The sequence below is a fragment of the Periplaneta americana genome, chromosome 12, assembly GCF_040183065.1.
Source record: "Periplaneta americana isolate PAMFEO1 chromosome 12, P.americana_PAMFEO1_priV1, whole genome shotgun sequence".
Classification (NCBI taxonomy): domain Eukaryota; kingdom Metazoa; phylum Arthropoda; class Insecta; order Blattodea; family Blattidae; genus Periplaneta; species Periplaneta americana.
The window spans coordinates 980759-1052847 of record NC_091128.1 but is presented as its reverse complement, the minus strand read 5'-3'; the positions used below and the strand labels follow the sequence as shown (position 1 = coordinate 1052847).

Below are 72089 nucleotides of genomic sequence, written 5' to 3'. Positions count from 1 at the left end.
GTACTGTACCTTTTTCGCTTTTCCAGGTCGCCATAATTTGGGCTGTCTGGCTAATTTTCTTTGAAGTTTCTCAGCTATAGGTTTTTCCAGGATGGGGCCGCTAACCACCACGCCCAACCCCACAACTATCCTGTGCAGACAATGATTTTCTGTCTGGGTTTTCTCCCATAGCCGAAGGGTCCCAATTGTAGCGTCAGGAACTCAATTTTTCGCCCATATATACATAGTGCTAACCAGGGACCACGACGAGGACGTGCATATATTGGACTTTGTAAGAATAAATAGCTTTTCCTCAGATTTTAAATAGGTTTTAACCTCTGGCAGGTTAAAACTCCTCAGGACCACATACTACCTCTTAGGCCCCTATTGTGCATCATTATTTACGTAAATAAGAACAAGTGAAAATTAGCATTAAGAAATACAGGCAACAAATATGTGAGTGTGCATGCCCACTTCACTTGCGTGATTCCGGTTCCGCATATTGCGGATAGATGGCAGGACTGTGACCAATTTTCTAGTTGCACTCCACTTCAGCGGGCCATGCTGTGCATAATGTGTATCTGTGGAGAGAGATGTGTCATGTACTAGGGTGCGTGTAAGTGTAGTGTAGGGAATGGGTGAGAATGATAATGAAGATGAAGAAGGGAGAAGGGGAAATCCCGTGCTGGCACGTAGCATCCGACAGACGAATCACTATCAACAGCGACATATGCACTGCGGAGAGATTTGGGATTTAACCCAGGCATATTGGTGCACAATCTAGTGATTAGAAGTTGTGCACCGCCACCTCTCCTAGTCCCGAGGTAGAAATTTTACACAAAAATCTCTGATTCCACCAGAAATCGAACCCGGGCTGACTAGTCTGGAGGCAACACACTACCACAGAGCTAACTCGGCAGACAAAAGAAATATGTAAGTAATAAAAAATGTATAGGCCCACCTTACAGAATAACAACTCAATATGTGCCGCATGTTATATTTGTAGTTACCGGTATTCAATTTCTCACTTTTGTATGATCATAAAATAACGCAACGCAAATCAGATATCAATCCCGTGTATAGGCCTAATTTACGGAATAATTAATGCATCATATGTGTCTCATGTATAGTATTTGTAAAGCAGGGCATGTAGCACGTATGGGCGAATGCAGAAATGCATATAGAGCGTTAGTTGGGAGGCCAGAGGGAAAAAGACCTTTTGGGAGACCGAGATGTAGATGGGAGGATAATATTAAAATGGATTTGAGGAAGTTGGGATATGATGGTAGAGACTGGATTAATCTTGCTCAGGATAGGGACCAATGGCGGGCTTATGTGAGGGCAACAATGAACCTCCGGGTTCCTTAAAAGCCAGTAAGTAAGTAAGTATTTCATCTCTCACTTTTATATCATGAAATAACTCAACGAAAATCAGATATGAGTCCCGTGTGTGGTATGGGAGGATATCGAAGTTTCAATTTTAAGAATGTGATACCGTGAACATAAATATGTGTTCTAATCAATTCAACAGTACCAGGAAGAGGTAACTGAGCTTAATGAAACAGCTCGACAACGTCCACACACAGTACTAGTTGCAGGCATACAACAAGAAAATCGCCACCTGCGGGAACTGCAGCAAGAGAACAGGGAGCTAAGAGCAGCTTTGGAGGAGCATCAGAACGCGCTGGAACTGATTATGTCTAAATATCGTCAACAAGTTACGAAATTAGTTTCAGGCAGTAGACAAGATCTGACAAGTGTCCATACAAACAACAAATATTCCCAGGTAAAGCGTCGAAACATAATCAGCTTATGAGAGACTGGATGTAGCTCCATAAATATATATAAGTCTACACTCCAAAAATAAACAGTCTTACTTTTATTAATGTCGGTGCAAACCAACAATGAAAATGAAAAAACTTAGGTTTTTAATAACAACTTAGTAATGTTTGAATACATGACACTTTATCCTTGGTGCGCATTTCGATGTTTCTTTTGTCTACCATCATGGATGAAAAGAACATTTTGATGCCTTTCTCTTTTCCACCATCAGGGGCACAAGAAGTGTCCACCAGAGTCAAGATATCGAATTTTTTTAATAATTAGTATGGTTTCGATTTATTTACTCCCTTTGTATTATACTTTGTTCCAGGGAAAATACCTGTCTAAAAGTAAGATAAGTATTTCTGTAAAAGACGAGATTTTCCTGCACCAAAAGTTACATATGGTGGACATTTCTTTTCCCCTGCCTGTGAATATATACTTTGCATTTTTTAAGCAATTTCGAAATCTTTCCGTACCAGTATGTAGTCTATCTGATGTCTCCTTTCGTCCCTTGAGCATGTTCATGTGCATCTTCTTATTTCACGTTGTTGAAATAATGTATTTCCAGCAATCCTCACAAAAATTAATCGAAGATTCTCCTCTGTCATTTCATCTTCCCAATTCATGTTTTCCATCTTGTTCTCCTAGTCGCCCATTATGATCACGCATGTCCCTTCTTCTCTTTCTCAACTATCTCTTCTGTCTTGTCGTAGATGCAACAGACTTGGCAAAATCGTAGACATTGATAATGTGGCATGAGCTCAAGTGCATCAGCAGACCATTTAATTGGCATGACTTAATATACTTTCATTAACTGCAAATGTAACATAAAGTTTTATGAACTTCATTTTTGTGGTTAAGGGAAGACTCCACTGAAAATCATGAAAATTTTTCCGAATTTTTTTTTAGCTATTTCACTTATTCAGAATTTGTATTTTCATATCCCAAATGGATTCAGCTCAATTCTGATTACAAATACTCGTATGTTTACATTTTTAAAATTAAGGCTGGAAGGGGGCGTGGAATTTAAAGAGCTGTCAAAATTGTTTTTCATCGAAGAATTCTTTTTTAAAATTTCTGATTACAAATCTAGTAACTTTTTGTTGGATCCCTGAAGTTACTAGATGAATGTAGCGGAGGAAAATATTAATTTACATAAATATTCATTTTATTTTCAAATCTATTTTTCTGTGTTCATTTTTGTTGATTCAACACCAACTTTCTTATGCCAAATATTAATCAATCTGGATGAAATTTTTACTGCAAGTATTTATGAGGTAGCTGCATGTGTCTATGCATTTAATTTGTGAGAAATGCTGCTAGCAGCATTAAGAAAAATATTAATAAAATAAACCAGCAGCATTAAGAACAATATTAATAAAATAAACTAGCAGCATTAAGAAAAATATAAATAAAACAAACCAGCAGCATTAAGAACAATATTAATAAAATAAACTAGCAGCATTAAGAAAAATATTAATAAAATAAACCAGCAGCATTAAGAAAAATATTAATAAAATAAACTAGCAGCATTAAGAACAATATTAATAAAATAAACTTAAACTAGCAGCATTAAGAACAATATTAATAAAATAAACCAGCAGCATTAAGAACAATATTAATAAAATAAACTAGCAGCATTAAGAAAAATATTAATAAAATAAACCAGCAGCATTAAGAACAATATTAATAAAATAAACTAGCAGCATTAAGAAAAATATTAATAAAATAAACCAGCAGCATTAAGAACAATATTAATAAAATAAACTAGCAGCATTAAGAACAATATTAATAAAATAAACCAGCAGCATTAAGAACAATATTAATAAAATAAACCAGCAGCATTAAGAAAAATATTAATAAAATAAACTAGCAGCATTAAGAACAATATTAATAAAATAAACTAGCAGCATTAAGAAAAATATTAATAAAATAAACCAGCAGCATTAAGAACAATATTAATAAAATAAACCAGCAGCATTAAGAACAATATTAATAAAATAAACCAGCAGCATTAAGAACAATATTAATAAAATAAACTAGCAGCATTAAGAAAAATATTAATAAAATAAACCAGCAGCATTAAGAACAATATTAATAAAATAAACTAGCAGCATTAAGAACAATATTAATAAAATAAACTAGCAGCATTAAGAACAATATTAATAAAATAAACTAGCAGCATTAAGAACAATATTAATAAAATAAACTAGCAGCATTAAGAAAAATATTAATAAAATAAACCAGCAGCATTAAGAACAATATTAATAAAATAAACTAGCAGCATTAAGAAAAATATTAATAAAATAAACCAGCAGCATTAAGAACAATATTAATAAAATAAACCAGCAGCATTAAGAACAATATTAATAAAATAAACTAGCAGCATTAAGAAAAATATTAATAAAATAAACTAGCAGCATTAAGAAAAATATTAATAAAATAAACTAGCAGCATTAAGAACAATATTAATAAAATAAACCAGCAGCATTAAGAACAATATTAATAAAATAAACCAGCAGCATTAAGAACAATATTAATAAAATAAACTAGCAGCATTAAGAAAAATATTAATAAAATAAACCAGCAGCATTAAGAACAATATTAATAAAATAAACTAGCAGCATTAAGAAAAATATTAATAAAATAAACCAGCAGCATTAAGAACAATATTAATAAAATAAACCAGCAGCATTAAGAACAATATTAATAAAATAAACCAGCAGCATTAAGAACAATATTAATAAAATAAACTAGCAGCATTAAGAAAAATATTAATAAAATAAACCAGCAGCATTAAGAACAATATTAATAAAATAAACTAGCAGCATTAAGAAAAATATTAATAAAATAAACTAGCAGCATTAAGAACAATATTAATAAAATAAACCAGCAGCATTAAGAACAATATTAATAAAATAAACCAGCAGCATTAAGAACAGTATTAATAAAATAAACTAGCAGCATTAAGAAAAATATTAATAAAATAAACCAGCAGCATTAAGAACAATATTAATAAAATAAACTAGCAGCATTAAGAAAAATATTAATAAAATAAACCAGCAGCATTAAGAACAATATTAATAAAATAAACCAGCAGCATTAAGAACAATATTAATAAAATAAACTAGCAGCATTAAGAAAAATATTAATAAAATAAACCAGCAGCATTAAGAACAATATTAATAAAATAAACTAGCAGCATTAAGAAAAATATTAATAAAATAAACTAGCAGCATTAAGAAAAATATTAATAAAATAAACCAGCAGCATTAAGAACAATATTAATAAAATAAACTAGCAGCATTAAGAAAAATATTAATAAAATAAACTAGCAGCATTAAGAAAAATATTAATAAAATAAACTAGCAGCATTAAGAAAAATATTAATAAAATAAACCAGCAGCATTAAGAACAATATTAATAAAATAAACCAGCAGCATTAAGAACAATATTAATAAAATAAACTAGCAGCATTAAGAACAATATTAATAAAATAAACTAGCAGCATTAAGAACAATATTAATAAAATAAACCAGCAGCATTAAGAAAAATATTAATAAAATAAACTAGCAGCATTAAGAACAATATTAATAAAATAAACTAGCAGCATTAAGAACAATATTAATAAAATAAACCAGCAGCATTAAGAACAATATTAATAAAATAAACTAGCAGCATTAAGAACAATATTAATAAAATAAACTAGCAGCATTAAGAACAATATTAATAAAATAAACCAGCAGCATTAAGAACAATATTAATAAAATAAACTAGCAGCATTAAGAAAAATATTAATAAAATAAACCAGCAGCATTAAGAACAATATTAATAAAATAAACTAGCAGCATTAAGAACAATATTAATAAAATAAACTAGCAGCATTAAGAACAATATTAATAAAATAAACCAGCAGCATTAAGAACAATATTAATAAAATAAACTAGCAGCATTAAGAAAAATATTAATAAAATAAACCAGCAGCATTAAGAACAATATTAATAAAATAAACCAGCAGCATTAAGAACAATATTAATAAAATAAACTAGCAGCATTAAGAACAATATTAATAAAATAAACTAGCAGCATTAAGAACAATATTAATAAAATAAACTAGCAGCATTAAGAACAATATTAATAAAATAAACCAGCAGCATTAAGAACAATATTAATAAAATAAACTAGCAGCATTAAGAACAATATTAATAAAATAAACTAGCAGCATTAAGAACAATATTAATAAAATAAACTAGCAGCATTAAGAACAATATTAATAAAATAAACCAGCAGCATTAAGAACAATATTAATAAAATAAACTAGCAGCATTAAGAACAATATTAATAAAATAAACTAGCAGCATTAAGAAAAATATTAATAAAATAAACCAGCAGCATTAAGAACAATATTAATAAAATAAACTAGCAGCATTAAGAACAATATTAATAAAATAAACTAGCAGCATTAAGAACAATATTAATAAAATAAACTAGCAGCATTAAGAACAATATTAATAAAATAAACTAGCAGCATTAAGAACAATATTAATAAAATAAACTAGCAGCATTAAGAACAATATTAATAAAATAAACTAGCAGCATTAAGAACAATATTAATAAAATAAACTAGCAGCATTAAGAACAATATTAATAAAATAAACTAGCAGCATTAAGAACAATATTAATAAAATAAACCAGCAGCATTAAGAACAATATTAATAAAATAAACTAGCAGCATTAAGAAAAATATTAATAAAATAAACTAGCAGCATTTCTCACAAAATAAATGCATAGACACATGCAGCTACCTCATAAATACTTGCAGTAAAAATTTCATCCAGATTGATTAATATTTGGCATAAGAAAGTTGGTGTTGAATCAACAAAAATGAACACAGAAAAATAGATTTGAAAATAAAATGAATATTTATGTAAATTAATATTTTCCTCCGCTACATTCGTCTAGTAACTTCAGGGAGCCAACAAAAAGTTACTAGGTTTGTAATCAGAAATTTTAAAAAAGAAATCTTCAATGAAAAACAATTTTGACAGCTCTTTAAATTCCACGCCCACTTCCAGCCATAATTTAAAAAGTGTAAACATACGAGTATTTGTAATCAGAATTGAGCTGAATCCATTTGGGGTATGAAAATACAAATTCTGAATAAGTGGAATAGCTAAAAAAAATTTGGAAAAATTTTCATGATTTTCAGTGGAGTCTTCCCTTAAGTGTTGACAGTGTTTGATAGGGTAAATAAAATTATTGCTACTGCAATTCACAGGATATGTCACTCAGAATATTAATTTTCCACGTGAAAAATATGTTAAAAATGTTGGCATTCATCATTTCAGTTAATATGTGAACAGTCGGACAAAATCTGTGAAATGGCTGCTGTTATGGAACGAGCTGCAGAAACAGATGAAAAGAGAGCTCTGACCGAACAAGAACTGGTGTCTAAACTTACAACAGAGAATAAAGTGAGTATGATGCTGAGTCAGTGTGATTTACCTACGTAGCTATAAAGTGACTGCGTAAAATTATAACACATCATGATTTGCTCTCAAGTCGAGTGTGAAATATCAGCCTCCAGTTTTCTCGATCATTCCACATATTCTCGTTCATTACTTCTATCCACAATTTTCCTCTTCTTTCCATCTTGTCCAGGAGGGGTCTAGCCACTAATTTTAATGCCAATGTCTCCTTCAGTATCACCCATCCTCATATCATCTAACTTGCTTACTTTCCAGTTTATTTTGCAACTTTGCATTGAGATGTGAGGCTGACAGTCGTAGAGTATTGGCTCACAGACATCTCTTACAGTTATATGCTTTATGAATATGCATATGCTGTATTTGCTGGCATATAAGAATCATTCTTTTTCTTTGAAGATGTATCTGAAAAATAGGGTGTGTCTTATATGCCGATACTGAGTTTGTAACTGGACCAAAGCTTCATGGGATGCTGTGAAAACAGACAACATTTAAGTGTGGCATTAATAATGCACTGGATGGTACAGAGGACAAATTTCTTGTATGAGGACTCAGATTCTGATGTAGAAGAGCTTTCAAGTGACTCTTCATTTAGCTCTGGAGATGAATTTCTAGGTTTTGACGACGAAGATTAAAAGATATTCTTTCCTAGTTACTGTAGATTAGGTATTTCATGAAAGTAGACCTGCATATTACTTTATATTTCAAATACTATAAATTTATTATAATATTTAGTTAAAGTTTTTCCCCTAAAAATTGTGTAGCCTACAAAAAAAGAGACTGCATTCTATATTCTAGTGCATCTTATGCTGAATGTAATATTATCACAAAATTTTATGTATTGTAGAAGCAGCTATCATGTGAGTAATGTGTGTTTTCTTGCCTACTCGACAAATGACGGAACAGTAATTCATGACCTCAGTCCGAGATAGCGATCTAGGTAGATTTGAAAACACCAGTTGTAAGGTGGCGTCACCTCTGCAGTGTACCAATATGCCTTTAAATAACCTATAAAATTTTAAAATTAAGTGGCAAAATCTGTTGTATGGTTTTGTCTCACAGTTGCTGGAGAACATGAGGCATTCTGCTGTATTTGAAAATATATAACATTTGATGAAATTACGAATAATAACAAATTTATTACGAATTTTTGTGTTGTCCTCCTTTTCTGTCCTTGTCTTCCTTTTTGATGACAGTCTGTCCTCTTTTCTGGCTGTGTGCTGAATGTTAGGTCACTCACATTCCCTGACAGGTTACCTTTATTGTTAACGATAATAAAGTAGAGGGAGACCTGTGTACAGCACTCCCTAAATTTTTCTGTCTCATTTTCAGCAGTTATTATAATGTATGGAACAGGAAGGACCAAGGAAACCCGGAGTAAAAAATAAAGACCTAACCTCATAATCAGAAATCAGCAGTTTATAATACGTTTACTTTTATTTGCTTTCAGGGCTTACGGGAATTGTTAGAGATTTCTTGCAAATTTGGTTCATTACGTTCATCCCTACTGAAGAAAGAAGCTGAAGACAAAAGCAGTCAGACGGAAGCCATTCCTGACACTTCCTGACAAGAAAATCAGTAATGACAATGGCAGTGGCACTCAGAAAAGACAACTGGAAGCACAAGTCCGGAAATAATTGCTGTTCATTGAATCTTGGCCACTATTTCTCTGTGACCACCCAGTCCATTAATGTTCAAATCACTTCTTATCATCATTTCATTGTATTAATATTAGTGGAATACAGTCTAAGATAGAAATATTATTTGCATGACTTCATATTCGGTGAACATTTCAGTTTTCTATTGCAGAAGAATGTCGACAAAAAGTGAAAGCAGTGGCGTGCAGTGCCTGTATGTATGCCATTGCTTGACTGGGCTTCAATGCCTGTTGCCTACATACAGGGTTTCCACGGAATTGCTTCTCTGAAAACGTCATCACCGCACGCCGCTGAGTGAAAGTCATAATTTCAATATATGAATATTAGTGGAATACGGTACAACATGATAAAAATAATATTTCTTTGCTCTCATATTCGGTGAACATTTTAGTTTTTTATTGCAGAAGAATTTTGTATGGTTGATTCCCTTTATTCTGACACTTACAATCGTTATATAAAGAGACAATATTAGTCCGTGTTTAGAAAAGTTGATATATGTTTGGAGGACTCTCTTAGTTTTGCATCTTAAATATACCACCATTTTCGTTTCATGTTAGAATAGGTAGCTCCAGTGTTCAGTATCCCCTCTTGTACTAATTTTGCCTTTTCAATAATATTTGATAATTACATTTTGTTTTCAGAACTCAAAAACATGCCATTAATTCTTTAATAATACGATATTTAAATATTAATGGGCATTGTGTTATGCTGTAAACACTTGAAGCTGATTCTAACGTTTCTTGACAGAGAATTTGATGTATAGGCTACTCCAACAATTGAATCGGTTTGAGCCCAAACGCATTAAGTCAATTTTTTTTTAACTTTCCTGGAGGAGTAAATAACGTTATATTTTGAAGAAAATTGAATAATAAATTTAATGAATATATTTTCTGTAAAACAATTACTTGTCCTTTCTTTTTGACATTGGAAAGACAAATTCAATGTCTGAGACATTTTAAGGAAATATTTTCAAAAACTGACTTAATGTCAGCACTTTGTTTCATGAAAGCTTGAGGAATTTAAATTTCACATTGACTTCTTTGGCATATTTATTTGTAAAGTAAATACCACCAAAATTCAGTATATAATAAGAGTACAAATTACAGAATCACTTATGACAGTTAAACTTACAAGAATTCTCTTTCATTTCCCGTTGTTGGTCATTTCTACAAATGCAGTGCATTATGTGGAACATACTTCGTAATCTTCCCTATATTCCGCAGCTGCAAACTTCATAGGTTCTACGTTCTTATATAGTTTTCAGAAGGCATGGTGAGGTTTAGTTTTAACAAGTTGAATTTTCCCAGAAAAAGATATTTAAGCAGGAATAGCATTCAAACAAAGACTAATATTAGCAAGAAACTATATGGTTCGGATTTCTCCAACTGTTGCTGCTTTTCCGTCCCTAATTTCCATTTCACTCTGTCAAAGCAGTCGTTTTTCTTGAAGTCCCCTATGTAGTCATAAAAGTGCTGGAATCAGAACTCTGTACCACAGAGTTGAAAGTCCTCTAATAATGTTACCACTAGCAACGAGTTTTTCTCTTAAACACTAAGTTAAATTCAAACAATTTTGTCTTATCACCTTACTAGATCTAACTTAGAATACCATTATTTTCTGTTACAGAATTAACTCATTTTTTTCCAGTTTTAATATGTGTGGACCAAATATTTATCTTACACCAAGATCGATAGCACTAATACAAGTTAACAAACATATGCATACTTATAGAAGATCGTGTAATATTCTAGAAACTGATTGTGAAGAAAAATGTTCATATATACATACATACGTACAATTTTGAATAGTTTTGGAAATAATGACGGTTCTTGCTTCTGTAACGGGTTTAAAAGTTTTCTTAATTTAATTTTTATAAATTATTTCAGGTCAATGTGCAGTTTATGTTTTAGTGGAGGTGAATTAAAATTTTTAGTTGATTAGCCACTGTATATGGATCCCAACTATAATATAGAACACCTTGTCTATGATCATTTTAATAGGCGTAGTATTAGCAAACTCACAGATACCTGTGAACTTAACTTGAGCATTTAAAATCTAAATAACTCACACTGTTTGGAACAATGGACAGAGTATTCATAAAAATTCACAACGAACTGCGAATTAGACCCATCGTTAACAGTTTTGTTTCATTCATTACTAGTACTGTCTTCGCACTACGAGTTGGCGCTGGGAGTAGATAGGCGGGACGGGGAACTTTACACTACACTCTGACCTGAAAACTTCGTCCACTTACTTGGCTACAAGGGAACGGAGTCAGACATAAAAGATTCCGCATCTTCGGTGCTGTCGCTATGACTATCATTATCACAGTTTTCAAAATTTCTGGAGTATGATCTGTCCATGATAATCGTCTATGTTCCAGCCGTGTATATTAATTCGAATCCTGATGGACAACAATGAGTGTTCTGGACACATTTATGGTAGTCAAAACTCCCGTAACATTTTTATCCTGCCAGCACTTGGGAAACGTTAAATTGGTAGGCATATCTATCCACATTTCGTCCAGATACAAAATCGGTTTTTCCGCTTTCCTAAGCTTTCTTATTTGCTGTAGATATCTTCACGTATTCTAATTTACAGTGTTTTCCTCAATTTTTTTTTTTTTTTTGCTGCACACTTCTTCCACCTGAAATCCTTTTTCTTCAGTATTCGTCTTAATGTTGTCTTTCATTTCAAATCAATTTTTTCTTGTAAAAGGGTAGACGTTTGTTGCAGCTTGGTACTATTTTTTTACTTGTTATTTAACGACACTGTAATAACTATTAGCTTCTTCAATGTCGATTGAATTGATGATGGCGAGATGGTATTTGGCGAAATGAAACCAAGGATTCGCCATAGATTACCTGACATTCGCCTACCGCTTGGGAAAACCTCGGAAAAAACAAAACCAGGTAGTTAGCGCAAACGGGAATCGAACTCACTCCCGAGCACAACTGCAGATCAGCAGGCAAACGCGCTACCTCCTGAGCTACGCTGATGGCCCTCTTTCTTTTTCAAATAAAAATTCTCAATTATATCTTTTTTGTCAATCTCCCGTCGAAGTCATCTACATTTGCGTTTCGGTAGTCTGGACGTTTACATTTTTTTTTTCCCTCAGGTGTCGACAACGCACTTTCTTCTGTGCAGTCTTTCATTTCATTCCTTATACGCTGTATTGTTCTTGTGATAGATTAGAGTACTTTCCTACCTTTGCTGTAGGTTTCGTAAGAGGAATGCAATGGCACTGTTGTTCTTTTTCTTCATCACAGAATTATTTTGTACTTCTAATAATATTCCTTTCTTCGCTATAGATTGTCAATCCTTGTTTCCTCTTTGTCGACATATTTACAATAAACAAAAAACTGCTATAAACCTAAATAACAGTATACAATAACATAAATTAACTATATTATTATCAACACTATTAACACGAAAAGCAAAGGATAACTAAAGCAATACAAGATTTGTGGTATACAGAAAACAATTGTCTTGTTGAAACTAATAAAACACTGCAGTAAAAACCCCAATATTATTTTCACAAAGTCGCAAAGACTCATAGACACGTGCAGTAGATGTTTGTGGAGCAGGAATATTGCAATGAACAGCGCGGGGCGCATGCGCGACTGTTTCCCCTCCGCCCCGTCTAAGTACTTCAGCCGCCTTCTCCTGGCGTGACAACAGTATATGTACTGCAGTGATGCATGGTGGGGACTTTCGAAACCACCTTCAATAATGTGTATATACTTTGATACATTTATAAAACATTCAGTGCTATTTAAATGCTTATATCCTTGTAACTTCCACGTTCATGTTTAACTTTCAGGACGTAGAGTCAATTTTGAAATTATTACATAGGTACTATACAAATCTGGCTTTCAGGTAGTAGCTCCCTGTGAAGCAGGTTTGAATAATTTCAAGGAAAAATTGTTCCGGAGCTGCGTATCGATCCCAGGACCTTTTGCTTAGTGTGCGAACGCTCTACTGACTGAGCTACTCCAGGAACTATACACGACACCGTCACAAAAAAAAAAAAGGAAAAATTGTGACGGTGTCGCGTATAGTTCCTGGGGTAGCTCAGTCGGTAGAGCGTTCGCGCGCTAAGCGAAGGGTCCCGGGATCGATACCCACCTCAGGAACAATTTTTCCTTGAAATTATTACATAGGTACATTTTTGTGCACTTTTTTGTTGAAAATCAGTTCGTATTGCACGATCTTCGTCAATCACCCTGTATATTGATATATGTATATAAAGAAGCTTATTCATTACTGACAGGGTATTTGGGTATGTTGGATACCAACATAACATTTCTGCAGCTCTCTTTTAAATCAATCTTATATGTTAGGTTCATCATGGTAACTTACATGGTGGTTTGGGTTCATGACTGATATTAATATGTTCAGTTTGACTGATGGTAGTTATGCCAGTTGCGACCAGATCATTCATCCCATATAAAATAATGAAATACTGCCGCTGTCACATTCAGCAGTTTCTGTTAACTCATGGGTACACACCGAAGACCCTGTTGCCAGTTCCGTAGCCTAGTGATCAATAATCCTGAGATTAGTATCTCTTGTTAAAATGCCTTTCTATAATAACACGAGTTATTGCACTTCATATAGATACAAAGAAATGTTTTTTGCAGAACTTGAACTTTTCTGTTCTTATATTTCAAAGATTGTTGTTTATTCATGACTCTTTACCGGATGTAATCTTTCCAAAATATTACAATGATAAAATAAATATAAGAATAAAAAGAACTGGTAAAAACATATGAACTATGAAAGAATACGATGAAAGATAAGAACGAGAAGTAAAAAAAAGGGAGCATTATACTTAATTCACTAAAATTACGATTACCAAACTAGCACTTTATCTACTGGGCTACAGAACTCCTTGGTAATTCAAAAGCTAAAATCCGGGAAATTAACACCCATTCGACAGGGTTTTCCTGGTGGATATTGTTTTTCCATATATGGACACATATACACGCACGCACGCACGCACACACACATACACACACACAATGGTGGTTGGACAAGTCATCTCTTTCCTTTTATAAGTGGATGAAAATACTACTAATTTTGATAGTGAAATTGAAGCAATACATACATACATACATACAAAATTTGTTTATGTGGTTAAAACATTGCAAAAATATTACTATATTAAGAAATTCTAAAACAATAGCATCAGTTTTGTGCCAAAAAATGGAGAAAATGAAGGAAATTCAGAGTATGATAAAACAAATCCAAAGTATGGTAAAAAGCTAGTTTTTCAATGTATTCCGGCACATTGTGGCATAAACAGAAATGAGAAGGCTGATTGTTAGCAAAAAGGGTGAAAAAATTGTCAGCATAAAATCCAAAATCTCTCTTATGAATCTGTGAAGAGAATTATGAAAAAGAAAATATCTTGCAACTACAATTTTAAATTTACCAATGAAAATGAAAATTCAAACTGAAGATCCAAACTGATACGTGAAACACCACGAAAATCAGCAGTAGCAAAGTTTAGATTGATCACTGGGCATGATTGCTCAAGTAAACATCTCTATAGAATTGGTATAATGATCACCTGAATTGTCTCCTATGTTTTCAAGATGTATAGATGGACATGAGCCAGATAGAGGCTTGCCCAGCTCTTCAAACACACCATGAGTTTGTATCAAAATACTGGGAAGCACAAAGGATAACGGTTTTATTGCTAAATCAAGAGGATTAGATACATATACAATTATAAAATTTAAACAGAATTGATGTCCGGAACACCATAGACCTCCTCTTGTCAGTGATAAGTTACCATGTATGTCTTCACGTGCACCAACTGTTAGTAACCTGATTGCTTTCAAGTAGACAAGAAAATCCAAAATGGCAACTTTAAAGTTATTAAACTATTGATATCATTGACTCTAGATTTAAGTTTTGGAATAAAACTGAAAGTCATAAAGATGGAAATGGAACACAGAAGGTCTGGAAAGAAAGTCTCCAAAGAACTTAGAGAGTTGGTTGATGATGAAAAAGCATGTGCGATAACGTTTATTACGAAAAGTCCGTGTAATATGAAGTTAATTTCAGAAATGTATGCATAATTGAATTCTGTTTTTAAGAAGTATTTCATTTTCGGCACACAAATTGACACTAAAGACATATATTTTTTTTTAAGGTTGCAATATTTCACATTTACTTTGTAATATCTCTAAAGGTTGATTCAAAATTAATTTCATAGTTGGTACAGAGTTATAAGCATAAGCACATTTTTTAGAAAACACTTACATTAGTATGTGATAACTGAATTACAGTTATTAGTTAAAATTTTGAGACAGTAATGATGAAAATCTGAAAATTCCTAAGCACATGAAGGTACACGGGAATAACAATCAAGGTCCATTTTAGAAAGTTTCGAGAAAAACGAATTTTAAAGTTTAAGCACTTAATACTTTGTTATGTGTGTATTTAATAGAAATTGACCTAGTGGAATGTCAAGAACGATTATTTCTTATTACTAGCTAGACCACATGATAGTACTTCCTTTCCACTATAAGATAGCGTTATTAACTCAGTTTCGATTTTTGATGGACCTTGATCATTTTTCCCGTGTACCCTTCACATGGGATAATTTGTACATAAAGAAAACGTGTTTTCATCTCTTCTTAGTTCTTAAAATAACTTGTGAAATATAGCTCGACCTCTTTTGCTTATTTATTTATTTGATGAAACTAATGAATGCAATGGATCGTCCACAAAGGTGTAAAAAAAAAAAAAATTGCAGAAACGTTAGATGAACAATCCATTTTGGAATGAAAGCACTGTAATGACTGGCAGCTGTAACCAGAGGAACAAAAATGCCGATTGCAACCAGTTGTGTGTGAAGCTGCCATCAATATTTGTTTTTATATGTAAATAATTTAAATAATAAATCTGTGCAGTTTTAACTTTATGCCATGTTGAATGGATATGATGAGAAAACTGTTTCAACAATGTAAAGATATATTGTTCAATGTAATAAGTGTAAGTTCTGTATTTTGCCCATTGTGCAAGCCTTGTTCCGTATCTATATTTCATTTTAAGATTGTGATACATTTTATACCGTTCATTTCCTCTTGAAATTTTTTTGTTTTGTGTGCGAAATAATTTGTACATTATTTTAACGTAATTTTAAGAATTAATTTGTACACTTAAAATTCAAAGAACTTGTATGCTATTTATTATCTAATCATGTAATTATGTACATCTTGATTTTTATAAACGATAATAAAATACGGTAATTTATCTTTAGAGAACTTTAATTAATTATTCGATGGTACCAGTATATTGTTGTGTTGGTACGAAAAATGGTGACAATCTAAACAGCATTATTTCCTGCAGTAGTATTATAAGCAAAACGTATTCTGTGCTTGAAACTTGTATTTGTACATATTAATGCATATTTAGATGGAAAAATATTTTGCAATTTTCCCCCTTTCTCAGACTGTATTCATCTTTATTCCACATCCTGAGCTACTTTTCTAGTACCACTTTCTTACCACGTTAAATTTTATATTGATCACTATATTATAAAATTCCTGGTTTCTTACTATGTTTTATTCGATTTAAATCTTATTTCCATTATTCTTTGTTATAAACCTCAGAAGTTGGGAAAGATGTGCATTTTTTTTTAATTATGTCCAATGACTTGTAGACCGTTGCCTGCTGCATTCAACTCCTGGTAATGACCATACTCAAACTCATCACAATTTCCACCATTATTATACCTTATAATGAAAGAGACTGACTTTACAATTATCTTAACATCTTACTTCCTTAGCTAATTTAACTCGTACACATTATTCATAATGGAGCTCGATGCGGATAAATTAGTACAGGAAATATATGTTCTGTTCTTTATTATGAGCCGTGAAGTAGTCATAAACATAGATAATGACGTTTGTGCACTACATTAATAGTATTTGATTTTAAGACTTTCAATCCTATACATTTTTAGGTGTATTAGGCATCCTTAGGAAATAATAATAAAATACAATAGACTTTCTCATATAGACAGTCCCTCTTTCAGTGACGCCATTTTCTAGCCTAGGCCAGTTTTCCAAACCCACACAGCCAGCGAATCAGTTGTCACGAGCAGACCGTATTAAGCTGTCGCGAGGCATTGTAAAGCAAAATGTCTCGTATCACCGCCGCATAGCATCTGATTCTGTGTGCACCCAGCCTAAGGCGTCATCACAGTCTACTATATACAGTCGCGAAGCTTGAGGTGATTTTTTGCAAATCTCGTGATAAAGCGCTCCAAGCGGTTAGCAACTAGAAACAATAGATTGTCCACAGTCGACTTTGGACTGTGTCGTATTTCAAACGAGTGCTAGCTCGTTGCGTATTTCACATTGATGCTTGTGAAATGTTCGTTATTGGTTGTAATGAAAAATGTTAATGGCTAAAATACAACAATTGGAATAATAATATTTTACTAGAGACGTAGAAAAATTAAGTTTGTTTTAATGAAATTTATTGATCACGTTTTATTTTCAATTCTGGTGGGATTATTATTGCTTAGGCCTACTTTTTTCTTCAAAGGATATGTTTTTATGACTTGAGGCTTTCCCGGTGTTTGATGTAGAATAACTCTTCTCGGGTTCTCAGCCAGGTGAGTTGGAGATTAGCTTTCAAGCTTTCGACAGCCCCATCTCGGGCAAAATTAGCAGAATGCTAAGAAAACACGGGATTAAAACCATCCATAAGCCGCCCTCAAAGATCCAGAACTTGCTGAGATCAGTTAAGGACGACCTTGGTCTCAGGACACCTGGTGTCTACAGAATACCTTGCGAGTGTGGGAAATGCTACATCGGGCAGACGGGACGAACTATTATGGAACGCTGCAAGGAACACCAACGCAGCATAAGACTATATTATCCTGATAAGTCTGCAGTAGCCCAACACAGCCTAGAAACTGGCCACAAGATAGATTTCAGCGCCACCACCATCTTGGACAAGACATCAGGTTACTGGGACTTAGTTATCAAGGAAGCCATCGAAATCCAGCTAGATGGCAATAATTTCAACAGAGACGGGGGTCTACAGCTGAGTGCAGCATGGAAACCTGCCATCAATACGCTTAGACCACCTGCACACGGCAGACAGTTGGGACCAGCAAGTAGCTCCTGATTGGCTGACGTGTCCACCAACCAGAATGCGCCTGGTGGTTGGGACTGGGAACTAGCTCCTGATTGGCCCGCAGCGGGAAGCCCTACTTTTGCATATATACCGGCTAGACGTGGTCCCACATTACTTCGTCCCTGAAGAAGATGGCAGAGCTAGCCGTCGAAAGCTTGGAAGCTAATCTCCAACTCACCTGGCTGAGAACCTGAGAAGAGTTATTCGATATGTTTTTTATTATAGCTGTTAATTTTGTTGTTATTTTTATTTATTACTTTACTAGAGACGTAGAAAAAGTCTGTTACAATAAAATTTATTGATCACGTTTTATTTCCAATTCTGGTGTGATTATTATTGCTTAACCTCATCCCACTTTGTTAACTATGTAAGCCTACATTACAAGTACCGGTACACGTAAGTTACTCCATTAATTCATATTTCCATTATTATTGTTGTAAAGGGAAGTGCAAATTAATATTTATTGGTTTCATAGTTAATTATCGCTATAATCTTGAATGAGTGAAGCGATTATAGTAAATTTCAGTTCGTTTTGCACAAACAAAAATAATATTAACCTATTTCTTGCAGGTATCTTCGAGTTTATGGTGGAATTTAATATACTTCATTAAAATAATAAATTAACTTTATGCATTTAATATTTCAATAATGGAAGGAAGGTGTAAATTTTTCCAAAAGAACACTACAACGAAAGTGTAACATATTTTGTCGTCTGCTAGGAGAGAGATCTGCGATGATGAGGCGATAGTAGCGATCCTAGTGGTGGGCAACTACCCATGTTTGCATTTTTACTACATATTGAGCTTCGCGACTGTATATAGTAGACTGTGGCGTCATCATAATTAACACAGTGTAAATTAATATAGCTGGGTTATTTTAGTCAATACATGAACAGTCTTACTAATAAACCGTGTATAGTTTTTATACTAGACTTATGCAGAGTTGAGACAGAAAACGTTACTAATAAACCGTGAATAAGCTATGGACGTATAAACAGGCTGTAACTATACAATGGGAATTGCTTTGCAGTAGGTATAACACGAAACCCCTTGTTTAAGTGTTGTATATAGAGAAAAAATGGCCGCCCCTCTAACAGCTGTTCGTATCGACTGTCATTTTATGATGATGGTTGCCTAGTAACCAAAGAAGAACAAACCAAAGAGCACAGAATAATTAGAATAACACTACTGTAGCTTGTACTCTTTGACCAAATTATAGTATGGTAATCGATTAGAGCCAGTTGTACTATCGATACTTTACACGCCACACTAGAGTGCTCTACCGGATGCAGTAGAGAACCTCAGATATTCTATTATCTTTCGTAACGAAATAATGACGAAACTATGACGTAGCTGGCTAACAGTTGTACTGTTATACGCGACGTATGTAGTGATTATTAGTAAGGAATTTACATACGACGTATAAATGAGCTACTCATTGTATAAGTATAAGACAGTTAAACGTCTGTATATAGAGTTTTTATTAGTAAGACCGGAAGTGTATACAATGGAATTCCGCACAGGAAAACAGTTCGAGTGATGTTCCATCATAGATAGCCAATTAGAATGAAATACGACTATATGTGTTAAACTTACTTTAATTTGGCGTGAGTGAATACACTTGCTGAAGGTACGTCAATGTCTGCTGGGCCTAATCAGAGTTCACAGCTACATCAGCGAATTCCCTTCTTGCTAAGCAACTGATTTCGTTCAGATAAAGAATTCCCTTTCAAACACGCAACAATATTTCTAAAATATTTGCTAAGATGATCACAGATCAAAAACAAATAGAAAAAGTGCTACAGAGTAGTTACACCCTGGGGCACAATGTAAGGGATCATCCAAGGAAATTGTAGACAATACATAGAAAGTCAGCTAAAATGAAGGACATTTCCATTCCATTGTTAATTGGAATTGAAATTAGGTGTGAGCAAAATGCTCATAGTGACCACTGGTGGGTTAAAGACGCAAAAAAAAAAAAAATACTGGCATTCCTGTGAAGCTCTCTGAGGACTACTTTGAAGGTATAATCAATCACACTATAGCTTCTTGCCAATTCGTGAACTTTAATGCCAAACTTGATACAAAATACAATCAAGAGTAACAATATTTCCTTTTATACAACTTTCTTGTTTAGTTCAAGTAGCCCTTCAAAACTATAATAAAAATCACAACATATAAACAAAATTCAACTGGAATATCAGGTGCTTCAACTTTTTAACGAATGAAAGCATTATAATAAATAGAAAGTACAATTACTTTTCTTTCTTTCTCACACACCTCAGTACTTGTTAACTTCTCGAATTGACTTCACCATTATTACAAATTCTTCGCAACATATTTCACGATAGCAAATCTCAACTGTATCACACAATGTTATACTATTGAAATTCAATTTTATGAATAATTTTTATGCTAAATAACTATGCAAAATTTACATATACTGTATTTTATACTTGTTCAGAAATCCATGTACCATAAAATGGGGTAACTTTACACAATTTTCCAGTTAAAAATTTGTTTTCAGTCTGTATGTAGTCTTTAAATGTCTAATTTTGAGATGGGCATTTATTTTATATGTTCTAGGGATATGCGGGAATGTATTTAGCCAGTCATATCTTCGAAAATAAATGTCTTTTGAAATTTATAATCTGCCAAAAATTGGTGCAAAGTTACCCATAGTTGGGGGTTACTTTGCACAGCCAGAGTTTTAACAGGGGTGGTGCAAAGTGTGCCAGTACTGGTGTTACATTGCACCATACACGTGTTAAACAATGAAATATACTGCATCAGGAACAGAAAAAATGGAAACACAGATTCAAAAACTGCTATAAATAGTAACACGGACAAAACTTTTTTGAAAAATCTACACAAAATTTCAATACAAGTGGTCACATTCTTCTAAAATGTTTCAGAAATATTTTCAGTTCTTTCAAAAGACAAGTCGAGGCAACAGCACGTGAATAACTGTAAAAATTAAATGTATTATTTTGTGTCAAGTTCTGGAATGGAATATAAGCAAGCCCTTTCTTGATACTTTCTTGGGTGGATTTAGTCTCCCAATTACATCCTCCCATTCATATTCCATAATATCCTACCTTTCAGGTCATTTGCATTTGTATCCTTCTGAGTATTTTCCGTTGATATATTTGGAGATTGTTACCAAGTGTGGCAGTGAGAAATCATGTATGACTTTAATATGTAATAAAAAGAAAAACGTGAATTATAGTAAGCGTTTTTAAACTTCATGAAAGGTCTTCAAATCAAAATAATGCAATTAAAATTTAAAAAAAAATTTCGTTTGTGTTATTGTGCAAAGTAACCCCTATTTAGCCTCAAATTCATGTTGATTAGAAAATTATTCTGTAACACCATTTGCCGACAAAACAGCTGCACAAACGAAACTAGAAAGTCTAAATGCATGAATAAGGAACAGATACACGGATAACCTATCTTGAGATTGTGCACAACATCTGTGATGAAAGCCAATTAATTTTATCTATATTTCAATCAAATTATGCACAAATTCTATTGTTAAGGTATACAAATACCATAAACAAATTTTGTGACCACGAACAGTGGAAAAATATCTACACATATACCATCTATTGGTGGAAGTGATGAACAGATAAATTTGGTTCACATAAACACCCTAGACCTATATAAAAAGTTTTTCATAGATGGTGCAAAGTTACCCCATGTTACGGTACTTCAGTAAAATCCTAAACATGATGTCTGAATGTTTATCATATCAAATTTACAAGTCACGTCGTACTTTGTAATTTCAGAAGTTTCAATTTAAGTGGTGATACCAATCCGGGTAAAACTATGACAAGAGACAGAAATTTGAACAAAGGCAGATGGGTTTGAAATGCAGTATAATGTGCTTTTATGAGTCAGATGGCTTCAATTTATTACAGAGCTTGTACTGTGAGGTATATGCATCGTATGCAGAGATTAGGAGGAAGGCAGAAAAAAAGAGAAGACAGAGAATGCTGGGTTTGCCCTTGGGCTGAAAACTGAATGCTGTGAGGGATTCCATAACTTTTAAGTCTATTCTTCATTGAGCATTTCTCGGAAGCAATATAAAACTACTCGTATTATATGCCCCATATGACATAATATACAAATTATGTAAAATACTATATAACAGTAACAAGATCTAACTGAATTAAAAAGAAGACATGATGTCATCAGATATCAGGATGGGATGAACAATCTTGTATGTCTAGACTTATAAATGTTGAAAAAATAAGACAGAGGTAAAATTTAATTTCTATCTAAACAGACAAATTCACAAAATATTATTCTTTTCTCTTGCAGTTTTCTTTACACTGTCATCTCTACACACATAGCAATCTTCTTACCACATGGCAGTGGAATGACAACATACAGACATCATGCCAGTCACAGTGCTGTGTTCCTAAAAGACGTGCACAGAAATTAAGTTATCTTCCATGTTCAATGTAGGATACCTTCCCAAATCAGAGTTCACACCAACTTTACGCATCCATAACCCAGTCTGCAGTTCACCCTTACACTCTGGCTGTAGTGTACTCTGTAGGGAAGCGGAACACATGTTGCCCCAAAGCAAATATGCTGGGAAGGAGTCCTGCATTTGGAATAATGTTCCACGACAAGGTCAGAGTAACATTGGGATTGCCCCTGAAAGAAATTCAAAACTTCAGTTTCAATAACATAATAAGAATATAATACAAAACTCGGTAATTCAAAAGCATTTCACCTTCCAAGGCACCAGGTTCGAACCCCAGATAGGAACAAATCAAATCAGGGTTGCAACGGTCTAGTGTACAGTTGCAAGATGCGAGAAAGTTTTGTAGGGCTTACAGAAGTAACGCTTAATTCCAACAAAAAGCTCGGATAAGTCAAACCCTGCATTCAGAAAGGAATATTGTTAAAGGAACAAAACATTTTGTGACTAATTGTTATGCAAATTATGACGTCATCAGGAACATATTTAAATGACAACCTATGGTTCTTAAAAGGTATGTGTGGATGTATAACACAAGAGGAAGAGGGGGATGGGGGTGGAGAGGGAGAGAACTCCAGTAAAATTTTAATTGTATTTATGCATTAGTTACACAAAATGTTTGTGTCTGAAATATTAGACATGCAAAGTTACTGCATGAATGCTGATATCAACAAGGAAACATTCTCGGAGTTGCCAGGAGAAGCGCTATTTGATGTTTAGCTGATATGAGAATATTAGCTGCTAATGGGGAATAAAGCTTGAGAAATAAATGCATACAACCACATACAGCCCCTGGTTTACACAGAACGACGCCACTTTGCAAGTTGACTGAAAAAGGTCATTGCTCGTCACCACAGCGCGTGTATGCTCTGTTCAGATTTTACAGAACTGGTCTTGAACGTTTTGATACAGCTTCTAAACTTTTTGAATTCAGTGAGATGTCACTTCCACTTCAGGAATCTAATAAGATAAATCAGGAGGCCAAAACAAGAAGTTAGTCAAGAAACGAGTTTTTCGTATCTCCTTAGAATGAAATATGTTTACAGTCCATAGCAAACCTGTCAAATGAGCTAGCCATGATACACTTTATTTATATAACAGATATTAATAAGTGAAGGGTACACGAGAAAAACGAACGATGTCACAATTCCATTAAGGGTGAGGTAATTATCTATTTGAGTATATTACTGCAAAATGTATTGGTGTTTCTACTTCAAATGAAAGAAATGGTGAGTGTATCTGTGGTTTTAATTCTCCTTTACTAATTTTGGTAAAAGTAACACTAAAGCTTGTAGTAATACAGTGAATCAGAAAATGACATCACCCTTAAAAGCATTGTGACCTTGTTAGTTTTTCCTGTGTACCCTTCAAGTGAGTTTGAACAATTAACTGAAATAATCACAACTTAAAATGAAATTAAAGTTAACTTACTTCAATCCATTACCATCATCCCAAAAGTAATATTTAGTGTTCATGTTCTTGAAGTCTAGTATGGCGTTCTCTCCACGTAATATGATTTTATCCCACAGCACAACCTATGTGAAACACAAAAAGTCACCTGTCAAGTTTTGTGCATGTATGGACAGAAGTTTTCACATTCTAGTGCAGTAAATATTACCTGGTTTAATTTATTGGTTGGAGTGGAGTATTCTGCTGTTAGATAGAGGAACAGCTGTTTAACATTCCAGTTGAATAGATGGGTCAGATGTAACACGAGTTAAGGAAAATGAAAAGATCAATATTTTTCAGATAGTACATCCATGTTAAAAACTAGAAATTTCTTCCTCTTTTCCTTTCAATTGTGAGTAAGCCTACCTGACATTATCAATTATCCAAGTATTCCCTCCTATGAACTGAAGCTGTAGATCACTTCAGTGACTTAACACAACATGGAGGTAAATCTACAGAACACCAAGAATGGTGGTGGTGATTAATGGAGAAATAGTGAAATAACTCAACAGTAGAATTATGTTTAGGTGAGGGGTTTGGACTTTTTCCATTGCTGGTTGTCACAATCAAAAAATTAAGACACAACGTTTCGAAGGGTGGTTCTCCCTTCATCTTCAGGTGGAAGGAAGGAGAGAAAGGACCTGAAGACGAAGGGAGAACCACCCTTCGAAACGTTGTGTCTTAATTTTTTGATTGTGACACCAGCAATGGAAAAAGTCCAAACCCCTCACCTAAACATTAATGATCCACCACTGCTTTCCAACCCCTCATTTAGATCAATAGTAGAATTATACTGGAAAGCAGTCCATCCAAGAGCCTCCAAAATAGACTGTTATCGCAGCCACTACTGCCTCTGGCACAGATACCACCACAACTACCAAGTGAAAGAATGCCAGAAAACCAAGAGTACCACACGAAAGACCTCAAAATTGATAAAGGAGAAGGAAAGTATAACACAGAAAATACTGAACAAGTCTGACTCTCTCTTACACTAGACACACTGTCCTGTCCTGTATCACCTATTAAAACTACCACTTTCAAATGTAAAAAAAATTAAGTACTGTATGTCATGCACATTCATCACAAGAAACATAAACAAAGGGGGATGCAGAGTTCACATGAGCAATACAAGGAAGAATATATATAACAACAAACAATAAGAATAAACTTAGCTGAAAATAAGTACAGTAGGTTATGCTGAAAGGAAAGAATTTTTCCGAAGAGGAACGACTTCTACTTTGAGAGCTTATTTTAAGGCATAAAGACATCACAGAAAACAGGCAATCTAATTGTGTCTCTTTTTGAAGAAAGAAAGCTGCTTGGGAAACTACTGCGTCAGAATTCAATTACAACTCCGAAAATATTTCAAGGAATGTCGAGCAGTTGAAGAAACTATGGGAAAATATAAAATTTCTTAGGAAGGCAGGATTCGCGGCAGAAAAGAGAAGCTTACTGAAGACTGGTGGTCGTCCAGCGTCTGACACCAACGTTGAAGACGACACTGAACTCGATTCCTGTGGCACTGATATTATACATAACAACAAACTCTTAGGCGCTATGGTCAATAACATTATAAAGTCAAAGGATATCAGTCTGCAAATCGAAGGTGAGGAATCCAAGATCATTCTTTTCTCGAGAAGCACTGTAGTCTGGAACATTCTTCCTGCAAAATGAAAAGTGACAATGTGTACCAAATTTCACCAGTGAAGTTATGACATACAAGTCACTTGCTCTATGAATATATTCATAGACACACTGTTAAAAAGAAAAAGTCAGTATCATGAAAAATAACATAGTTTCTCATACGTTTTATACATTTCATAACTTTTCAGTCTTATTACGTCATAAATAACACATTCATTTATAGTTTATCTTGAGATATATATATAACAGACAAAAAAAATTAAATAATTAATTATGAAACCATTAGAAAAATTTTAGTCTCGTGTACAGCACACAACCATTCATTAGGCCTATAATTTCGTAACAGAAAATATCTAAGTTCACTTTGTCAATAATTGTACGGTTTAAGTATCATCATCATCATCATCATCATCATCATCATCATCATCATCATCATCAATAACAGTCTTGGATTAGGCCTCCTGGCCTGTTCCACTGCCAGAAGAAAGTTGGTCTTTCCATCCGGTTATTCTTCTGGAGTTTTCGAGTATTTAAAATGTCCTCAGGATGGAGTACCAATCCTTCACTGAGTGAGTCCAATGGTGTGAATGGTTTAACTAGCTAGATGTAATTAATTTGGCACAAATTCACATAAAAAAGTTCATATATTGTGATCGTATTTAACATTTACTATTTATGGAATTCTTTCTTTTTTTAGAGAGAAATACAAGTGAAGGATATTAATGGTATATAGTGAGGTTCTGGAAGGAATGATGAACGGGAGAAGAGTTCGGGGTAGAAGAAGATATCAGATGATAGACGACATTAAGATATATGGATCATATGTGGAGACCAAGAGGAAGGCAGAACACTTATGTACCGTATGTATAGTGAGGTTCTCAATATATTTCTTATAGGCCTAAAAGTACAGTTGAGCTTTGTTATTATAGTGACACCTCAGCCACAACAGAAGTACTGTTTATAGCTTATATCTGTATTAAACAAATGTAATTTATTATAACAACGCCAAGTATCTTGCCAGCTACCAGAATATAATAAATCACTGCTGCTTACTAATGCTAATAACTTACTATGTAAAAAAGGTAAAGGTATCCCCGTAACATGCCATGAAGGCACTTGGGGGGCATGGAGGTAGAGCCCCATGCTTTCCATGACCTCGGCACTAGAATGAGGTGGTGTGGTCGGCACCACGCTCTGACCGCCTTTTACCCCCGGGAAAGACCCGGTACTCAATTTTATAGAAGGCTGAGTGAACCTCGGGGCCGTTCTGAAAGTTTGGCAACGAGAAAAAATCCTGTCACCACCTGGGATCGAACCCCGGACCTTTCAGTCCGTAGCCAGCTGCTCTACCAACTGAGCTACCCGGCCGCCCTAACTTACTATGTTCTGACAAAAATTCTGTTCTGTCATTCATTTCCTATATATTATTCTTGTAAAATCCATGGTCTCGAAAAGTCCAAGTTTTGCCCATTCATGGAGCTGTAAAGACATCTTGATCTGATTTTGGTATTGCCCTATACCCCCCCCCCAACTCCATCATAATGGCTTTACTGTGAGCTGTATTTAAAAATATCATTCTACTTCAAGTCTAAAATAATATTTGTGATAGCAAAGGTTTAAAAAGTAAAGTCTATTTATTTTTATACTGGACAGCTGATCATCTGAAAAATAAAAAATCTTCTTCACTTCATCATTACATTTTGACGTTAAAAACTAAATAAGCTTTTTCTGAAATAAGTGTACAGCCATAGAGTTGTGCCATGGACTTTACATAATAATTTATGCAAGAAGGTTAGACACAGAAAATAAATGGGATCTGGCACTACAATTCAGTAACATTATAGAAATTTCAGAAAATCAAAAGCTCCATGCTTTCATTCTCTCAAAATGTGAAACAAAAGTTTATGCTAAGTTATTGCCTCATTGTCAACTACCAATCCAGCTATTCCTCATGGACAGAAGTTAGACTTTGGTGAACTGAATGGTTACCAATATGTAATTTCACCATACAATGGCAGATGGTGGTTGAGCTATGTTTTAGGGGAACATGGAGACGAAAATGATGTGAAAGTCACATGTCTTCACCCATGAGCACTTCTTGTTCTTTTAATTAGCCCTCTGTATACTTCTACAGATGTAATTTGCAAAGTGAAATCTTATACATGGTTCACACTATTTTTCATATTGCTATTGATTTCCCTGAATTTCCATGACTATACCGAGAAATTTTCCCTGACAATAGATATTTTGGAATATGGTTCTGTAAAATTTTTCCAACAATCATTAAATGTATTGAAATCAAAAGTTGATAATTTTTTAAGTTCAAAGGAAATTTTAATGAGGTGACATATTCACAGAAAAGTCTACAGTCATCCAGTAACAGGGCTCAGGGATGGGTGGGTGTGTCCTATTTAAAGCCCCAATAACACAAAGCCATTTAAAAACAAATGGTTTTTCTATTTAGTGGTGATATATTTTTATCTATAACCCTTAATGTTTTCACGTAAAAATTAAGTTCCCCAAAACTGCCCTTCATTTTAGAATGACCCAAATGCTCCTGTAGACATTTGCTCACCTATAATAAGAGAAGCTTAAATTAATAACCACTAAATTTGGGGCAGTATAAGATATCCGATGATGTTATATGGATTGCATATGGGGACGAAAAGGGAAGATTAGAGGATGCTGGGTTTCCAGCGAAGAACTTGCCCTTGGGCAAAAAGCTAACGAATGAATGAATTCTTCACGAAAAAGCGACCCTTCTATTATGGATCCACCGCGTGTTCTTTTGTTGAGATTCTTTGGAAAAAACTGATACTGAAATTGCAACAGTGTACATTACAATAGTCAACAAGATTTTTATAACATGAATAAGGATAACTGATTTTTGATAGTGTGTATATGCTAATCACTAATATGACAAAGTTACAACAAAACATGAAATAACTTCTGAGTGCACAAGATTGGAATTTTGAAGTAAAAGGGAAAGGAAGGAATCCGTGTTCTGAAATTTATCCGCATTCTGAACTTATGCTACAATATTCACACACTGCGGTAAGTAACAGAAATATTTACAGAACATCCAACTTACACAACAACTTTAACGGTATTCATTGTAGCTTTAGTCCTGTAGTCAATAAAAACAGTTGATATAAAACAGCAGAACGTAAGTGCCGCTAGGACACTCAATGTATATGCTAAAATAGCATTTCCTCTTGTTAATACTGAATGCATCTTATATATATTTATCTTTCGGTAACAACTACACAGTCTACAGAGGTTTATTAAGTGTACAATAAATATTATAATAAAAGTAAATGCACTTCCCAAACACAAACATATGTCCACGACGTCATAAACACATCCACAAATCGGAACATAACAAGTTGAAGTAGATCAGTACTGGTAACTCCTTTTGGTAAAATTTCTCTTTTCTTTGACTCTAAATTCTCTTTCAGAGTACAAATTTTCCCTTTCCTATATATTGGTCCGGATCACTATTAATCAGGAATGTTATATATTTCTCGACATTTCTGCTTAAATTCATAATCTTCCCCGACTAACACACAAAATTATAAATATTTCCCTTCACCCTCTTCTTTAATATCGATAACTAAATTTCCCCATGAAACGAAAATTTCATTCGTTTTAACCCGTGATCAGGGCTAACACTCCTGATATGTGATCTATCAGGGCCATCGCTGAAGCAAAGACGTTGAGTGAAACAACATTGGAAATCAACGTTTGAAATATTACCCCAACAAGCTAGAAGATTACCCCAGGGTGCCAACGGAGCAGCAGGGTAGCCAATTCAAGAAGGTGAAATTGTCCCGAAGAACTGCTGATATATCCGCAAAGAAGATTATTAATTATTATTCCTTTACTTAAACCACAAGACCACTAACGCCACGGCGACACACGAAACAGTCGTCTATACTAAATTCCAAATAAGAAAAACATTGAGGTATGTATGTATGTATGTATGTATGTATGTATAATTGTTGACATGGCAGGAGACTAGGCCTATTTGAATTATATAAAGTCAAAAGTAACCTAAATAAATTTAGTGTGAAACAATAACCATGTTGCCATTACTTTTCCAATGCCCTAGTATGACGGGGATGGAGAGCGGTTCCTTTATAGAACATGACAGGGGAGGGGAGTGAGCTATCTTACAGATATTGCCGTTTCATTAAGCCGGAAGTCGTAAGTTATCTCCTAAGCCTAAACTTTCACAAGTACTCGTGGGAGGAATACTCAGCATTACGCTGGAAATCCGCCAGATAAATAGCTAACAATGCTATCACATTCCTGTTATCGATTTGATATGTCCGCCGCCTACGCTATCAGCAAGTGGATGAGAAGCGAACACGCTGGACACGTCCACTTACCACTACTTCCGAAACTGAAGGATATTCTTTGACAAAAATCCAGAACTGCTCAAGAGATGTGTCCATGAATAACATTTCATTGTAAGTGTGCTGTACTGCAATGCTGTCAAGTTCTTCTTCCTCTTGCGGATTCCAGGTTTCTGGTAACATTTCCGAAAGCAAATTTCTAGCCTAGCCACACAATGACGGCGTTAAAGAAGGAAAATACTTGACGGCGGAATGCCCAAAGTATAATTCTGATCATTGATAACCATTTCTATCGTACCTTCTGACTTAATAGTTAGTAAATAATTCACAAATCAATTACAAAATCGTATTATGAAAACCAGATTGGTCGGCGATGGGGTTTGAACCCGGGACCTCATGGTTGCGAGGCTCAAACACTACCATCTGAGCCAACTCGCTGAGTTAAATATCACAACTACCCGGAAAGAATCCCATTTTCCCTCCTGCATGAACCGAAAGCAGGCTCTGTCCCAGGACTATTGTTTGTATAAATGCCCTTTTAATTATATCACTTTGTCAACATTTAGATACTGCATAGAGGGTGTCGATCTATGTTTCAACCACGTACACCTACACAATAGATCTTTTTTTTTCTTCCCCCCCCCCCCCCCCCCCGTGTTCGGAGATATAACGCCCTGTGGGCTGCTAAGCTCATTAGGAAACTTCCATTAATTTCATCTTTTTTAAATGTAGATCCTGTAGAGTTCATAATTTTTTTAATGTTTCTATGCTTCCAAAAGCAAGTGTTATAATGCAAAAAGAGTGTATTTTACGCAAAGTTGGAAATTCTTAATGAAGTTCGTAATATTCTTGGAATATTCTTCGTACGATACTTTTGTCCATGTAGTCGATAGAGTGTTAGTTGGGAGCCCGGAGGGAATATAACCTTTGAGGAGGCAGAGAGGTAGATAGGAGGATAATATTAAAATGGATTTGAGGGAGGTGGGATATGATGGTAGAGACTAGATTAATCTTGCTCAGGATAGGGACCGATGGCAGGCTTATGTGAGGGCGGCAATGAATCTCCGGGTTCCTTAAAAGCCATTTGTAAGTAATTAAGTTCGATTTCTGTCTTGTTAGCAGAAAATGAGCCTGCCTGTCAAGGAGATAGATTATCATTTTCTTCGCGATGGGCCTCCTTTCTTATTCTGCAGATAGTTGTTGATCTCCTGCAACCAATCAACGGCGCAGCTCGTTTTGTTGCTTTCTCAACGGGGATTTTCAAGTCTTATTCTTTCTCTAAATCTGCAAACTTGATGACATTGAGATAATACAACGATCTCGCTCGTGAATTTTATTATTAGGCTTCTGATCCACAGGCTAGCTATCTGCCCACACGTGAAGGGAACACGACTGTACACAACATTGGTCCGGCTGTAGCAGTATTACACAGTTCTAAGTTCCATCGCGGCCGAGTAAATACAAACGACGACGTTCAGAATAAGCTCACTATAGCAAATTCATTGTAGAGGAGGAAACATTTTGACCGCCGCACAGAAAAAAAAAAGTAAGTTTTCGGAAATGCAATTTCAGGAAAAATATAGCTGGCCAGCTGGTGTGGTATAATAATAATAATAATAATAATAATAATAATAATAATAATAATAATAACAATAATAATAATAATAACAAAATATATAGTATTTAGAGAGGGCAAATTTCTTTTCCTGATTGTAAATGAACAGAAATGCAAAAGTTGGGATAAATACAGAAGGGGAGAACTTTCCTGGTTTGCCTCTTAAATTCGAACACTGCATTAATGTAATGAAATCTTTTTATTCATAAATGTGCTAGTGATGTTGATCCTAAATGATTTCATTTCTGCATTTATTTGTGTCAGCTGATCCTTCATTACTGTGCAAATACAAAGCCATGTCCAATGACGTTGGGGTTTCTTTTCAGGTCTGGCTGTTATGATACAAAATTACATTTTCTAAGAACACAGTATACTTTGGCAAACTATTTCATACAATAATTAGCAAATCAATTGACTGATCATTGACATTTGAATCACAAAATCATGGCACCCTTCCAGACCCATGTACCTACACAGAGCTATTAATTGACGTAATCTTAAACCCATCACCGTAAAAAACAGCTTGTTACGAATCCCTACAATAAGGTAGATGGGAGGATAATATTAAAATGGATTTGAGGGAGGTGGGGTATGATGATAGAGACTGGATTAATCTTGCACAAGATAGTGACCGATGGCGGGCTTATGTGAGGGCGGCAATGAACCTTCGGGTTCCTTAAAAGCCATTTGTAAGTAAGTAATCTTAAAGCACCCTCTCTGGCAGCAAATCACGGAACTTGTAGATAGCTCAGCCATCTTAGTGTAGCATGAGAAACGGGTCTGTGTTGCACCACAATAGCGGGATGTCGGCAGGGGAAAGAGGAGATCCATGAAAACCTTGTTCGAACACCGTCTGTCCCCATCGCAAATTTGACTAACACTCGCTGAGGCTTGAACCCGGCTCCCCGATGTGAAACACCGAAGCCCTATATATCGCTTATGAATGTACAGTTTGCGAAAATAAATAAAGAAAAGAGGTCGGCATTGCATTGTTATTGGCAATAACAGTATAAGTTTGAGCCGAAGCCTGATAGTCCATTGAGTATTATAAATTAAAACGTCATATCAGCCGTGAAGCTTTCGCAATATATCAGCAAACGAAAAGTAACATTTTCGCTCCCATCTCCTGACAGCAAACAATGGAAATGCGATATCCACAAAGGAAGGAAACACTTGAACGTTATGGAACTGTCCAATAAGATTAATGAGTTCATATTTCAAATCACATAGATGTCACTACTGACGCGAAGTCCGAGGCTGCATGTCATCGCAATAAATAAATGCAGTTATCTCTGAAGCACGCAATCTCTAGCAAGATAAGCGGCCGAGGTGTACGCCCAGGCCATTAAAGTAGGTAGACGAAATGAACTGCTTGTTTGTCAGGGTTTGTGTCCTTACCGCTCTCTGTGTTGTTTTGGGTGAGTCTTGCATTTTACTTAATTACTTTTACTTACTTACAAGCAACCTGGAATTAATGATTAAGAAATTATACTCTCATAACACAAAATTCTAGTTCAGGCGAAGACAGTAGTTCGCTGCCTGTCAGTCAGTTCAACAATGGGAAATGTGTAACTGTACTTCACACGTAGCCTATATACAGGGTTTCCGAGAATGAATGCTGGGGTTTTACGAATTCACTGTGAAGCATGTATTGTGTGTAATGGATTGAAGGTGCTTGTAGTAACTCAAACAGTGTCCAAATAACGTTAGTAAGTTTCAATATGATTACGACAGACGTCTAAGCGAAATCCAATTTTCAGCCCACACTCTGAAAAGAACATCTGGCGTAATGCTTGTGATTACTTGTCTGATTCTTCCTTTCAGGTGACCAGGATTCTCAATTCTTTCACTGTAGACCTCATTCTTGACATAGCCCCAAACGTAGAAGTTCAATGGAGTAAGATCAGGATTTCTAGCGGGCCATGGAATGGGTCCATTTCTGCCAATCCATCGGTCTGGAAATCGATAATTTAACTCTTCTCGGACATGGTTTGCGAAATGGGATGATACTCCATCTTGCTGAAGATGATTTGCAACTCCATTTCCATTTGCTCGATTTGAGGAAATAGGAAATTCTGTAGCACGTCCATATATGCAATGGAGTTTATATTTGTTTCAACAAAAAAGAATGGACCAAAAATCTTGTTGTGTATTAGACCGCACCAAACGTTGACCTTAGGAGAATCTCGTGTATCACATGTGGATTTTTCGAGCCCCAAATGTGTGGAAACGTGTTTATCTCCAATAGGTCTTTCTTACATACACTGAGTTTAAGAAAGGCATCTTGCCTAACATCCGAGCTGTGCATGCTTCAAAGTGAACTCATAAAACCCCACCATTCATTCTCGGAAACCCTGTATAATACAAACAAGTTACATGAACAATTACAAAATTACATTAGCCTACTAACAGCATTTTTATTGGGCATATTTTTTGTAACGAATGAGTTTCTATAAGAAATTTCATATTCTCATTCAAGAAATTGAAGAAATCAAAGCTTTCAATGTGACTTGAATTTATTACTTTTTAATAATTAACAAATACGGTATGCGACAAAACGTTTTCGGCGTAATAGATCGACTATTGATCAGATTTTTTGTATTCGACAGATAATGGAGAAAAAATGGGAGTATAAGGGTACAGTACATCAGTTATTCATAGATTTCAAAAAGGCATATGATTCGGTTAAGAGGGAAGTATTATATGATTTTCTTATTGAATTTGGTATTCCCAAGAAACTAGTTCGATTAATTAAAATGTGTCTCAGTGAAACATACAGCAGAGTCCGTATAGGTCAGTTTCTATCTGATGCTTTTCCAATTCACTGCGGGCTAAAGCAGGGAGATGCACCATCACCTTTACTTTTTAACTTCGCTCTAGAATATGCCATTAGGAAAGTTCAGGATAACAGGCAGGGTTTGGAATTGAACGGGTTACATCAGCTTCTTGTCTATGCGGATGACGTGAATATGTTAGGAGAAAATACACAAACCATTAGGGAAAACACGGGAATTCTAGTTGAAGCAAGTAAAGCGATCGGTTTGGAAGTAAATCCCGAAAAGACAAAGTATATGATTATGTCTCGTGACCAGAATATTGTACGAAATGGAAATATAAAAATTGGAGATTTATCCTTCGAAGAGGTGGAAAAATTCAAATATCTTGGAGCAAGAGTAACAAATATAAATGACACTCGGGAGGAAATTAAACGCAGAATAAATATGGGAAATGCCTGTTATTATTCGGTTGAGAAGCTCTTATCATCCAGTCTGCTGTCCAAAAATCTGAAAGTTAGAATTTATAAAACAGTTATATTACCGGTTGTTCTATATGGCTGTGAAACTTGGACTCTCACTCTGAGAGAGGAACATAGGTTAAGGGTGTTTGAGAATAAGGTTCTTAGGAAAATATTTGGGGCTAAGAGGGATGAAGTTGCAGGAGAATGGAGAAAGTTACACAACACAGAACTGCACGCATTGTATTCTTTATCTGACATAATTAGGAACATTAAATCCAGACGTTTGAGATGGGCAGGGCATGTAGCACGTATGGGCGAATCCAGAAATGCATATAGAGTGTTAGTTGGGAGACCGGAGGGAAAAAGACCTTTAGGGAGACCGAGACGTAGATGGGAGGATAATATTAAAATGGATTTGAGGGAGGTGGGATATGATGATAGAGACTGGATTAATCTTGCACAGGATAGGGACCGCTGGCGGGCTTATGTGAGGGCGGCAATGAACCTTCGGGTTCCTTAAAAGCCATTTGTAAGTAAGTAAGTAAGTATGCGACAAAACAATTGTCACACTGATACTGCACATGTACGTATCGTATCCATAGAGACGTTTATCTGATCTCATTGTTGTATTGTTATTGATACATGAGTTCACTGCAAGAATGATGGATGTCACTTTCTTGTCGAAAATGAACCAAGACTGTCAATGCTTAGCTTAAGACATATAGAATGTACATAGAGAGTTATATGGCATTAGCACTGATAGTCATTGTCCAGTAATGATCGGAAAATCACAGTTAAGCTTTGAGCGCTAAGCATTTCAAACTTTCAATTGCTTCTCCTGCAAAATGTATTCCAAATGACATCCATCATTCTTGCAGTGGACTCTTACATAACATAGTGAAGATTTGTTAAAATGGTTCACACAACTGAGGAAAAAGTTTTTATCGTAGAATATTATTTCCGTTCATACGGACTAGGAAGCACAAATTTTGGCTCTAGTTTGAAACAAGTTTCAGATGAGTTTCGTTTCACAAAACTTCGCCGAGTAACACGGTTTTGTTACAAGTTGTTGATAACTTTCGCCGTACAGGAAGCGTCTTCTCTCTAAGAAAAGGCTACAGTATGGATATGGGTCTACTTTAGTCAAATATGTGATACAATGTGAAATAAAAATATTATAATATAAATAAGTTAATGAGCAGTTTTAGGATACAATATTCTAATGAAGTCAATTATATTTGTAGGTACTATTATTATTGTTACTATGGATTTCTATGATTCTACTATTATTTCTGCAAAGTGGAAACAACATGCGCTTTTTTATCCTAATAAACATGAAGTTCAGATTTGATGTCTTATTCAGTATTATTGTTGCTAGAAAGGAAACAAATGAAATAAGAATTACATGTTTTTTCTCATTGCTCCTCGTACTGGTACCTCTTGTTGACCAACACAAAGTATTATTATTATTATTATTATTATTATTATCATCATTATTATTATCATTAAAATGACAGCTATAGATACTTAATATAATCTACTTTAGCTTCCCAGTATCGGTTGCTAAAATTGTATTTTGTTAAAAAAATTGTTAATGGAGAACAACACAGTAGATAGTTCTTGTCCATAACTTCCTGTTCATTACAGGGTATAGGCCTTTGGTTCGATGCCGATGCTTTGTAGATGGTGAGCCAGACAAAATATTGTACGGAGAATGTTTCTGTAAAAAAAAGTTACAAGAAAGAAAATAAGCTCCTGTGGAAAGAAAAGTTGAATTCACTAAACTGATTGCCATGAATAATCTTTGGCTTGCAGACTCGTTAGTTGGGAATGTAGGTAGGTAGGTATATACATAGCTGAAAGTGGCAAGCAGATGTATTAGTAGTTCGATTTTATCCTGTTTTAGCCAAAGAAGGATGCAGTGAATAAATCAAATTAAAAATGTTTATTTCTTTGTATATATTGGAAACAGGTTTAAACTATTTAAACAGTGCAGCCAATATTACAACGAACAATCAGAGTGAAAATCATTGTCCTCGTACATCGTTCTGCATTGCATGCATCAATTTCAGGAAGCCGACATAGTGAAGAAAAGGAAAAGCCTGGGTCGAGTGTCTATACAGAGTGAATCGAAGTAATGTTAATAATTTCAGGGGGGTTAATCTTTGAGATATTTCAAACAAGAATTTTAATACAATTTTGCTCGTTTTCGCTTCCTTTTTGAGATAAAAATGGTTTTATGTGAAACATTTCATAGTGTGTTTTGAGAAAGCCATTGATTTAATTCCCAATTTACTCAGTCAGTTTAAGAGAGCAGTGTATTATGATAATAAATGAAAGAATTTTAGTTTTTTCCTTTAAATGTGCAGCAATTTGATCCGAACAAATGTAACATTGCAAAATTGCTTTGCAGAAAAGTTTTCGTATAATTAACATTTCTTTCTGTGTATTTCGCATAATGAACAATTGAAATAACTGACAAAGACTTTTTGAAATGACATCATTTTGGGGCCTGCATCATTCTTTGTTTCACCCGCTCGCCACGGTGAGGCACAGGACACAGAATGTAAACAATAAGGTGCCAAACTATGTAGATGACACGGTACAACACAGTCCTCTAATCATAAAAGTGCAACAATACTGTCTTCTAAATAATAATTTTGAAAGTCCTTAAATTTTATAAAAGTGAATAATAGCGGACGATTCAGAAACTCGTTTGAGCAAGGTCACGGGATGTGAACCAGTAGTTTATAGGTAAGGAAGTGCCTAACTTTCGTAGACCACGAATTCGTGAAATACTGTTTTCCAGCTGATAAATGCAGACGTTTTATGTTTCAAGGTGTTAAAATATCGTTAAGTTTATACTCCCTAAACAACGCCAAATTTTGTGTACGCGCGATATTTTTGTTTTCAGCACGAATTTATTCGAAATTTGTGTTTTTTCATGATAAATTAATTTTTTTTAAGAAATTTTAGTTTAAAGTGTCCTAATATTGATATTTATGTACAACATTTTGAATTTAATATTCAAACCCTACTTCAAAACAGAATTTTGAATCTAATGTTGAAACCAGATTTCAAGTGACTTTACCTTTAAATATGAAATAAAAATAGCCTCAATATTTTGTGGTGTTTGTTTATATTAGTCACACACAATATAGTAAACTGGTACACAAATTTCTCTACACAACATGTAATATTGTTAAACTGTACAAAGAAGTGTAACGTTCCCTTGATGATACAGACCTCAGTCTTTGTAGGTATACAAAGTGAACCGTAAGTAGTGTCATCATTTCAGGAGGTTATTATTTGAGATATTTCAAACAGAAAAGTTAAATACAGTTTTTCTAGTTTTAACTAACTTCTCGGGATAAAAATTGTTTTATATGAAACATTTCATGGCGTATTTTCAAAGAAAAAAAAATATTAATTTAAATCCAAGTATCAGCAATCAATTTAAGAAAGCAATGTATTATAATTATAAATAATTGAAAGAATTTCAGTTCAGTCCTTTAAATGTGCAGAAATTTGATTCGTTCTTCGAAGGAATTTTTTAATATTACATTTGTTTGGATCAAAGTTCTGCACATTTAAAGGAAAAAACTAAAATTCTTTCAATCATTTATTATCATAATACACTCTTCCCTTAAACTCACTGAGTAAATTTGGAATCAATCAATGACTTTCCCAAAACACGCTATGAAATGTTTCACATAAAACTATTTTTATCTCGAAAAGGAAGCGAAAACGAGTAAAATTGTATAAAATTATTTTATTTGAAATATTTCAAAGAATAATCCCTGAAATTAATGGCATTACTTACGCTTCACTTTGTACGGATGGGTGTATTGTGAAAATGTAAGGGGAGACTCCACTGTAAAATATGAAACATTTTCAAAATATTTAACTTCTTTAGAATGTATATTTTCAGACCCCAATTGAATTTAGTTCAATTCTGATTATAATTATGTTCTACTTTTTTTTAAATTTTGGCTGTAGGAGGCGTGGCATTTAAAGAACTGTAAAAACAAATTTCTGATTACAAATCTAGTAACTTTTTGTTCTAAAGTTCGCTCCCTGAAGTTACTAGATGAATGTGGCGTAGGAGAATGTTAATAGGTATATGTTACATAATATAAATATTCATTTTACTTTCAAATCCATTTTTCCGTAAGTTTATTTTTCATGATTCAACACCAACTGTTTTATGCCAAATATTATTTAATGTGGATGAAATTTCTACTGCAAGTATTTATGAGGTAGCTGCATGTTTCTATGCATTTATTTTGTAAGAAATGCTGCTAGTTTATATTTTTTCATGAATTATACAAAAAATAACGTTTTCAAAACCTCAAAGCAATTTTTGATAGTGAATAAATTAGATATTTCATAAAATGAATGCATAGGCTTACAAATATTTCTCTATGTCTCGTGTATGTAACCAAAAAAAAAAGTAAGCTTAAAAATTGAGATCTTCTATTAAAAACTTGGGTTTGAAAATATTTCTAAAAAAATAGAAAAAATCAAAATCCAAAATCATTTGGGAGTTCAAAATTTGGATTTTGTTAGTCGTTTATACAGTAAACATGTTCTCAAAATTTGGTTGAAAAAATGATAAGGGAAAATTTTTCACCTTTAGTGGAGTGTCCCCTTGATGATACAGATCTTCAGTCTTTGTTGAAATGTATTTAGCACGGCTAGAGTCAAAAAGTTCAATTTTTTATGTGAAATAATACCTATATTTTTTGTGAGAAATAACACTGTAATTAAGCAAATTTTTATATCGGAATTTAAGATTTTTATTCAACGTGAAAAAAGATTCCTATTCATAGGATGGTCAATATTGAACAGTTATCACTGGGTGAGAGTAAATCACTTGGAGTTAGATGATAGACGGGTTTTAGTGGATTTTATGCTCAGCAGCTTTGTGTTATGAACAGGCTTCGAGACTTCGGACCCAATAGAGCAGTTCAGTGGGAAATCCGCATAACGGCGTACTGAGTATAGTGGTAAAGCGTACAGTGGGTGAATGCCAACAAATACGCAAAGGGAAACGCTCTGGATTTGAAGGTTCTGACGAATAATTTGGTTTTCATACAAACTGGGTCTGAAACTATTACACGGTTAGTGCCAGAGCAAGAGATGTCGGAAGCCCTCAAATTAATTTAGAAAATGATGCAGAGAATTAATGAGACACCAAGTACACCGGTTACTGAACGTGTAAAACACAAGTGGAAATCAATTTTATGTAAAAATAACGGATGTGGAACATTGTGTAACATAAACAACAAATTGGTGGACATAGAGTCTCTTAGAGACTACAATGATGTTAGGTTTCTTCGTTTTGCTCCTATCACGTCATGCGACGTAGATCGCAGCTCTTCACAGTACAAACTGTGTTTGGCAGATAACCGAAAAAGATTTACGTTTGAGACACTGAAAATGTATCCTGTAGTACATTGCAATTCGGTACTGTAACTGCACTTCTTAAAGACGACCAATAGGATAAATGAAGAAATTAAAATTGCTACATGCTTATTTCCACCATTAACACTGTTTGTAATTAAACACAAATGCTTATAAAAGACAGGAGAATAAATGCTTTTCACATTCTTTTTATATTATCATTGTGTAATGTATATTTACTTTCAGAATGTACATATGTGTGTGTTTCCCCATACTACCGTACTCTACTCTAAATAGCAACGTTGTTACCTCAACACATCTCTACCTTTCACTACCTGCAGCGAGTCAACAACCTATAGTACATGCATAGTAAACTTATTGTATCGGGTCCCAAGTCTCGAAGCCTGGTTATGAACTTTATGGAGAGAAGTACCGATATGTAGTTTTGATCAAGAATGTTTTCTACAGACTGTTATAGTTTGTTGCTGTTCCAAGAGCTCAAGATTAAGGTGTAGGCCTGTTCCAGTAATATCCACCCTACACACCAGACACTTCTCTATTCTACTAAAATTGAGGTGCAAGACAGTGTGAAACTCTATATTTCATTGGATTAAGATGTATCGTCTACATTAGTTAGGCAGCTAGTTTATTGTTTACACCCTGCAGAGCGGGACCTGAAAAGACAAGAAAAAAAAAACAAAAGAGTTATAACACTGCGAAACAAGAAAATAAATAAAGGAGTACATATTCAACTGTATGTGATACATACCTTGAACTTTCTCATTTTCTTATGTTCTTCTCAAGCTAAAATCGTTGTCTAACACGCATAGTCAGCATTTCTTCAGATATGTCAAATCTCTATAAAGCCTACCAGTCTCTAAGCAAGTTACTAACATGTATAATTTAGTTGGCGTGATATTATAGCTATCCTCTTCCTAATTGACGTGCATACTGCCTCTATTTACTAACCCTAACGGTCCCTGAGAGAGCCAACCAAAAGGAATTTAGAAACTCTATGCTCTCTCCATCACGCATTGAGAAAACAGAGTTATCCTGCGGAAAAAGACACAAACATATTTTGCAACATTAAAAACACATGAACACAACACTAATGTACTTAACCTGTTCCTGTGAAAAAAAAAACACAACACTATAAACAGAAATACACTCAACACTAATGTACCTGTTCCTGTAGAGAAAGATAACATGTAGGCTACACACAAAAACTGTATTAAAAATGCTAAATTGGAACAAAAACTTTATCACTGGCCTTTATCCAGTCCGATGGGGCTGTAGTCTTGAGTTCGATGGGCTGAGGTAATCCAATAATCCATTAATCCAAATGTTAGGCACTTTAACACACGCGGCGCGGACGAATATCACAATATGCCTGCCTGTCTCATATATATAACACTCTCTTCGTAGTATCACACTCACTTCACTTATCAAATTCACTTTTATTTTCATATACTCACCTCTTTTAACACACATATTCAATTCTCTTTAATAAACTTACCTCTTTGTTTCACTTATTTATCACTTACTATTTTCACTCACACAGGGCACTTTGTTCTTTCACTTGTTAACACTTTTATCTTTTTCAATAATCTAACACAGGTGGATCTAGAGCATCCAACGGTCACCGAACGAATATTGCACACTTTTATCATTGCCTATTTTCACTAAAATGCCTGTCTTTGTCAAAAACACGCCTGCCTATTTCCACTAACGCACTTGCCTGTCTCAACTAACCAATATGCCTGCCTGTCTTTCCTGCCTGTTTCAATTTCCACGCCTGTTTGTACGAGTCATCTAATACGACTTTTTCAACTAATATGTCTGCCCGTCCAAGCTACCCAACAATACTAATAATTGTAATCAACACTTTACATAGTTCTTTTGAGTTTTGGGTAACATGCTTCGCTGCCTGAACTATGTATTGTAAATCACCTGTTCCTGGCCATCTGATGATCTTGTTTCAATAGGTACTGTTGTAATTATAAGGTTCATAAGCAAAGAACATTTTAATTTATTGTAAGTAATACTTACTTACTGGCGTTTAAGTAATCCGGAGGTTCATTGCCACCCTCACATAAGCCCGCCATTGGTCCCTATCCTGAGCAAGATTAATCCATTCTCTACCATCATATCCCACCTCCCTCAAATCAATTTTAACATTATCTTCCCATCTACGTCTCGGCCTCCTTAAAGGTCTTTTTCCCTCCGGCCTCCCAACTAATACTCTATATGCATTTCTGGATTCGCCCATACGTGCTACATGCCCTGCCCATCTCAAATGTCTGGATTTTATGTTCCTAATTATGTCAGGTGAAGAATACAATGAGTGCAGTTCTATGTTGTGTAACTTTCTCCATTCTGCTGTAACTTCATCCCTCTTAGCCCTCTAAATATTTTCCTAAGCACCTTATTCTCAAACACCCTTAACCTTTGTTCCTCTCTCAAAGTGAGAGTCCAAGTTTCACAATCATAAAGAACAACCGGTAATATAACTGTTTTATAAATTTTAACTTTCAGATTTTTTGACAGCAGACTGGATGATAAAAGCTTCTCAACCGAATAATAACAGGCATTTCCCATATTTATTCTGTGTTTAATATCCTCCCGAGTGTCATTCGTATTTGTTACCGTTGCTCCAAGATATGTGAACTTCTCCACCTCTTCAAAAGATAAATTTCCAATTTTTATATTTCCATTTCGTACAATATTCTGGTCACGAGACATAATCATATACTTTGTCTTTTCGGGACTTACTTCCAAACCTATCTCTTTACTTGGTTCCAGTAAAATTCCCGTGTTTATTGTAAATAATATTACTATAAAAGTATATTAAAGATGAAAGAAGTGAAATCAATAAAATCACGACTACCGCAGCATTCCGAATTATGTGGCAAAGGCCTATCACATAATAATAATTCTGACCTCTTCTTCCTGAATAGGTACTTATTGTACAGTAATAATAAGAATGACAATAACAAAGCCACCGGCGTAGATCAGCCGGTAGAACGTTTGCCTGCTGATCTGAAGTTGCTCTCGGATGCGGGTTCGATTCCCGCTTTCGTCGATTACCTGGTTGGGTTTTTTCCGAGGTTTTCCCCAACCGTAAGACGAAGAATGTCGGGTAATCTATGGCGAATCCTCGGCCTCATCTCGCCAAATATCACCTCGCTATCACCAAAAACTTCGACGCTAAATAACCTAGTAGTTGATACAGCGTCGTTAAATAACCAAGTACTTATTTACTGGCTTTTAGGGAACCCGGAGGTTCATTGCCGTCCTCACATAAGCCGCCATTGGTCCCTAACCTGAGCAAGATTAATCCACTCTCTATCATCATATCCCATTTCCCTCAAATCCATTTTAATATTATCTTCCCATCTACGTCTCAGCCTTCCTAAAGGTCTTTTTCCCTCCGGTCTTCCAACTAACACACTATATGCATTTCTGGATTCGCCCATACGTGCTATATGCCCTGCCCATCTCAAAGTCTGGATTCAATGTTAAATAACCAAGTAATAATAATAATAATAATAATAATAATAATAATAATAATAATAATAATAATAATAGTAATAGTAATAGTAATAGTAATAGTAATAATAATAATAATAATAATAATAATAATAATAATAATAATAATTTGGAAAATACAGAGTTTCGAATTAATAATATTAGAGACTTGAAATGACACAATATAAGATAAAATTTATGTGCACTTTTGTAAAAGCCAAGGTAAATGAACAATACTTGATATATAATAATTTCATCATAAGTTAATCTAATTACAGAAACAAAAAAATTACAGAAAATGTAATATTTTAATACATAGCCATCAGGCTACTGTGAAGAATTAATATAAAATTAGGAATCAAGTGAAATAAATTGCAAGAAGTTGATAACGGAAGATCAAATATGTAACTTTTAATTTAAAAATTGCATAACTACAAAATTATCTGTTATTTTCCACATGTTGCTGTATTTATGAGTATTTATGCCATGTCAAATATACGACAACATAAAAACCGAGTAAATCGCAAATGAAGATTAAAGGACATTATATTACATGGTTATGAGGATACGAATGAAGAAAAGATCATGAAGAGGGATACAAAGACATAATAAAATTACGAAAAAGACAACAAAGAAAACTAAAAACAGTAGCAAAAAGAGGGTGGGGAGGGGGATAATTAAGAAGAAGAAAAGAAGATTTTGATGCATTGATGGTTCTGCTGGTGATGTCTGAATGGTTTGCAGCCTTTATGTTTAAATAAAAATTGATATACGATGGACAATGAAATAAATTTTAAAATAATGATTTCTAATTGACGATCAAAAATGTTAATTCTAATTAAAATTTTTTTAAATAAACATTTTACGTAATTAATTTTCCTTCATGTTGTGCGTCTTCATGCCATTCCATTGAGAGAATGCCGTAATATAATCACCATGGAAATAACAAACGAAGATCAGAAAATAAATAGTCCACGAGATTATATAGACAAAAAATTAAGAAGAAAAGAATAAGTTAATAAAATTACGAAGTAGACAGCAAAGAAAATAAAATGAATAACAGAAGAGGAGGATAACGAAGAGGAACTGATGGTCTTGAAGCAGTGGAATTAATAGTTCTGCCCATTGCATTTAACTCACAAATGGCTTTTAAGGAACCGGAGGTTCATTGCCGCCCTCACATAAGCCCGCCATCGGTCCCTATTCTGAACAAGATTAATCCAGTACCTAGCATCATATCCCACCCCTTCAAATCTATTTTAATAATCCTATCATCTACGTCTCGGCCTCCCAAAAGGTCTTCCCTCAGGTCTTCCAACTAACACCCTATAGGGTTATGCATTTTGGACTCTGGACGTACTACATGCCCTGCCCATCTTATGCTGGGGTTTTGTAACAAGCTCTTTTTTACGGTGATGGGTTGTTAGCCTTTCACCCAACCCCCAAACTGGAGGACAAGCTGTCCGCGACTGCTTATTCAATATATTCGCAGCTACCCTCCATGTCTGGAGGCCGTCCCTTTTATTCGCAACATGAGGGCGCGCCATGCCGTGGTGATAGGGAGCCACAATACACGAGCCCATTACATAGCTTATGGTGAGTTTCCAGACTTGACGCGTTCTAAACATTAAAGCAATGCATTTCATTGTGTTTATTTTTATTTTTTTGTTTTTAAATTTTTATTTTGCACACTTTATTCAATTGTTTTTACAATTTTATTTTGTAAATCCTGCTTGCTTGTAATTTCACCCTTAAGAATTGCATGTCTTCCACAGTGTTCAATTCTGTGCACACTTTACTAAAAAAATGTCTATTTATGATTTTATTATGTAAATCGCGTTTACTTATCACTTAAAACCAATATTTATTCCACTGTGTTTGCTTTTTATCATTTTTTAATTGTGCGAGTACATTTTATTCGAATTTCGGTTACTGATTTTATTATGCGAATCGTATTTACTTATAAGTTAATATCAATATATGTAATGGAATGCGTTCATTTTTATTTTTATTCTGTACATTTTTATTTAACTGCCTATTTTGATTTCATTATGTAAATGTATTCATTTATTGTAAGGTAATTACTTGAATCGTATAGAGTTGTCTGTACAACTATGTAAGCAAGTTTTACTCGTGATTGAGTGTAAGAAAAGGCCCTACGGCCTTACCTCTGCGAGGTTAAATAATAGTACATTATGCAACGAGCCTATAATGGTAATAATTAAGAAGCGAGTATGTTTGTTTATGAAACCAGCGCAAGCGAGTTTCATAATTTTCATACGAGCGTCTTAATTACCATTATAGGCAAGTTTCATACGACTTTTTATGCTCGACCATATTTCTAACTTGAAATTATTCAGAAGTATTCATGTTATAGCTACGTAAGTGAGGAGTGGAATTCACCTGAATTGTGAGATGTGCGCAGACGCGAAAGTATTGATTTTTTCCGAAACACGAATGTCATTGACCTTGATATAATCTAGAGAATAACATGAACATTAGGCTTGATATAACCTGGAAATTGATTTAGAATTGAAAAACGAGATGACAAATTGAATTTATTTGAATATTATTTACAATTAACGCTAATTATTATAGTAACAGAACATAACCTTCTGCGACAGTATTGGATTTCCAGCCTCCGTGACTTTTCGCTAATTCTCTTTCGATTGCATATCCGAGAATAATCGATACTTGCGGTTTTATAATGGTACAATCAGTACAAAGGTGATTTTTCATTGGCTGAACAACTGAATTATAATGAATAGGTGTACTTTAATGAGGTCCATTAAAGGGTTACTACCAGGTGTATACTTACGACATTTCGGCATGGTCGAGCATAAAACTATTATCATCATCATCATATTTAACACGGATTAATTTGAAAACAGCTACAAGTTTTGAATGTTGTAATACATCTGCACGAGTTACGTTCAAACTTCTTTTCAAAGCATTATGATGTCCAATGCATTCTGAAGCTATGTATTCATTAAATCATGCTAAAGATCGTTTTTATGGAGTGGATGTTACTGATAAACAGAATAATAACCTAGTCGATATATAAAATTTTGTGGGAAATATTAATCTGAAAGTCTGGTAACAGAGGAACGTGAATAAAACAGATCATGTGTTATGCTAGTCAATATGTGCCGGCCATGCAAAGAAAGATAGATAAACTACAATAACCCACACCAGAAAAGAAGAAATGTTAGTTGCTAGTACTAATAGATGGATGATCTGTTAAATGCACATTCGTATTAACAGAACAGTGTTCAGATATGTTAAAAATTCATGTCAATGACTGGATAATTACATTTAGGCCTATGTAAGAGCAAAATGTAGTAATTTCAAAATAAAATGCATTTGGACACAGTTGAAAAATTGATATTTAGGCGAATGATCCTGAGCAAGACTACATAACGTATTATTTATTATGTCTCTAGTTAAATTGAAGTATTATAGGAAAATAAGACAAAATTAAGTGACAAAATTGTTGTGTTAAATAGGGGCATTTCTTAGTCTAAATTAAAAATAATTAAATTGTTAAGTTATTTATTTGTTTGACATAGTTATATTGTTTTTTTCAGTTAGCTCGAATGATAAAATTTCGTTTCTAAGTAGGTATGTGACGTTTTATTGTCGATAAGACTGAAAAGTCTGGGCAATTTCAAGATGTGCACAGAAGACGCCCTCTATGTAGCTAACTGGATCGTGCGAAGAATAACATTAAGCAAGTATCATCGACAAATGAATCAAATTGGAACATCAGGCAAGAGCAGCCCTACTGAGCGAGTTGACTCAGATGGTAGCGTTTGGGACTCCCATTCGGGAGGATCCGGGTTCAAACCCCGTGGCTGGCCAATCTGACTGGGGTTTTTCAGGGTTTCCCCTCAGTCACAAAGGCAAATGCCGGACTGGAAATTTACATCTCATGATTCAACAACGCCTCAATCGCCAATATCATAAACAGTTACACGAGCACAATCTATCTACGAGAAACAGAAGTCCACACCTGTGGAGTAACGGTCAGCGCGTCTGGCCGCGAAACCAGGTGGCCCGGGTTCGAATCCCGGTCAGGGCAAGTTACCTGGTTGAAGCTTTTTCCGAGGTTTTCCCTCAACCCAATACGAGCAAATGCTGGGTAACTTTCGGTGCTGGACCCCGGACTCATTTCACCGGCATTATCACCTTCATATCATTCAGACGCTAAATAACGTAGATGTTGATACAGCATCGTAAAATAACCCAGTAAAAAAGAAAAAGAAACACAAACTTAATATGTTAAATGTTATGTTTTATTTAACGACGCTCGCAACTGCAGAGGTTATATCAGCGTCGCCGGATGTGCCGGAATTTTGTCCCGCAGGAGTTCTTTTACATGCCAGTAAATCTACTGACATGAGCCTGTCGCATTTAAGCACACTTAAATGCCATCGAACCCGCAACCTACTCGATATGTTCACAGATGTTAAAGAATGTATAAATAACAAAAGAAAAACAATTACAGCCGAATTCATAAAATTGTTTGCATTATTGGTAATGGAAATGCAATGTTTAGAGAACGTTATAGTAGACCTAAGAAAATCTGTACCCAACGCAGCTTTCTGGACACATTTTTAACGTCGACTCGCCAGAATCCTAATTTTATTCATTGCAGTGTTTCTGATTTGATATCATAATATGGAATGGCATGATTTCTTGTTTCAACATAACAAGTGACAGTCTAGACTAGAGTGGACTGTAGTACAGAAGAAAATGGAGAAGAAGAAGAAGATTGAGTGGATGAAATATGTTTTACTGTGTGGACTAAAAATAGCAATAATATATAGGCTTGTGTATTTGCTAATAATTGCAAAATTAAATATAATATAAACAGATCAAATTTTAGCTCAGCCCTGAAAGAGTAGAACTCGTGCTCAGGGGCGGATTCCTGAATTGAAATTAAGTAGTATATAATGTGTGTGTATGTCTCTCAGACAATAAAAGTGGTCCGACCTTCGATGAGCTAATCTATTACTCTCTTATTAGAAGCTGATCGCACACTCACTGGCAAATGTTTAACGTTAAGATTGTATCATATGCAGAACTCAGTTCTACACAACAGAAATATTATGCATCAAATGATGATATTAATTCTATTTTAGAAACAGAACCAACATGCGGAGTCAAATCGTTGTTAATAAACAGAAATATAAGAAAGAAAACCTGACTGATAAGACCTAGAAACACATGAACAGATGGAATTATAGAAGGTATAGTAAACAATCAAATTATAATGAGCGTGTAAATGAGAGACCTCTGGATTTGAGGAGAACTACGAATATTACAGGGAAAACTTTTTGATGACATGATGACGACAAAGACTGACGACTACGATGATAACAATGGTAATATCATCTTCATAGCATCTTTTAATTTTTATAAAGTCTTACAGATAAAGTCAGCATTACGTATATTTTGGAAATAGGTAAGGAAGATGCCTACGTCACCTCTGCAATAAAAATCTCCTGGAACATCATGTCGATACATTTGTAATGTCGAAATTAATGCAACATATATTCAGGATTGCATAGGACAGAAAATGTAAATTTCTTTGGATATTAAATACTCTACATCAAGTAACGAAAATTCAAATTCATCTCAAGTGACATTTTAATGAAGTGTACTCATAAAACACACCCTTAGTATTTATAGTTATGTAATTTCTGGTTATTTTTTATGACATCAATAATTTTTTTTAAGAATTCTCATGTTTCTTTTTCACATATTTACAAATAAATGCTATAAGTTTACACGATGCAATATAATTCAACACCTGCTGAAGAATACGGTATCATTTTCTGTCAGCGGAAAGGGAAACTTAAAAATCTTAACAAAGAATATGTACGTGTGTATAGTGTTCTGCCCAAGAGCAGGTCTTTAACTGCAAACCCAGCATTTTCCATTCTTTCCAATTTTTTGCTTTCCTCTTAATCTCCCCATATGTTACATATACCTTAACGTTGATATATTTTGCCCCTAACTCTTCTCCCGTTCACCATTCCTTATATGTAGCCTATGTACATTATATTCCTACTCACTAGTCCCCTACAAGTATCGAAAATTAACAAATTAGGCCTACACCGAAATAAAAGGAATCAATCACTGCACTCACACACCTACTGGCACTTATGCCAGAAATAGTCACATATGTGTATATATATTTTTTTTATTGTTATTTATGTACAATGGCTGGAGAGGGCATCCTGCGAGTATAAGACCCTAAAACGGCCTCTGGCTCAAAGCCAGAAATGTCAATAAACTACTACAACAGTAAAGATGAAGTTATCAAATTACAGACCATAGAGGCGAACAGGGTAACGGGGTTACAACTCCTCCTTTGCAGAAAATCTGCTTTAGTAGCAGTAGGGATATTAATCTTAAGTGTTGCCGTAAGCTTTAAAAGTAATCTTAAAAATTAATTACGTTACTGAGACAATCTAGAACCACACAGTAATTAATCTAACATTAAACAGTAATCCTTATCATATAATAACGATAGCTGGTACGCTGACCATATTTCTGGTGAAGAAATGCCTGAATTTCTAGAGTTAGCATCGGAATATATTTCTTAGCAGGGTGTGGCGTACACATTTAAATCTGTTCACAACTCAAAGAATTTATTGTAAACACGTAGTAAGTACTAATGATAGGCCTAATCTAAACTTAATTGTTGAAGGAATAAAGATAACTAACGACTCCTTTAGGAAGGGATGCTGCAGTAATCTATCACGGTAAACAACCCAATGGGAGTTGTATAACTGTAAAATATATTGGAACTGACTGTGGCCGACATATTACTTCCTAATACTGCAGAAATCGGCGAGTTATCACAATTCGAAATTATAAAAACACAACTTTGAAACGAAATTATTTACAGAAACGGCTAATCTTTGCGATTTAATAAGAAAACATAGTTAAAAGTGAACATTCGTGCCAAGTAACTCCTACACGTTTCTCAGACGCGAATATCTGACGTCACTAATAATGCGGAATTCAGTGACAAAGCTAGTTCAAATTTAAAACATGAAAATTTGCGTTTCGGTATATTTACGATTTATAGTATTCGTCGCAAATTAAATAAACGCAATAAATCCAAAACCTAAGTTCATAAGACAGGCAGGTAACAGGACACGTTTAGGCCTATACGTTTTGAAATTGTAAAAGATATGGCCGATAAAATGGTCGCGTGTTGTTGGCCCTACAAACTATGCAGCAAGGGTTATGGAGAATTACCTAAAACTGTAAAAATATAAACTTAATAAATAAGAATAATATTTAAACAATATATAAAACATAATGTAGGATATTATACAAATCATATGCAGATAGTGTTAAAAATGCAGAAAATGAGCAATTAGTAATTACCAGACGTGGTGTTTTATGTTGGCACTAATTTCAAGAAAAATTCCAATATGGAACATGACGTATCGAGAATTAAACCTATGTACTTTGATATCAGTATTATTATAGCCTATACGATTTTAATAAAATGTTCTTAGAATAGACTCTGTGAACTACAGAAAATAAATTTAATTGTTTTTAAACAGAAACAATTTGCAAATATGTCCCTACACATGTAACTGAGTGACCAACGAAAATAAAAATAACTAGAATTACGTAGCATCGCAACGGGGTTCACAAACTAACGCCCAAAGACCGGGAAAGTAATTTTGAAATACTTCTTTTCGAACAAATGTTATTTGCATATTATAGCTAAACAGTTTGACAAAATACAATTACAAAACAATCAGAATTAGCGTTACGTACAAATTTCAGAACATTAACAGCAATTTAGACACCGTAGCTACTGGAAATTACGATATTGAGTGAACTACGCAGTTTGGTGCGATCGAATTAAACGTAAAGATATTCAGAAAATAATTATTCTTACAATGTGATTATTACGTATGATTAAATCACAAAGAATTTACAGCTGATTGATAAACAAAATATACGACAATCCCTAAATTTTTACCTCATCTAAATTTTCCAACACAGACAGGGCTCGAAACACGACCACACAGCTACAGGTACAGCGGCGAACTACGCGTAAGAGAGCAGCCACATAAAAAATTTTACATTTCTTACAAATTTAGTTAACACAACTTTTCTGTTATTGAGATATCATACACTATACGGTAGGCCTACTGCTAAAACTAAGCGATAATCAGAAATAATTATATACCTGTAATTATTAAATACAAAGTGAATTACTTCGTAACTAATTTTTATCGCGGATTGATACATCGTCACACACAGTTCAGAAGAGTTTTCTTTCAAACAATGCGGTTAAAAAAAATTGTTCTAACTTGGACGCCATTGTGAAATGATTACGTTAGTCTATTAAGTTTTACAAATTATAATAAATATAACAAGATAAACCATATACAGATTATATTACATTCACTATTTTTAAATTACAGAGTAAGCTTATTTAATATAGTAGGCCTAAGTTGTTTAATGCTATTACTGCAGCCACACAGTCGAAGTTGTCGGTAATGTGATTGTGTATTGCAGCACTAATAGACTAGACATTTTCTTACAAACATTTCCTTTATTTGAATTAAACGAGTCATTATCAAACAAAATGTCAGCTTATTAAAAAAAACGAACGTTGACGAAGTTCCTGTGAATTTGGAAGTGAAAATGGTCGAATTTGTATGGGATTTCATGCGGAGATGGATTTCAAGAGTTTAGGATTTTATAGGGAAATATTTCAAGTAAAGGAAATTGTTCGCAAATGGAGTGAATTAGGCCTGCGTCTGAAATGAGTGGTGCGTGGTAATGGAAGTGTAAGTGTTGTGGTTTCTGATGAAGGAAAGAGACGTAGAACTCACGATACGATGTAATGTAAAACTTGTATTAACCACTGGAATACACAACAAACAATAATGAACATTTCTACAGGGTGTAAGGGGTATAAATGCCATTATTCTAATTGATGGCTATTCATGTCATAAAGAAGAAAATATGTCCTTACAATTATTTTCTAATTACAATATTTATCTAATCATTAAAGTTTACAATATTAGGCGTTTTTCAACGTTTCTGGATGGGGAGGAGGGGGTTTATAAGTACACAGTACAGCTCAAGCGGGTACATACATACCGGTGCAAATGTATTGTTCTAATGCAAGACCGGACCATGATATTACTGTTGTTTACATAAAACGAGCAGCAAATACAAACTTTCAATCTCATTAAAAGAACATTATGGTAAATTTACATTTTATGCAACACTACTGCTCCATTTTTAATTGTACGTCTAAAAAGTAAACAATAATGGTTTTCTGCACAAAATCACACGAACTTTTTTCTAATGCAACATTTTAATCTCTCCCGCTTCCATAAAGCAATACCTATCATTTTAAAACAAATTTCTAGCTGTGTGATTTTCGAAACTGGGTAAAAGACTCCTAGTTTCTAAAAATCGTTGAGAAACTAATACAAAAGTTCGCCGATTAGGTGACCTTCTTTGAGGATAACGTTAACGGTACATCCTTCTTGTCTCACTTGAAATACGACGACTTTTTCCATAAATTAATAACATGATATTCCTAAACTGAAAACGACATTGTAACTTGTTTATCGAACTCCCTGTAGCTACTGAACTGTCATCCGCTCGGCAGTAGAGCTGTGGACAGGGAGCTTGAACTCAGCTGATTCGCTGTGCAGAGTACTGCCTGCTGAACACGTCACGTCTCACGCCAGAATATTAACAACTTTAAGCATGCATTTTTATTTAATTTCACGAAAACAGACAAATATTTATTTAAACTAATATTAACTCTTTGCTAGATATACCTACTGATGTAATTGTTTTCGTAATTCTACTAACGATATAAGCAGTATAACGCGAATAAAATAAAAAAAAAATAATTTTTTTTTTCTTGGAAAAGTATCAAGTTTTGACCCTATGTTGTATGGACATTTTTTGATCCTGTAGACCGCCCCCAACGACTGTGAAAAGGACGGCACTTATACCCCTTACACTCTTTTTTTTTTTTTTACAATTCATTTTATATTTTCAGATATGTCTAGTAATATAATAAAATAAATATATATAAATTTCAATCATAAGACACATCTGTTTGCAAATGTTTATTTGCTATATGAATATGGAACATATTAACGTTTTCGCCTTATTGGGCATCATCAGATATAATAAAATATGTAATCTGATCCTTGATCAAATTGAGCAAATAACAAATGAGCAATATATTATACATGGTGCTGGATCTTCATGAGCTTTATGTATACAACTATGAATAAAATTGGAGGATAATTAATTTCAATGTGATGCAAACTTTTAAAATTGAAATTTAAGAAGATCCAGCACCATGTATAATATATTGCTCATTTGTTATTTGCTCAATTTGATCAAGGTTCAGATTACATATTTTATTATATCTGATGATGCCCAATAAGGCGAAAACGTTAATATATTCCATATTCATATAGCAAATAAACATAAAATTTACTCTGTCACACGTTAAAAGTGTTAAAATTGTTTAAAAAGGTATTTACCTTCGACAGACGGCCCGTTTCGACGCTATTTGTCGTCGTCTTCAGTGTGTTTAAAAAGGTATTTACCTTCGACAGACGGCCCGTTTCGACGCTATTTGTCGTCGTCTTCAGTGAAGACGACGACAAATAGCGTCGAAACGGGCCGTCTGTCGAAGGTAAATACCTTTTTAAACAATTTTAACACTTTTAACGTGTGACAGAGTAAATTTTATGTTTTTTAACAAAGTGTTAACGTGAACTTTAATCAATGAGCAAATAAACATTTGCAAACAGATGTGTCTTATGATTGAAGTTTATATATATTTATTTTATTACCTTACACTCTGCATAATGTAACTCGTTTCCACGTCGGACATTACGGTAGCTCGTACTGACAACATCACTACACAAAATCACCAGGCTTTGAAAATTCTGCAGGGATTCGTATATGCAACCTGTCACAGTTTAGTATATAAACTTACAAGACATAAAAGCCTAAACTAACCTAACCTAACTTAACCTGTCACAGATTAGTATATAAAATACATAATAAAAGCCTAAACTAACCTAACCTGACTTGTCACAGAATATTATATACAAGACATAGCCTGAGTATACACTAGCGTGAAACTTTCGTATTGTCTCCAAAGTTATGTTAGTATTAAAGAGGAGACAGCTGAAGGTATGGAAGGGAACTACCTCAGCGTTCATCTGTTCTTTTTTTATTTGGTTTAATTTACGACGCTTTTTCAACTGCTCTGGTTACGTAGAGTCTGAATGAGATGAAGCTGATAACGTGAACGAAATAAGTCAAGGGTCCAGCACCGAAAGTTACCCAGCATTTGTTCTTAATGGGTTGAGGGAAAGCCCCGGAAAAACCTCAACCAGGTAACCTATCCCAACAAGGAACCGAGCCCGGGCCGGCTCGTTTCACGGTCAAACATCTTAACCGTTACTCCACAGCGGTGGATCGCTCATTTATTATTGTAAATTGTAAATGTATCTTTCTTATAACGTTTTCTGTAACACTGGGCACTAATAACTAATGGACTACCGGTACTAACTACTAACGACGAAATAATTAGTTAATTATTAAGTATTAATAAAGTATAACATGTACTGCATTTCACAGCATGTCGATATATGAAGTAAAACCGTAGAATTTTAATATACGTATATTTTTATTTTTTTAATCGGTTATTTAATAAATCTGTATCAGTTGAAAAGTTAGCTGGTACCAATATGATTTGTGATACATAAAACGAAAATTCGCCATTAAATTAGCCAATATCCGTCTTACAGTTCGAAAAAACCTCGGATGAAATAACTAGATAAAATCAGCCCAATTGGAATTCAAACCGACGCCCGAACAGAGCCTTCCAACACGAGACCAGTTCGTTCCTCTCAGCAACGACTAGCAGTGCCGTAGTTCCGTTACTAACAGTGTTCCAAAAGTTTTAGCGAACAGATGTTTTGATATATGCCATAGTTTTTCTGGCTGTAGAGAATACGGGTTTAACATTGCCATAAAAGCAATGTGTAAGAAATAACAATCATAGGCCATGTTTAGAATTAGCATTAGCACGCTTTGACAATATGTAAAACAAGACAACATGAGGCTTTGTCTTAGCAACCATGGGATCTTGTTTCACAAATTGTCAAAGCCTGCTAATTTCTAAGCATGGCCCACTGAATATGTTATTAATTTTCTTGTTTTTATACATAGGTTTCGTATGGTAATGTTAAATGTATGTATGTATTTATTCACACTGCAATGGGTATGTACCCGGTGGCAGTGGTAACTAATTACATTCCATAATGACAATAATAAACTTATTAATTAAAAATACAATTGATAATAATGCTAACAATCAATACTAACAATTAATAATAATAATAATAATAATAATAATAATAATAATAATAGGGAATATCCTAAATTAAATGAAGCACGATCACTTAAAATAACATTTAAAATAAATCTAATTTGTATCTTAAACCTAAGTTCGAACTAAAACCCACGACTATGATATGTTCATATCTGCACAAGTACAGTACCTTTCAACACTACACTCATTTCGCTGTCAACTCACTCACTGCACTGGAACTACGACACATTTCACTGATTCTATCCTGATTTCACTAACACTTCAAAAACATTTCACTGTTCAAATACTTTGCACTGTCACTATAAACTATAAAGCTTCACAGACAGGAACACGTTTCACTTACACAACACACTTCACTGACACAACACACTTCACTGACACAACATAATTCTTCACTGATACAACACTTCAATAACAAAATATCATTTACACCCTTTAATCCCCATGATCTATATACACAGAAAAGGAAAAACACAGCATGCTAGGCAAATTGTTAGTCGTCAAACTGAGGAACCTAAAATATTGACTCTAGGAGTAAGTTTTGTGTAATTTTACATCAACACATCGTTCAGATGATTGTGGCCACACTTAATCGTGATCGTTTCATGAATGTAGACAATTTTAAAAGTAAGCAAAACCACTTTTCAAGGTGATAGGAGCAAAACCTGGAAACGTAGGCAGGCATTGTTAATCTCGGTTTCAGACGAAATCAAATTACCAGCGCCCTACTCTCCACCGCCTGGAGGCCCGGCTTCGAACCCTGAAGTCTGATATCCTGCTGAGGTTTATATAGTCTTTGTTTTCTCCAGACAAATCCTTGGCTGACATTTTTAGATTACATTATGACCACTCCCTTCAAAATTCTCTCCTATTTTCAAACTCATAATCTCACACTGTTATGTTAAAATAAGGACAGAATTAGTTCTGTTCTTTTTATGGATACAGAAGCTGACACAATACTTTTAACTTAGCGAAAGTTCTCCACATTTGTTGAAGTGACACGGCAGTGATGTCGAGGGCAGCGACTTCTGATAAAATCTGCTCATCAGCTGAGCTCTACTGCCAAAATTACCATATCGTATGCCGACAATCCCTGGTTATAAGCCTTCGACTTAAATTTTGAGGTTAAAGTAGGGTCACCAGACGTCCCGTTTTAACAGCATTGTCCCTTTTTCCAGGTTCTTGTCCGGTGTCCCGAAAAAAATGTGAACGGGATGTTAAATGCTCCGTTTTTTTAAATGGCGACCCTTTTCCTAACTTTCTTTTCAAACCTGTTTCCTTTATGTCTTCATAAACTAGCGATATGTTCTACAATTACTTTTAAGTAGTGTAAAAACTATTGAGAGGTGAAATAAAACATTCAAAGTGATTTAAAACGAAAACATTAGTTTTCCGAACATTATCCAGATGTGAGTTTTATATAAGCAATAATTGGTACCGACGCATCTCCAGAAAGGGTGTTTTCGTTAATGAACTATCTTTGGACTGATGAGAGAAATCAGCATTCTGTTAAAACTGTGAATACGATATTGGTTGCAAAATGTCATTTTAAGGATATTCAGTAGGGCCTACTATAGTAAATTGCTGACTGGTATAAAAAAAAAGGCCGTGTGGTAAACGCACATAGATAAAATGTCGATTCATGCCAGTTTGAGATAGCTGCAATTATTATTATTATATTCTCACTTTCACATCATGAAATTCGACATAGGCTACAGTATAAACTTACAAGCACTACGCAAATCAAGATTTCAGGTATAACTCCCTGTAAAGTTGATTTGAATAATTTCGAGGGAAAAATTGTTCCGGAGCCGGGTATCGAACCCGGGACCTTTGGTTTAACGTACCAACGTTCTACCACTGAGCTACTCGGGAACTCTAACCGACACCGATCCAATTTTTCCCTCTATATCCACAGACCTCAAAGTGGGCTGACAACCGTCAAGCAACCAACTTCGAGTGCACACTAACTCCGTGTGACTTAAATTGTGGCTTTCTGTTAACGAACAGTGACGTGTATTATGCAAATCAAGATTTCAGGTATAACTCCCAGTAAAGTTGATTTGAATAATTTCGAGGGAAAAATTGTTCCGGAGCTGGGTTAGAGTTCCCGAGTAGCTCAGTGGTAGAGCGTTGGTACGTTAAACCAAAGGTCCCGGGTTCGATACCCGGGTCCGGAACAATTTTTCCCTCGAAATTATTCAAATTATTACAAGCACTACCTTTGAGAAATCCACTCATTTTCGATCACTGTAATGGCATAATAATGCACACGTTAAGTTCAACAGGAACTGCGAAGTTATACAGTCAGTATAAATGCAAGAAAACTGTTCGAAATCTAAGAAAGAGGCAGCATGCAGTAACAGCAGACCGAAGTAGAAGGTGCTTGCCTATTGGTCAATGCACGCACGCACACACACATGCATGTGCGTGGTGCTGCTTGCGTGAGAAAGTCTAAGAAAGAGTTGGAGCAAAGCAGGGACATGGACACAAATTCTGTGTGTGACCACATTTATCTATCCATATATTGACAGGTCCGATCAACTTTATTTTTTTTCTGCGAATTTTATTTTTTAACTTCCAAATCAGTCTATTTTCTCAGAAAGGTAGTAGGAATAGATGACTAAAAATCACATTTTTTGTTTTCTGGTCGTTAAAAAATTCAGTATGTTTTGTACATTAAAATGATATGGATTTGTATTACTGCAAATATTTTAGTCCCTAACATTATTTTTAAATAGGTCACAATTCCAATTCAAATGCCAAATGAGACACTTTCAATTATGTAATATTTTTAGAAACTTGAGTTTCATTTTATTAGAAATAGTTAAAGCTACATTCCTAAAATTTTCACACATCTCCCAAGAACTAAAATGAATAAGCTTTTACTTAAAATAATACAAATACTTATTCAGATAATCATGAAATTAGCATCCAAAAATTTTGGTTTTCTCTAATCTTACATTGGCCGATATTACTTTGACATGGGAAATCTATGTTCGAGGCAAATAATGAATTGTAACATTTTGGCACGATCAAATCAAGAAATGGATTCAAATGGTCAGTGGCTGACCGTGACAATATCTTTGAAAAATATTGGAGTGCAAGAGGTCAAATGAGTTTATTATCAAACGCCTGGCATTAGAAAACAACAACAACAACAACATTTTGCCACGAAAGGCTTAGTCTGACATCACTTGTGATACCATGGAAACAGTAGTCCATTATGTATAAAATTAATTGCGTGCCTCGTGGTTTTCTCCACGGTCCGCCTCTCTATTCTCTACATGTGACTCACGATACTCACAGGACAATTGAAATGGTGAATAGGGCCTCCACCAATCAAGAATATTAAAGGTACCGAACTTGGCGGAAAAAGTAGGACTAGATCTGGGAGAAAAGTACTAGATTCATTTTTCTCCCAGTTTTATCAATACTTTTCCCTTAATTTTGTCTGTTATGCAATACTTGAATTTACCGACTTTCTCTTTCCACTCATCCATAATTGCTTTACAGATAACAGCCCGTTATATAAAATATAAAACACTAAAAACAGAAACTTTCCATAACTTAATCAGAATTTAGACTTCCAATCGACTCTTTAGCCGTCCACTCTGTATTATTCAGATATCGAGACAGGTCAAGAACTACAAATAAAATATAGAATGTGGAAAATAATAAACAGTAACTTATCTACAACTTCATTTTGAATTTATAATTTCAAAGGTAATCTTAATTAATTAAATTCTCTCACTACAACATTTTCACAAGTAATGAAAACTGGTCACTGAATTGACTGTCACTCGTCTGACCTCACATGGTCGTAGGATTCCCGAGACAACGTACATCACGTGATCTCTATCACAAGAAAACTTTCTCCTATGGATGTACGAAGACACTGAAGACAGAATATTTGGCGTGATAGTAAAAATAAGTAAAAAATAAAAAGTACCAGATTTTCTAATTAAGTACTAGCGTACTAAAAATATTAAAAGCTATGGATAACAGAGAGGGTTTGTAATTGAGCGGGTAACATCAGCTGCTTGTTTATGCGGATAACGTGAATATGTTAGCATAAAGCCCACAAACTATTAGGGAAAACACGGGAATTTTACTTGAAGCGAGTAAAGAGATAGGTTTGGAAGTAAATCCCGAAAAGACAAAGTATATGATTATGTCTCGTGACCAGAATATTGTACGAAATGGAAATATAAAAATTGGAGATTTTTCCTTTGAAGAGGTGGAAAAATTCAAATATCTCAGTGCAACAGTAACATATATAAATGATACTCGGGAGGAAATTAAACACGGAATAAATATGGGAAATGTCTATTATTATTATTATTATTATTATTATTATTATTATTATTATTATTATTATTATTATTATTATTCCAGTCTGCTGTCAAAAAAACTGAAAGTTAGAATTTTAAAAACAGTTACATTACCGGTTGTTCTGTATGGCTGTGAAACTTGGACTCTCACTTTGAGAGAGGAACAGAGGCTAAGGATGTTTGAGAATAAGGTGTTTAGGAAAATATTTGGGGCTAAGAGGGATGAAGTTGCAGGAGAATGGAGAAAGTTACACAACACAGAACTGCACGCATTGTATTCTTCACCGGACATAATTAGGAACATTAAATCCAGACATTTGAGATGGGCAGGTCATGTAGCAAGTATGAGCGAATTCAGAACTGTATATAGAGTGTAAGTTGGGAGCCCGGAGGGAAAAAGACCTTTGGGGAGACCGAGACGTAAATGGAAGGATAATATTAAAATGTATTTGAGGAAGGTGGGATATGATGGTAGAGACTGGATTAATCTTGCTCAGGATAGGGACCGATGACGGGTTTATGTGAGGGCGGCAATGAACCTCCGGCTTTTTAAAAGCCATAAGTAAGGCCTTTATTGATAACCCAGGATTTTTCGGTATTTAGAACAGCTGCTATTATTTCGCAATTTTACTAATGGGTATTGAAGGACCATTATTTTCTCCTTCCTTTTCAAAGTAGGCTATTCCGTCATTGAACACAACAGTCAACATTTCACGCGTTTGCCCTTTCAACGGATTCTCTTCTCCAATATTCCTTGCTATAACTTTAATCGTGAAATGGAAATTATATTGACGTCATTGACTTCGATTGTCATGGAAATATGTAAGGTACCCAATTAGACAGGAGTTGGGTGTAGACTGGCACCAATCTAGAAGTTTTGTCGACAAGAACAATCCCGTCACCAGCCGAGATTGAATCCGGGACCTTTAAGTCCATAGCGAGTTGCTCTACGAACCAAACTACCCGACCGCCATCTGTAACACTGAAAAAGTTAAAAAGAAATTGCATAGGAAAAAATGTACATTCTGAAGACAATGTGTCGATGGCAGACTTGCTATACAGGGCGATCCATATAAACCTTTAGCATTTTAATAAGTTACAATTTTTCTTTGAAAGTTAGTATATAGATCTACTTGAAATTGAATGTCATAGTATATAAATTCAATGTTATGATCTCTGTGAATCTGGAACAATTTATATTGGTACCCCTGGCATGATTCTAAAATTACAGTCCTTCCCCCCTTCATACATTTTAAGAGTGGCTGTATGAAAACATGTGTGTAACCTCTGGTGGTATGTCTCAGGATGCCTAGGGGCAGAAGACAGTTACTGCTTTCGGTTCACTTGGATGGGACCTAGTTTCAACAATGAGAGCGCCACGAACGAAAGCAGCTCTTGCCAGGACACGTACGAAAGCTGCAGGGACCCCATGGTAATCACCGGTAAGTCTGTGTGATGAAATTGAGGATAGGAAAGCGAATTTCGAAGAAATAGACACACGATTAACAGCATTATATGAAATTTTTCGGAAATATAAAATTATATTGATTAAAAGTCACTTTTGCATGTTTGCTTTATAACTACTAAATTATTTGTGTAGTGCTTTTATTCTGGATCTTTATGGTCACCCTCATTGAGGGCAGATTATTTTCTTTAAATATTTATATAACACTCCTTAATTTGAGTAGGCAAGGCAAAAAATACTTTCCGCCTTTTAAGACATGAATTGTATAAAACTGCTTGAACAGGTATGAAATGCGCCATCGGCTAAAGTACAGTCACTGTTTCCATACATAATATTTAAATTACACACGTAAAAACTACGTCATACATTACAATCCATTATTTAGCTGAACAACAGCGTCATCAGGAGTTTTGAGTTTCCTCAGGAAATAATTTCCTCCGTTGTCTGTAAATAGCGCTCCGGATATTCACTACGTCATCGGCTGTCAGAGAATTACTATTTTTAATTTCACGTATTCTTGTCTTTTTATCTTTTGCTGTTGTTCCGAAAATGATAACTCATCTTTAAATTTGCAGTTAAATGCGGATAAAATCCACTTTAATTTGTTTTTCAAATTTTTTTCAGGTGTCTTCCACACTGACAATTTGATTAATTTTTTTTTCAGCTATTACTGTGTTGGAGTTCATTGTGTATATTCCAGATCAATTATTTGAACTTACAGTTCTTTAACTGTTGCTGCCTTTGTCGTTTGTGATCTTGAAAGATAAGACATTCGACGCTCTTATTACGAGAAGTCTTAACAAATTCCACTTTGCACACGGCACTCTCTACACTTCACAATACATTTTCTTAAGGAACGTTCTGGCCAAATGTGACAACTACATCTGTACGCCGTTCTATTAGTGTCGTTGTGTTGCAGAGGACGGGACTCCTCCGGACTATGCCGACCTCTGGAATACTCAGGAGAGAGAAAAGATTGCTTGTCGCTTGAGCAAGGGCTTTGTTTGCGCCAAATGGACTTCATATTACGAAGATTCAGGTGAGAATGGAGTTTCAGGTCTGATGTATGCTCTCCTGGTGCAGGTGAGAATGGAGTTTCAGGTCTGATGTATGCTCTCCTGGTACAGGTGAGAATGGAGTTTCAGGTCTGATGTATGCTCTCCTGGTACAGGTGAGAATGGAATTTCAGGTCTGATGTATGCTCTCCTGGTGCAGGTGAGAATGGAGTTTCAGGTCTGATGTATGCTCTCCTGGTACAGGTGAGAATGGAGTTTCAGGTCTGATGTATGCTCTCCTGGTGCAGGTGAGAATGGAGTTTCAGGTCTGATGTATGCTCTCCTGGTGCAGGTGAGAATGGAGTTTCAGGTCTGATGTATGCTCTCCTGGTACAGGTGAGAATGGAGTTTCAGGCATGATGTATGCTCTCCTGGTGCAGGTGAGAATGGAGTTTCAGGTCTGATGTATGCTCTCCTGGTGCAGGTGAGAATGGAGTTTCAGGTCTGATGTATGCTCTCCTGGTACGGGTGAGAATGGAGTTTCAGGTCTGATGTATGCTCTCCTGGTACGGGTGAGAATGGAGTTTCAGGTCTGATGTATGCTCTCCTGGTACAGGTGAGAATGGAGTTTCAGGTCTGATGTATGCTCTCCTGGTGCAGGTGGGAATGGAGTGATATATTTTTATTAAATACTGTGACTGAAATAGATTGTGTTTGTTTCTGAAGAAATTTGAGACGCATCACAAAATCTCTGTTATTTTTATACAATCACATATCTACTAATCTATATTAAACATTTTTGTTACTGATATAATGAGTTCGAGAAGATGGATGGTGAATAATATTATTGATAATATAAAGTCTTATTACATTTGAAGAATTGTGTTATTTAAAAATTATCTTTCCTTATTTACATGTTCAAATACTTCTTGTTTATAGTGTTACCTGAAATAAAAACAAATGGTCACCTTCTTAGGTGGGATGTTTTGGGTATCAGGCATTAAAAGTTGGTGCAATTGTATTATAACAATCTCGAGCGCTCGCGACCAACCGAGTAAACGTCTAAACCGACCGGTTATAAATTCTGGATTGCATGCGCTCGAGCGAATCATTTCCCGGCAGTCTTCTTCACAACCGAAAACCGATCGGCGAGCTCGGTCGGCCGTTTTCAAGAGAATGCAGAGGAGGTGCGGCAACAATTTGACGTAGTTAGCAACTGCGACTGCAGACGTATGAGCAGGTACATTGTCGTGAAGATACAACCCCTTGTTCTTGGCGATATTCGGCGTCTTCTCACGAATTTTCCTTTCAGTTGCTGCAGGGGGTCTGAATAATATTGTCCGATTATTGTTCTCCCCTTTGCCAATCATGATTATCCGCTAAGAATCCCAGAACTCGGACGCCATGACTTTTCCAGCCGATTGAACAACTTTTGGTTTCTTTGGAGGCGGAGAATCACTGTGCTTCCATTGTGTCGACTGCTGTTTTGCCTCTGATACGTAGTAGTGGGTCTAGTTTTATCAGTGGTCACAAACCGTCTCAAAATATCGGCAGTATTTTTTCTCTAATCGAGCCAGACAAATCCTTCGAAATTTGATTAGATCTATCACCCCTCAGAGTTTTCGCAGAGGTTTTGAATCACGCTGTATAAGAAAATATGTCTGAAATTATTATATTTACAACTACGCTTTTGTTTCTGCATTATTGCGTACAACAGCTGACGGTAGTATTGAAATCTATCTGTACAACCAACTCAACGAATCCGTTCACTAGCGGACATTGCAACCCTCTTTATAAACATCGATTAGATAAGGTAATTGAAGTGCTCAGAAACCCGGAGTGATTGACAAAATCTGATTTCATTTTCGTAATCAGCATATCAGACTTAGTGAAACTCAACACTGAGGTTGTCTGTTCAGAATTGTGTTGCCATCGTTAACAGTCAAAGGCGACCGATGTGGGTAATGCGTTCGATTTGTATCCGGCAGATTGTGCAAGTCTGCTCTTGTGGGGCTCCTTGTAGAGTAAACGCAAGAAGAGCTTGCCACGGAAAACTGCGCGAACTTTCGGAAACGTTCGGGTGCACTCGACCTCGCTTCGATTCGATTGGAAAACTGTCGTCAGTTCTCAGTCGTCTGCTGGCTTGATGTTTCGAGTGAGATTTATCACAGCACATGTGACGTAACCTAAACCTTGTTGCGGAGTAACTAATAACATAAGATTGTTGAAAATACAGAAGCACGAATTCTTTTACATATAAAATCACTGAATGAAATTACAAAGTTGTTATAAGAAATACGTGATCGTGTAATCATTTATATTTGACATTGTAATAAAATACTAATAACTAATACTATGTGATTTTATTAAAATGTTCCGATAACTAGCGTGGTACTATGGTCGGTTTATTTTAATCTGTATATAGTCCTTACGTTACGAGCGGAGCCTGTTTCGTTGTTCATACATTTGTAAACGTTATAAATAATTCCCTAGTTTGACTGTGTAACGTTTCATTAGCACTTCCTAATTTAGAGCCAACGGGGGCATTGTTAAGTACATGGAATGTTATACAGAACTCTGTTATTTAACAAACACACTTTGAACTCTATAAAAATCCTGATATCAGGGATAAAACGCAGAATATGTAACGCACACGCTGGCTTCTACCCGCTCTGCACAATACATTTCACGATACGAACAGCTCAAGACCGCGCTTTCGAATGCGCCCTGTAATCAGCATTACGTAACGAGCCCTGTAACGAGCATGACGGCACGAGGACCGAATATCGTTCTCTGCGCACCAGTCAAATAGGCAAGCTTTCTTTGCGCTTCCTCTAAGTCAGCCGTGGCGAAAAGGCCATGGTGCGCCGAGCCACTGTGTAAGCTGCAACGTGCATAGCACCTATGGAGGGAGGCGGACAACCGAAGGGGAAGTTAATGTTTAGGACGTGTAACGAAGAAAGAAATGAACAAGAAAACATAGGACACATTATCACAACCTAGAATTAACTGTCTTCAGAATGTCTCTGCGACAAAGTTTCAAAATCAGGAATTATGTCACTTACTGCCAGTCGTAGTTGATCACGAAGGTATTTGTCTGTCAGTCGTGATCTAAATTTGATTTTTACTATTTTCATTGTTGAAAATAATTTTTCACAAACGTAAGTTACAGCGAACATGACTTCAACAGAGCAAGCGAAAGAACGAAGCTTCAAATATTTATTTTTTTCCAAAGATGTCAAAAGTTCAATATCTGTCAAGTCCTTACATCTAGCTTTCATTTAACGTCACATTGTAAATCTGTGAGTTTAAATTGAAAATCTAACCGCATTATTCGTACATCTGCTGTAAAAGAATCGACGTACAGAGATGATAATGATGATAATGATAATAATAATAATAATAATAATAATAATAATAATAATAATAATAATAATAACACTTAACCTTAGCATGCAGGCTTTCACGGCCCGGAAGCTCTGTTTCAACAATAACACTTAACCTTTTAATGTTTCATCAGTAACATGTAGTAACTTATAATGCCGTTTTATGTTATACAACCGTTTTCCTAGTAATATTTGTGAACAAATCATACATTTAATATTTTCATAATATTGTAAGCAAAAGAATGCATCCTCCCATCCTACTTGGAACTTTCGTTTTTTATAGAGGTACATGGTTTCGAGAGAGATATTGCGACGATACGCCACTCGCAGGTCCGAGACAAATACAAATAGAACGGAGTTTGACTCCAGTGAGTAAGAGGGTGGGGGTTGTGGGTAGAAAGCGAGAGAAAAGCACTGCGAGCCACAATGTGCTCGTGAGTCGCATTTTCGCCGCGGCTGCTCTAAGTGATACGCGTTGGCATGTCCTGCTCCTGTAAGTGATGCCTCTACCCGGAAACTTAGCGGGTTTCCTTATCCGAATCCTTTCTCACATACATCTCCAAAATTGCCACTCTGTCTGCAGAAACGAAAAGGTGGACCTCTGAACGTTAGGGAAGACTCACCCCAGCTGACTCTGTTCTTGGTGTTGCAGTTGAGTACACGATGCACTTGTGCACCAAGATCACCGTGGAGGACGAGGGCGCCATGACGTCCGGCTGCATAGAGTCCACCCTCAACAACAGCCGCCGCACCGAGGTGTGCGCATGCTCCTCCCTGCCTGGGATGCCCTGCAACTCCGCGCCGCAGCCCGCCTCCCTGTGGGGCCTCCTCTGCGTGCTGCCCATCGCTCTCACCCTCGTCACCTAACGAAAATGTGGCGTATTACTATTATTAATCAGTGTCAGTGAAGTTCCAAACTAAATGAAGCTGCAACTCATATTACCTTAATGAATCCAATATTTCATACAAGTGTTTGAAATTGATTGTTGATTTCAAACAGCAATCAAACTAAATACAAAAATCTTTTAGCTTTTAGCGATTTTGAAAATATCTTAAATTTTCCTTCGGTTTAAATTCAGATTTCTTCTTATTCGTTGAGTATGTATTTAGTCATTTTTTTGACAAACAGTAAAGCACGTGGAAACTAAAACTCAAATTAAAAATACAAAACTGGCAGAAGTAAATTTCATGAATTCCATTTTTCGTATTTGTTACTCAATACAATATTCTGACTCCAGTTGTAATGATTCTGGTAAATATACTCATATTTATAATTACACAAGATTGTCATCATTCCAGGATGTTTCGTCCACTGCCTTACGTCCACGGGAATTTTGTCCATGATAATTTTTCGTCCAATGTTAGTTCGTCCATTACCTTACATTCACGACCATTCATTTCATCCACAATAACTTTTCATTCATTACTACACTTCATCCACTACCTTATGTCCACGATCATTTTTCGTCCAGTACTAGTTCGTCAACTGCCTTACATAGATGATCATTTCTCATCCAATTACACTTCGTCCAATAGAGATAATTTGTATAAACAAAACCGCCCTAAATAAGGGTTCGATAGATCGGCCTACTAATCAATTCATAAAGAATAATAAGTAAACAAAACAATTTTGTGACACTTGGAAAGAAAAAAAAAACATTAAGATAAGAAAACATAGGAAATCATTTACAATAAAAATTTTGTTGGGTACAAATGATATTAATTATAGCTAAGGATGATTTTAACACGTGAGATCCTATGGCATCAATCGTTGCATCAGAAATTTTATAACTTAAAATTTGCTTTTAATCCAAGTTTCTGATGGCTTAACTGTCATTTCTGACAATGGGATACAAGACCTACTGACATACTGCTTGGAAACAATATACCTAAGAGGATACCAGGCCGTGGAAGAAGAAAGGTTGTGCCACCTAGAGTTACTCCTCATCTATGGAATGTTTATGATGACGTTTTTAGTAGAGTATAACGAACAAGTAACTACGTGAAAGGATGGCACTGTCGGTTTCACTACGCCTCAGCATCAAGAAGGATCAGCAAGATAACGATATTATAATTACACAGTTGGCTGGAGGGCACGGGAATCAAGGGTCCTAAATGGAACAAACAGTTGGTAAGAATTAAAAAATAAACAGTAACATTTGCAGGCAATAAGCTACAAGATTAAATTATACACGGTAGGTGATGAAAATAAAGGTTTCGATTAAGAGTGAAGACCATAATTCCAAAATCTGTAAAAAAAAAAAATGATATGCTGCATCGTAACTCCAAAACAATAAAGTTGTGATTTCAATGGACCAAAACTATTTGCGGACGAAACTCAGGGTAGGAAGGAGCAAAACAGTGGACAAACCAGTTTGTGGACAAAATTTATGACGGGACGAAACAATATGTGGACAAAATAATAAAGTGGGTCAAATTATTTGTGCATTAGGCCATATGTTATTCAGTGAAATTTATTGGACGCACTGTCTGTGGATGTGTTACTAATCTTATATATAAAAGTCGATGTGGCTATGTATGTATGTATATATGTATGTACTCTATACAAATCTACACGCTTTGACCGATATGTGCCAAAGTTTGCACATTTAACCTTCATAACCAGGAGAAGAACATAGACTACATTAAAATTGTGCAAATGGACGTTAAATTAATAAAAAAAAATAAAATCATATATGATCAAACATTCATGTACAATATTAAAATGCAATTTTATGCAGTCAATTGTTCTTTATTATTGTCTGTTATATTCAACATCGATTTTCACGTCAAAATATTAAATAAACTTAGTTTCCATACTTAGATAAAATGACATAACTCAAACTTATTCCAATTAAATCCCTACTGTGCCTTCCATGAAATCAATGCTTGAAAAAATATAGTATAAAATACTCTCCAAATGTCAATAAATATATTTTTCACGGTAATAGTATTTTCTTGATTTTAAAATGAGCACAATATCTCTTTTATTTGTACGCTTACAGTGTTTTTGCTCTCCTGAAAAATCACGTTTTTAGAGTTAGGTCACTTTTCTATGTCATGTGCGATATTTTATCGTTAGCTGTACTCACACATCTTCGGATTTTCACGTTTCAATCCAATCTAAATATAGCTATCTTTTGTAGCATGATGTACATATTCTACTGCTTTTTGCCTCATATTATGTTTTGAAATATGGAATGTAAGTAAAAGATAATACATATTTATAAGAGTAATAATTATACGAGAAATTATTTATGAATAAATAAATATATAAACAAATTTCGTTTCGTGCACCTTTGCAACCACTGTTTAACCAATCGTTTTTTTTTCTATCTTACGAGCTCCAAGTAAAATTCTTCTATCTGTTGGGTGGTATTTCGTACTATTAGAGGCAGTATTGAACTTTCATTGTATGAATGGGCGTATAGATGTATGTATGTATTTATTTACACTGCAAGTGGGCAAGTACCCGGTGGCAGTGGTATACACAATATAAACAATACACAATAAAATTACAATACACAATACAATTATACAATACACAATACAATTATATACACAATACAATAAGAATACACAATAAAATTTAACACAATAATGACAATTAATAATAAAACATAAAATAACCTAATTTTACAATACAACCTACATATGTATAGGCCCTACATAAGTTTCAATAGTCTTTCACTTTACTCTCATCTCATTCACTGTACTGGCACTATGACGCATTTCACTGATACTTCAGGAAACATTTCACTGACGCTCTATAACACATTTCATTGACGCTATAAATTATCACTAATCGGAACTATTCACTGCACTGTAAAACCATAACTTCACTGACTCACCTCGCTTCACTGATACAACAGTTCAAATAAGTCAAATAATTACATCCTTATGCATACTTATAAACAGAAATACAGCTAAGCTAAACATTTCTAGTCTAAGGCCCTCTTACACGCTATTTTTAAATAATTTACAATTCAAACCAAGGAAGTAACTCGTCAGGCTAGATAAATACATGTCACTTGCAGCAACTATAGAATAATTCTAATAACATATAATTAAGAAACCAATTAATTCTGCTGCCGTATAAATATTGGGAAACTAAATTCTTGTTTCCAGCATTGAAGATGTATAGTTCTCTTCAAAAGTCGAGGAAGATTTGAAAGTTCTTTTACTTTGTTAAAAAGCAAGTTTATATTAAATACTGGTATATTTTATTAAAAGAAACCAAAATAAAAATAAATAAAGTATTTAATCTGAAACAAATTTGAAATCAAGTGAGGTTGCTCATCATTACTTACATCGATCGTTAAGTGTTTGTATGAGAATGGAATAGGAGATAATAGTTCAAGTTAAATGGAACCCTGTTTGGCAGCGCTGTAATTCCAGATATTCATAGAACCTTAATGGGCACAATTTTCTGAGTGGAAACACTCAGACAGGTTGAAATTTTGATTGTCAGCCTGGCACCGAAGACTTATTTTAGCCCCAGCTGTTGCTGAAGAGCAAATTGCACTGCCTTTCTCAATTGCGAATGGACTCTACCGTGAAATGGGACCTACAGGCTACTGTATAGGGGTCAGAAGTCAGAGGTGAAGGAGGCAAATCAACTGGTCGGGTTTCTTGAAGGTTGCTGGCGTGTTATACCATAACCACGCACCCAAACGTACAATAGTGGCACTACTCATCGCCACAATTAACAACATACATAAGTCCACGCACTGTCCATAACACAACTGATATAGAACAAAAATATTGGTAGAAAAAGCTACAAAACACCGCCTACAATCAAGATCTGTCACGTTTAATATTATTAGTTATGTCAATGGGGCATTAAAAGAACGGCGGGATGCGAGAGATTACCGAACATGATTTTAAGTTCAGTAACTGTCCTTGCATCAAATCTGATTCGACCACCTAGTCTCATAGATGGATCAGTATGCAGAGTATAAAATTGTTGGATTACAATGTTTCAGGGATGCTACAGCACAGGAGACACAAACAAACATCTCTTTTGTATGACAAAAATCTCTCAGACTTGTTAATTCGACGCCACGTGTTAATAAGTGGTTTGAAGAGATTGTCTTCAAACTCTGTGATCTCAATGCAGTAATGTGAAAAAATGTTACTGAGAGATCTACATAGTTGAAACTGTCTCTCATTTAACAAAATGTACAATTGAGTAGTAGTAGGTTATTTTACGACGCTTTATCAACAGCTTAGGTTATTTAGCGTCTGAATAAGATGAAGGTGATAATGCCGGTGAAATGAATCCGGGGTCCAACACAGAAAATTACCCAGCATTTGCTCATATTGGGTTGAGGGAAAACCCCGGAAAAAAAACCTCAACCAGGTAACTTGCCCCGACCGGGAATCGAACCCGGGCCACCTGGTTTCGCGGCTAGACTCGCTAACCGTTACCCCACAGGTGTGGACCGAACAGTTGATTTGTACGTACAACGGACTGTATGAGGCTTCGAATAATCGCAGCAGCTTGCAACCAACTCTTCTGCCGTAAATATAGGGTGTCGTAAACCAGACATTTCATATCTCCACACAAATAAATCAATAGGGGTCAGATTGGACGACCGAGATGGCCACGATACTGGCCCATCCCTGCCAA

At 35.0% G+C, this 72089-nt stretch overlaps 3 protein-coding genes across 5 annotated transcripts in view; 2 read left to right on the top strand and 1 right to left on the bottom strand.

The window, feature by feature from the left end:
- The window catches only part of LOC138710110 (FGFR1 oncogene partner 2 homolog), an 18158-nt gene extending 1942 nt beyond the window's left edge, over positions 1–16216 (top strand). The window contains exons 3-6 of one of the 2 annotated variants that reach the window (XR_011335061.1): positions 1511–1765; positions 7152–7277; positions 8740–12802; positions 13111–16216. Coding sequence is in view for 1 of the 2 variants with exons in the window: in XM_069840743.1 (XP_069696844.1) it covers positions 1511–1765; positions 7152–7277; positions 8740–8856 (498 nt within the window). In the remaining variant the exon portion in view is untranslated. Of the gene's footprint in view, positions 1–1510; positions 1766–7151; positions 7278–8739 lie in introns of both variants that reach the window. The other variant, XM_069840743.1, reaches the window with a different exon arrangement.
- Positions 16217–21172: 4956 nt separating this feature from the next.
- Spase22-23 (Signal peptidase complex subunit Spase22-23) lies at positions 21173–29083 on the bottom strand. Its single transcript, XM_069840740.1, has 5 exons — positions 28788–29083; positions 25642–25715; positions 24222–24310; positions 24035–24138; positions 21173–22776 (listed from the first exon to the last, which is right to left on the bottom strand). The coding sequence occupies exons 1-5, from the start codon at positions 28928–28930 to the stop codon at positions 22647–22649; spliced, it is 540 nt and encodes a 179-aa protein (XP_069696841.1). The 5' UTR covers positions 28931–29083; the 3' UTR covers positions 21173–22646.
- Positions 29084–32913: 3830 nt separating this feature from the next.
- Positions 32914–68808, top strand: LOC138710106 (uncharacterized). Of its 2 annotated transcripts, none has more exons than XM_069840739.1 (4): positions 32914–33019; positions 61916–62053; positions 62996–63115; positions 67110–68808. In XM_069840739.1, exons 2-4 carry the CDS (start codon positions 61960–61962, stop codon positions 67322–67324), a joined length of 429 nt encoding a protein of 142 aa, XP_069696840.1. In that variant the 5' UTR covers positions 32914–33019; positions 61916–61959; the 3' UTR covers positions 67325–68808. The 2 variants fall into 2 exon arrangements, with proteins under 2 accessions (XP_069696840.1, XP_069696839.1); XM_069840738.1 differs by having other exon boundaries at positions 32936–33087.
- The last annotated feature ends 3281 nt before the right edge of the window (positions 68809–72089 follow it).

What these genes read in the sequence shown, in the direction of transcription:
- Spase22-23 (XM_069840740.1), bottom strand. Translation starts at nt 28,930, where the DNA reads ATGCATTCAGTATTAACAAGAGGAAATGCTATTTTAGCATATACATTG. An exon ending in CACCTTCGATTTGCAGACTG is followed by an intron (nt 24,311 to 25,641) that starts ATATCCTTTGAC and finishes AACTCGTGTTAC; the next exon opens with ATCTGACCCATCTATTCAAC. An exon ending in GATGATGGTAATGGATTGAA is followed by an intron (nt 22,777 to 24,034) that starts GTAAGTTAACTT and finishes AATTTCTTTCAG; the next exon opens with GGGCAATCCCAATGTTACTC.
- LOC138710106 (XM_069840738.1), top strand. Translation starts at nt 33,033, where the DNA reads ATGAACTGCTTGTTTGTCAGGGTTTGTGTCCTTACCGCTCTCTGTGTT. An exon ending in CGCTCTCTGTGTTGTTTTGG is followed by an intron (nt 33,088 to 61,915) that starts GTGAGTCTTGCA and finishes GGTATGTCTCAG; the next exon opens with GATGCCTAGGGGCAGAAGAC. An exon ending in TTCATATTACGAAGATTCAG is followed by an intron (nt 63,116 to 67,109) that starts GTGAGAATGGAG and finishes TTGGTGTTGCAG; the next exon opens with TTGAGTACACGATGCACTTG.